The 60,536-nt window shown below is 46.3% G+C and overlaps 2 protein-coding genes across 2 annotated transcripts; both read right to left on the bottom strand.

Annotated features, from left to right (window-relative positions):
* Positions 1–2,687: 2,687 nt before the first annotated feature.
* LOC140248799 (solute carrier family 22 member 13-like) lies at positions 2,688–8,874 on the bottom strand. Its single transcript, XM_072329838.1, has 10 exons — positions 8,482–8,874; positions 7,539–7,642; positions 6,658–6,812; positions 6,046–6,214; positions 5,776–5,896; positions 5,266–5,360; positions 4,371–4,585; positions 3,282–3,390; positions 2,857–3,066; positions 2,688–2,757 (listed from the first exon to the last, which is right to left on the bottom strand). Exons 1-10 carry the CDS (start codon positions 8,851–8,853, stop codon positions 2,688–2,690), a joined length of 1,620 nt encoding a protein of 539 aa, XP_072185939.1. The 5' UTR covers positions 8,854–8,874.
* An 11,749-nt stretch (positions 8,875–20,623) lies between these two features.
* On the bottom strand, positions 20,624–48,529 carry XIRP1 (xin actin binding repeat containing 1). Its single transcript, XM_072330047.1, has 7 exons — positions 48,402–48,529; positions 47,556–47,610; positions 46,778–47,176; positions 46,153–46,234; positions 31,591–31,754; positions 30,074–30,126; positions 20,624–28,316 (listed from the first exon to the last, which is right to left on the bottom strand). The coding sequence occupies exons 1-7, from the start codon at positions 48,527–48,529 to the stop codon at positions 20,624–20,626; spliced, it is 8,574 nt and encodes a 2,857-aa protein (XP_072186148.1).
* Between the last annotated feature and the right edge of the window lie 12,007 nt (positions 48,530–60,536).

Below are 60,536 nucleotides of genomic sequence, written 5' to 3'. Positions count from 1 at the left end.
TTTCCTTTCCTTTCCTTTCCTTTCCTTTCCTTTCCTTTCCTTTCCTTTCCCTTTCCCTTTCCCTTTCCCTTCCCCTTCCCCTTCCCCTTCCCCTTCCCCTTCCCCTTCCCCTTCCCCTTCCCCTTCCCCTTCCCCTTCCCCTTCCCCTTCCCCTTCCCCTTCCCCTTCCCCTTCCCCTTCCCCTTCCCCTTCCCCTTCCCCTTCCCCTTCCCCTTCCCCTTCCCCTTCCCCTCCCCCTCCTCCTCCCCCTCCCCCTTCCCCTTTCCTCTTGCTATATCTTGCTATATTTTAAATGATGAAGCCCAGAAAGTTAGACAGTGGTGGTGCTGCAGCTTTGACCGTGTACAGCTTCAAGGCTTATTTGTTTCTGGTAATGCTGAGAAATTTTCAGATGAGATGTTACTTCTTCCTCGTCATACCTACATGTTTTTCTTGGAACGAAATATCCCATGGGTGTGTGGTTTGCTGAAGGCAACATTCTAGATAAAATCAGGGACATGCAACAGGGTCCCACCAGGAGGGACTGGCTCTGATGTTACCTCTGTGCAGCGCTGCTGGTCAGGGGATTTGATAAGTTGTGGCTGAGATGCTCTTGTTCAATGGACTTGAATATAGAGGTGATCCGTCCTTTGACTGAGAACACTCTTTCCTTTGCAAAGGCTGGTGGCTGCCTCTGTGTTAGACTGTTAGGGTAAACAAGGGGATGAAAGTGAAAGTTGAGAGAAGAGCTTGGAGTAAAGCACACGGTTATGGAGTGAATCATGGCTTCACCTTTTATGAAGTCTTCCCTGAGACAGTCTGTTTCAGTTCTCTTCATAAATAAAGCTGTCCAGGCACACTTGATGTACTTCTGTGTTCATCTCATTCGTGCTTCTCGTAAGCTGCAGATCCATTTTGTCTCCTTTTCCCCAGACAGCTGCACCTGGAAGACCACTGGATGTTTCATTTTGACTGATGGTGTTTTGCACAGCTCATCAGGAATTGGAGGTTGTCCAATGGTATTGCTGTGTTTAATGTCACTGCTAGCTGGTCTACACATTGTCCTGCACAGTAACAAATAGAGCTGATAGGACAAACTCAAGTTAGAATAGCTTCTGTAAATGCAACACACTATTGTAAAGAATGATTGGATGTTGTGTTGAGGGACATGGGTTAGTGGGAGCTATTAGTAATAGGTGAAGAGTTGGACTGGATGATCTTTAAGGTCTTTTCCAACCTTAGTGATTCTATGATTCTAAGGGAAACAGAACAACCCCACATCCAAGTGGGAGGAAGGCTCTAGGAGAGGTAGGAACAAATAGGAGCAGCAGACGCAAGGCCTTGGTGGAAGAGTTTATGAAACCATGATGGGAGGGCCAACTGTGGCAAGGTGCTGAAGGTAATGATGAACGAATGCCAGGGACACTATGAGTGGCTGAAGGGTGTGCTAAGACAGATCAATTAATGTGCAGTTTGGGGAGATCCTGTGAGCGTCCAAGCATGCTTGGCCTGGACTTGGAACACCTCATCCTTCAGAAACAAAACCTCAGTGGCCAACAAGGCCAGTGCTGTAGTTCTGTGCTGGGAGAGATAGCTTAATGGAAGGATGTGAACTCACAGAATGGCTTGGGTTGGAAGGGACCTTAAAGATCATCTCTGACTGCAACCAGGCAGAGCAAGACAGAAAGCCACCCTTCTGTTTCCTCTGTGGGACATCAGATGCCACTAAATGTTGTGGTTGAGCTGGCAGCAGCCAGACGGGTTCTTCATTAACAGCTGACCATGGCTGGGGTAAAGAGTCCACCTGTCCTCTCAGTTTAACTGCCATTCAATCCCAGCGTACAAGCACAGCTCAGGAAGCTTCCGCAGCTGCTCATCAAGAAAAATATATAAATATAGATTGTTCATCAGAAGACTCAGAAACAAAACATGTCCTAATTGAACCCACTCATTCTGCTTAAGCACTCTGTTCCTGCGCTGTTTGCGGCTGAGGGAAACCAAACACGTTTCCATCTGTGTGTTACATTACAGGCTTACAATTTCCATGTAGAAAACACTCCAGAGCCAACAGCAGTTACAAAGGCCAACTGTGAAACTGCAGGAAAAAAAAAAAACACAAAGAAATCAACACCATTTATTCTTCACGTATTGCATTACAAGTGTCTCTTATCAAACTCCAAGTATAATTCATGTTACTCCTTTAGAAATTCAAATTCAACACCATCACATAGAAAGAAAACCTAAATAGGTGTGACAGGGTTTTGGTGACGTCCTGATCAGACACTGATCAGACACGGAGGCTCGGACTGCCACCAAGGCTGACGAGCCCAGCGCTCAGTGCAGGAGGGACACAGCCCGGCGCTCGCTTGCCCAGTAATGCCGCTGTGCTGGCAATTCTTTATTGCTGTAAATCACAACAGGGATGGTTCCACGGGTACCAGTTTGCAAGGGACTGGGAAACACGTCAGGGAGGACTCGCACAGCCAGGCACAACAGGCTGGGTCTCAAGAACAGTCCCACGTGCGTCTTTTCCAAGCGCAGTGACACAGATCTCCTCTCCCTCTGACCGTGAGTGGTGAGTTTGTGGATCATCTGCAAGACCAGTTTCCAGACAGCAGTGCCTCGTTGCTCTGCTTGAAGATCAGATTCTGTTAGAGGTAGACCTCTAGTATCTGCTTGTCTGTTCATCCCTTGTTTTCTGAGCATCTTTAGACCTTGTTCTCTGAGTTCATTTCTTTCTCTTCACTGTCTGTCTTGGGCAGGGTCTGCAATTTGTTTCTAGGGACATGAAGGAGAGAAAAAGAAACCATATTGTAACCATTCCAGCTTACAATTGCTTGTCCTTTTTGCTTTAAATCTAGAGCTCCGAGCACTCACCTCTTTTCATGGTTGTCTGTCTCTGTGTCATCTGGCAGTTCAATCCTACTGGTCTCAGGCAGCAGGAAGCAGAGCAGCCCCCCCAGCACAGTGGCACCGCCATAGACGGACATGGGGATGGCGTGGTGGTACTGCTCCAGGAGGCGGATCAGTGGGGCAACGATCCCTGCCACCCGTGCAGCCATTGAGCACAGCCCCACACCACTCTGCCTGTGGGAGTGAGGGGAAAGTGGAAGATGTAGGCTGGGCTCAGCTCAGCATTACGGAAGACCAGCGCTACAGCATGAGGAGGTGTAAGGGGCAGCCATGGTGCCTTTATCATGGTGCCTCTATCCTCCCCCTTCACCACCAGCACCCAGGTTGGAATGTGCATCCCCGTGTCCTCCCATCATCATGGGAAGCCATAGGATATGGGGGAATCTCACCTGATGACGGTGGGGAAGAGCTCTGCAGAGTAGACATAGGAGGTGGAGAACGAGGCAGATGCAGCAAACTTGCCAACGACTGCCAGGACGGTGATTGCCACAGCCTGGTCTGAAGGGAAGAGAAGAGATGGCTGCTGTGACACCATGGAGAAGGATCAAGCAGGACCTTGGGTCTCTGCAGTTGGATTTTTAGAGACAGCCCTCTTTAGCAGGGCCTGTTGTGATAGGACATAGAGAAATAGTTTCAAACTAAAAGAGGGGAGATATGGATTGGTGATAAGGAAGAAGTCTTTTACAGTAAGGGCAGTCAGGCACTGACAAAGTTGCCCATAGAGGCAGTGGATTCCCTGTCCTTGGGGACATTCAAGATCAGGCTGGATGGGGCTCTGGTCGAGCAGTAGTTGTCCCTGTTCTCTGCAGAGGAGTTGGACTAGATGGCCTTTAAAGGTCCCACAAACTCAAACAATTCAATGATTGTATGATTCTAATGGACTTTCCAAGCAGATCTGCCACCCAAGGTATTGGATACCACTTCTAGCATATCCTTTTCAACAAAATACCCTCTGGTCAAAGGAAACACATATTTCTCCTCAGGCCTTGAACATTTCCTAAATAAGCTACTGCAGATCATTGGGGAATGCTCATTTGAAAACATTACATGTAATAGATCTGGTAACTAGCAATAAGACAAGAGGGAATGGCCTCAAGTTGCACCAGGGGAGGTTTGGGATGGATATTAGGAAAAATTTCTTCTTGGTAAGAGTGGTAATGCATTGGAACAGGCTGCCCTGGGAGGTGTTGAAGAAGTGTGGAGATGTGGCACTGAGGGACATGGTGTAGAGCAGTCACAGGCATGGGTTGATGGTTGGACCATGATGATCTTAGTGGTCTTTCCAACCTGTACGATTCTATGAATCTATGACTCAATAGCTTGAAAGCATGTTACCTTACTTGCATCAACAGCATAACAGCAGTGGCAAAGGAACATCGTGTAGGGAAACTGTAGTTAGAAACAGATAAGGGGGGACAGTTCTGACAGAAATTAAAAAGAGCTGGGGGTCTCCCTTGAGCTGGGAAGAGGTTGTTCACCTTCAGGGATGCCAACAATGATGAGACACATCAAGCCAGCCACCAGCAGGAGAACAGCTTGGACTTTTTTCCTCCCAAACCACCGTAGCATGTAAATGCAGCAAATACGACCTGGTAACTCCACTACCCCAAAAGCAAATTGTGTCAGATAGATGTCGAGACCAAAGCCTGTCACGTTAAGGCTCAGACCATAGTAGACTAGACCATCCACAAACCTGAAATTCAATGGAATAGAGTAGGTAATCAGATGAGCTTTCATGGATTTTACTTTTTCATTAGGTATGTAGGCTAGTTAGAAGGCATGCAACTTATTTGTTTAAATTTCCAGGAATCCCTGTTTTAATTCTGGTCAACACCTGTGACAGTTTTGTAGGATATGGTTAGATGAGATAAAGCACCACGGGCACCAATGTGCTCAGCAATATACAGGCTGTATCCAGAATTTCTATAGGGACCCAAAACTGCCCCAAACTCCAGAGATTCCCACAAAACTGGAATTACTCCAGCTCTTCCCACAACCCCCACATTGTCTAGAATTATCATCTTCTCGCCGTGCTCAAAAAAGGTGTATCTGGTCCAGCCTGCTGAGAAGGTTAGCAAATATACAGACATGATGGGAGCTCTGGGATGTCTGATCTAGTACTTCATCTATGGCAGGGTGGTTGGAACCTGATGATCATTGAAGTCTCTTCCAATTCAAGCCACTCTATGATTCTGTGGTTCCATAATGATTCACAGAGTGGTCAGAGGCATGGGCTGGTGTTTGGACACAATGACTTGAAGATCTTTCCTACCTTACTGATTCTATGATCCCATGACCCACTTGTGAGTAACCCTGAAGGCATTCTCCTTTTCACATGGAAGTTGGGAAAGAAGGAACAAGGGGGTGACTTACCAGGCACACGCCATGATTAAAGTCACCTTCAGCAGGTGCTTCTTCCGAAGAAGATCCAGAATACTTCCAGACTTGGTCCGGGCCTCACACTTCAGCTTCAACAATCAGAGAGCCAGAGTCAGAGCAGACAACCCACAGCTGGCTCTTTTTTTCCAGCAGAAGACAAAGGACAACCCCAAAGGAGGATTTGGGTTCCTCCTTTCTTTCTGCCATGGTGAACTCTGGAAGTGCTGCAGGCTGAGCCTCAGCAGAAGATGCCCCTCCTGCCTGACCTTGTCTCGTGTCAGCTCAAGCTGGAGTTTCCCACCACCCATCATCAAATGGTCCCCCACATGCATGGAAAGCTTTTTACCAAATGACCCCTCCCCCAAAATCTTCTACAAATCTCTTCTGAGCTGGCAACACCAGCACCTTCCCAGGTCTTTATTTGCTGGCTTAGTCCTGCTGCCCCAGGGCTGCAAACACAGAGGCAGGTCTCTGGGGTCTACAAGGTGTTGCCACAGCTGGTACCTGGTCGAGCAGTTCTGGAGGAATGGTGCGTTTGTTGATGGCTGCTGCCTTCTTCAGGTACTTCTTAGCTTCTTCTATTTTGCCTCTTGTCACCAGCCAGCGAGCTGACTCTGGGAGCACCCTGCCAAGGAGGTGAGAGCAGAAAACAGCACTGTGACCTGCTGAGCTTCCTCATAGGTTGTCCCTTGCCACCGGCAGTGGGCATGATGTGTGAAGCCCCTCCAGCATGTGTTATGTCTGCAGGGAACTCACTGCCCTCCTGCCACTTACCAGAAGTAGAAGAAAAGGGCAAACATAGGAGCAGACCCTGCTATTTGCAGCAACCTCCAGTTACGAATTCCATAACTCAAGCCAGCCAAGAGCAGTTGTCCAGCAGCTAAAAAGCAGTGAGAAATAAGCACTGCCGCTGGTCGATAGGAAACACCAACCCATTCTGTAGCTGGAAAGAATAATGAAGATTCAGTGTCATCGTTGTGAACGATTTCTCCTCATTCAAGCAGTGTGTCTCTCCCAGGGAAGAGCTCTTATGAAAGTCTGGAACCTGGCAGTTGGACCTCCAGGATGTTGTCAGTGACATGCTAGAAATGGCCTCATACATTGGAGACACTGCAAGTCCCTGTCAAGGGCTCACATCATCTTCTAGGTTGGCAGCACAGTTCCTATAATGAAACCCCTCTCCCCCCCATATCTTCCTCTTTCTTTAGACCTTGTTCCAGAGATTGGCCCATATAGGTCATGTTCCTGGGGGAGGAGGACCAGATCTATCACAGAGCCTTCCTTTGAGAGAGATGCCTTTAAAATGTCCAGGACTATCGCTTATGTTTCTTTTTGTATTGCATCTTTGAGGGTCCTCATCAGTCAAATCAAGGGCAGCTTACTCACCTAAAGGCAAGGTAGTAATCAGAATTCCTGACGCAGCAGTTGACATGATACATCTGAAGACCACGTATAAAGTGAAATTGGGCAAAAAGGCAAGTACCAAACCGAACAGACTCTGTCCGAGCATGGAGATCAGAAGGACTGGCCGGCGGCCGATCCTGTGGAAGAAAAGGGAAGGAACAATTGGTATCTGGAGAGACCCCATGGGTATGGGGAAGAGCCCAGAGGGACACACAGTGATCTGGGAACTATGTGAACAAAGCTCCTCGAACCAGGAAGGAGCAGACAAGAAAAGGAGCCTTTCCATTTCTGACCAGATGTGGTGCTAGCAAAGGTTCAAGTCACTTCCGAAGTACCAAGCCCTTGGAAGGCTTCCACACCATCTCTGCTGAGTACAAAGAGGATCAGACTGAAACTGAAACAGGTTTTACTGCTGGCTCAACTCTGAAATAATCTGTACACGTACTGTGCCTTTCTTTCTCCCATGATCCTGTGTGGACCTCGGCTCCCACGACCTCAGACCTTTGGCCAGTGTCAGCATAAACAGAGCAGAGCCACAAAAAGGAAGCACACGTGCTCCGGTTAGCAACTGAAGGTGCCCACGTGTAAGTCTGTGGAATCCCTGTGTGTCTGAGATGTCAACTGGGACTGGAATCATGATTTCTGAATGACCCCCCCAACTTCCATAAGGCTGTATCTCCCATTACCTCTCAGATATCTATGGACAACTGAAATGCACTTGTTCAGGTAAGGGACAGAGTTCTGTGGAGGAGGTGTCTCTTCATTCATCATTCATTAATGAATGCATGGGCATCCTGAAGTCTCAGTGAAGCTTTCTGTGGTTGCCAGGCAGTAACTCTAGGCAGGTATTTGTGTCACCTCACCTGTCACTGAGTGGTCCAACGATCATAGCTCCTACTAGAAGCCCCACCATGGAGAGAGACTGGGAGATGTCACCCAGGTCCTTCCTGTCGCACACGAGGTCAAACTGGAGGAAAGAAACACAGATGCTTTTGCTTTTGAGTGATCCAAGTTTCTCAGGATGAGGAGTGCTTCTGGTTCCAGGCAGACACGGGAAATGTGCACCCAGGCTCTCGTTGTAGCCTCTGGGAGCGGATCCCACTCCTAAAGGTATGATTCTCTATTGCATGCATGAACTGCACAGGTTGAATATAGGAGAGATCCATTGGGAACTCAGTGATGCCCAAAGCACTGGGACCTTCAGGACTCCCTTCAGCCTACACACCCCAAAGGAACCTCCTGGCTGGGATTTTATGCTTGAAGTAGGACCTTGGGACAGGAGTCTCAGCACCTTGCTTCCCTGGGGCAGGAGGGAGGGAGAAAGACAGCAGAGCAGCAGAGAGCTTGGAGGAAGGTACTTGTGAGAAGGTGTTGGAGCTGAGAGTGAGGAAGAAGGAAGAGAGAAAAGAGGAAGAATGAACAGAGGTTCAGAGAGGGAGAAGTTAGGGATGTCAGTAGGCAGAGCCATTGCTTATCTTCATGGCCCGTAGGACATCTTGCCCAAGCCCTGAAGTCTCTGGAAGCCCTAGAAAACTCAACTACAAGTAAAGCTCTGGGAAGGTAGATATCATTCAGGGGGATGGGAATGTAAGGAGAATCAAGCAGAAGGATAGCAAAAACTGTGGCAGGGAAACTGAATTGTTCCTTCATGCAACATACACTGCGACTTACCTGGATGCTGAAACGAAGATGCATGGTGAGTACTGTGGCTTTTCATTGAACCAACCTACAGCACAGGATGCTCCTATTCCATCCCATCCTATCCCATCATCCCATGTCCCCACAGCATCACAAGGAGATACAGACCTCGGTGAGCAGGGATGGCTGCTGTGCTGTGGGGTACACCCAGCCGCTGCTGCACTTCTCCGTGGCATTCAGGCCATATGCCCTGATGGAGTCGAGGTCCCAGTCCACGGGTGAGTACATGGAGCACTGATCATACTCCCCATCTGCACCCCGGGGCAGGGTGAGATTCAGCTGCTCTTCCTCAGTCAGGTTGGGACCGACAGCACGGATCCAGTCCGTGTTGCAGTAATGAGGCACGTCCACAACCATGAACACTTGGCCAACCATTTGGAAAGGAGTAATAAGTAGTGGGAGGGAGAGCAACAGCACCAGCAGTTTCTGATAGAGGCAAAACTCCCCCACAGCACTTATCAAATCCCCAAACTCAACCATGGTGACTACCTCTACGGCCAGGCTACTGTGGAGCGTATCACTTAAATAGTGCAATATTAATGTTTAAACTGTATGAGCACTAAACACCTAATCAGATGTGATAAAATGAGCACTTGAACCAACATGTTCCCCCACTAAAATGATATACCGGAGTCCTCGGGGATGCACTTTGTCACCAGCCATTTGGGTTGGGTTTATGTTTCAAGACTTTGGTAGCGGGGTGGGGCTGCAGGGTGCCCTCTGCAAGCAGAGCCGCAGGGGAAAGTGATTTTAGTTTGCTTTTAATTCACACTTCTCTAATTACAATAGGAAATAATTCATATTATTCTCCCAGCACAGAGTCTGCTTTGCCCATGATGGTGATTGGTGAGTGATCTCCCTGTCCCATCTCAAACCCTGTGCCATTTACTGAATTTTCTGCTTTTATTTATGGCTTCATGGTTAGATAGCCCATCCTGGTGCCAGGAAAGAGAAGCAGAAAAGCTTTCTTTGTACTTCTACTTTGGACCATGAAATATGGCTGGTCAACATGTTGGCTTGATGTTGACAACTGTCAGTTTTCATTGGTCCCAGGTAGAATCCCTGGTCAGTCATAACACTGTATCTAAACTACAGCATCTTGGAGATTATCTGAAAACAGATCTGACTGAGAGAGCATCTTTAAGAAAAACAGTGGACTCGTTACACAGTCATTCAGAGCACACAGAATTTGGGGATAGGAGGTGATAGCAGCCTGGCTGTGCCCGAGGTTCTGAAGTCACTTGAAAAGGAGATTGACCTGATTTCTGCTGTGTGTCTCAACTATTTCCTGGGCAGTGTCTCTGAGCGGTTTGTATCTTTATTCCTGGAAACTGGAAACCTGGATTGCCCTCAGAGTATGAAATGTGGTGTGTAATTTGGCAAAGGTCTCTTGGCTGCTCCAGAGGTTCCCTGTAGCCAAAATCTGTGACTGCTATGCTCTGGGATGACTTGGCCAAGGAGAACTTCCATTGCAGAGGCGTTTTGAACCTATCCTGCAGAGTCAGCTGAAATCTCTGAGCTTACCCTGCTGTGGGTGGCTCATGTTCTTCCTTTCCACTCATCCATCAGCATCCCCTGAGGCAAAGAGGTCAGATTTTGGCTATAAAATCTCCCTGTGAGTGGTTCAAACATGGTTGCTGTCTCATGTGCTAATGCAGACATGACTTCTTGAGGCTGTTCTTCATAATGTCACCAGATAGGCCTTGATAATGATCCGGGAAAGCTTCAGTGACCTCTTGTAAACCCTGTCACTCTAAGGTGACACTTCTCATAGAAAGAGATAATTCTTTATCATCTTTATCTCACAAGGAGATGTGGGGCTGAATAGGTCATAGAATCATATCATAGAATGGCTTGGTTTATGATGGACCTTAAAGATCACTTACTTCCAGCCCCCTGCCATGGGCTGGTAATCCCCAACCAGATCAGGCTGCCCAGGGCCCTGTCCAACCTGCCCTTGGGGCACCTCCATGGATGGAGCACCCACAGTTCTCTGGGCATCTGGAGCTGCCCCCTGAGTGAAAAATTTCCTCCTAAATCTCCCCTTTTCTTTAAAACCATTCTCCTTTGTCCTATCACTATCAGACCATGGAAAGAGTCAGCCTCCCTTCTGATTATAAGCTCCTTTTAAGTACTGGAAGGTTGCAATGAGGCCTCCCAGATCCTTCTCTAGGCTGAACAAGCCCAAATCCCTCAAACTTTGTCCCAAGGCACCTGCCCGTCCCAATTTCAGCATCTAATGAATCATGCAACTCTCAGGGACATCTCCCTTTTCCTTGGACTCATACTGATGTCTCTCCGCATAACCAACGACATCCTGCTTTGCAGCAGATGCAGTCATTAAGCAATTTTATTCCACCAACAGATATGACAGAGCCAGTGCATATTTCATCGCTGTCATGGCAGAGATATGTATATATATACATATTTATATTTATATGTATATATATATATTTTTTTTTTTTTTTTTTAAACAGACAGATGATTAACACAAGTGAAGTGATGTACTACACAGAATCATAGGATCATTAAGGTTGGAAAGACCACTAAGATCATCTAATCCAGCCATCAACAATAGACCGTGTACATGAACCTATTCATAGTCTATATGCTCTTGCTTTGGCTTTCTAAGGTTTCTGATGAAGTTGCTCATCATTGGTATAATTGCTAACTCCTGTAGCACTCATGCTATGTCCGTAAAGGGCATCTAGGGGGGTTGAGATGAAACCACATAGGGATGGCAGAGGTAGAGATGCCACAATGCCACACGAGACCTGCGTTCCCTCTCCTCCTCTGCCTTCACACTGAGTGACCTTGGCAAGGTAATTTCACTTATCTTTACTTATCATCATAAAATGAGGATAACAATGGCAACCTCCCATGTGAAGTAATTTTGCAGTCTAAAAAAGGGAGAATATCACGAGGGAGTGAGATATTGTTATCAAAGAATGTAGATAAGGCATCTATTCTGCTCTAAGCATCTAAATATAGTTGTCTCTATGTGAAATAGATGTCTAAGGTTGCACTGTAATCAGAAGAGCTCAATCAATAAACTCGGCGGAGTTCTGAGAGCTCTAAGCTTTTTGAATGCATTTGTTCATTGTGAACAGAATCCCCCTCCAAGCCACACTGACAGTATTTACTAACACAGGAGGGCTTAGACATCTGATCTGTGTTGAAGTACTGCTATTGCAAACGCATGATTCGGAGCCAAATATCCACCCTGCCCTCCTCAGCTCTGCCTTTGCCCATTATGTTTTCTTTTTGCACATGTGGCCAAGGATTCAGTTCCTTCCTGATAATGGATTTCTTTTCTCGGAAGCTTCAGGATCTTGATGAGCTCATTGCTCCCTTCTGTAGATGGCAGCCATGCAATCATCCTCAGAGGAAACCTTGCAGTAGATGGAAGTGCTGGTCCCACTGAAGAAATGACCCTCTCCTTGCAGGTTTCTCACAGTGAAGCCAGACTTTATGACGCTACGATCAGGATAGAGCTCTTAAATTTAGCTCCTTAAGCTGCTAATAAATCAGCCAATGCACAACTGAATTCACCTACTGCCAGAGGGGTGGCAGATTTCTAAGCCCTTCTTTATTTTCCCCCCAACTATATAAAGAACTCCTGTTTTAAAAGGCCATCATCGAACACATTTGGGTCTGCAGGAGAGAGATTTTCATGAGCTTCTTCAGCTTCTGAGATTTCTCTGCTCCTTTCCATTTTTGCAGGAGCATCCTGGCCAGTTCGGTCTGAAATGTCATTCAGTGGATCAAAGAGATTCTGATGAGAATTATCAGCAGCATGGCTGGTGAACAGGTACCATGCGGGAATACTGCCTTCCTGCATGGGGAGATATTTGTTTGTTGGGCCTTCAGCCCTAGGACACAATCCAAATGCACCCTCAGCAGCACTGGGTGCATGGTAATGTGGATCAAAGTGCTGTAGTGGTGCACAGCTCTGGCTCCCTTCTGTGTCTCTAGTAACCATCTCATCCTGTCCAGAAAGGAACAGGAGGCTGGAGGTGTCCCATGCTCCCAGTGGGGCATTTGTTTCTTCTAGGATTTCCTGATCTAGATTGGAGTTAAAAATCTCATCCTCTATGTTTGTGTTCTGGACATTCAAACTCAGTAAGTTCTGATCCAGCAGATGACCAACAGGTGGATTTCCATCCCCAGTGAGATTTTTTTTGCTGTAATCAACTGCACACATAAGATCTGGGGGAGGATAGAAAGGGTTTCTTCCACCTTCAAAGCCAATTGCACCTTCTGTCTGATTTTCCTGTGCCAGCAAGAGAGATGGACAACATCTTTCTTGTGGCTGCTGAACCTGCCTGCCTACAGCTGGTTGGTCATGGACACTGAGTTCAGTTCTCTGCTGTTTATCATCATCTGAACAGTTTGTACCAGGAGCTGAAAACAGAGTATCGGTCTCCTTGACCTCAGAGGTATCTGAGCAGCCTCCAGCACTGTCCCCTGTATCTTCAGAGATGACCGCTGTCTTCTCTGGCTGTGGTGGCTGGTCATTCTTGGATGCTTTTTGTTTTGCTTGGCTGGAGGAGATGAGGAGGCTCTGGGGCTTTTCCTGCTTGTCTTCATTATTAGTTTGTTCTGAGGATCCTGCAGGGTATTTTTGTTGACTCTGCTTCTCTGAGGAGCGCCCAAACAAAGTGACAAGGGCTGACTGGGGCTTGGTGGGTTTCCCTTGGGTTGTTTCTTTCTTGTGAGTGCTGCTTTTGTCTTCAGAACCAAAAAGTGCAGTGAAGGGTGTTTTCTCAAACAGGAAACCTTTACCCAGCACATCTGTCCTGGCTTGACTGCTTCTGGTCTCTTTGCCCTCATCACTGGGTCTTAATGTATCCTCAGCACTTCCCTCTGAGTGTTTCAGCTTCATTTTCTCTTTGCCCTCTGGATGGCCTTCGCATTTGTCTGAGGATACAGTTGATTTGGAAGACTCTAATTTTTCAATTGGCTGCTCAGAAATGGGAAAGATGTTTCCAAGAAGATCTTCACTCGGATCCTGTGATTTGGAGTTGTTGACTTCATCATGTGAGGGCTGAGCAGCACTGGTCCTTTTCAAAGACGTGTCTGCTGATACGGGAAAATCACTGTAGGGTGATTTTACATCACGTACCATAATATCGCTATGTGGGTTAGTTACCAGTTGGCCATATGTGGCCTGAGGTTCTGTTTCTTGTAGATGGGACATACTGTGTTCATCTGTCATCTCTGGCAAACCAAGTGTAGAAATTCTGTTCTTTTCTGGCTTGTTTTCCCGAGAAGTGTGTTCAGGACCGAGTTCCTCCAGAAACCCTGGTGGATTTACTTCTTTCGTTTTGTTTGTCTTCTCAAATTCCGCCCCTGTGCTCTCTTCCCCAGGCAAATGACTTATGCTGGATGGCTGCATGTTCTCCTCCAGAAGGACTTCTGTCTGCTTCCTAGGGAGCTCATCAGCATTTATTTTTGATGTCTCACTCACCAGCTCAGCTATCTCAGGTGATACACTCAGCCCTCCTGGCTCTGAGGAGTTGGGTGCTGCACTGGGGGTCCCCGGCACAACAGGAATGATGGGGGCTTGGTGTTTAGCTTTGGGTTCAGGGGGTTCGTTGCCCTCATCTCTGTTTTTTTGCTTCATATTCATGTTGTTTCTGGTTTCAAGACTTTCTGGCATGCATGAGGCCGATCCTCTTTTCAGCTGGAGCTTGCCCTGCTGGAACGCAGCAACTCGCTGGGACACATGGCCCCCTCGCTTACCATTGCCTACATCCCCATTCCCAGGTGCCAGTGCTTTCTCACCATCTCTCTGCTCTCCAGGCTTAGGCTGGGAGCACACTTGCTCTCTTTTCTCAGGATAGGTGATACCAGGTAGGAAGCTGCCCTCCTTCAGAGCTGCCTCTCTGGCTGTTTTTCTCTCCTGACCCATGAGCACCACCCTGTCCGCCTTGTTGCCTGCATCCTGGTGGCTTTGCCAGCTCAATGCGGGCTTCTTCCAGGAACATGTTCCCTTTCCAGCTTTTCCATCTGTTTCTGAAGGTGGCCAGCAGTTTCTGAGCTTGTTCCTTAGGAACACAGGCCTGCTGTTCAGCTCTTGCCTTTGCTCAGCCAGCTGCAGGCTGCATGGCGCATTGAAGGATGTGGGTTTCCTTCTTGCTTTGGTCTTATTTTCAGCTCCGCTATACCAGTCCAGAGGCTGTGCTCTTCTGCCTACCGTTGCTGCTGGCTGCATCTGATCATCCCCTGGTTGTTGCTCCAGCCTTTCTCTCTCCCTTCTGCTTTCGGCTCCAGCCATCTGCTTGTAGTGGACTTGGCAGTAGAACACCCCGTGGAGGGCAGCATAATTGTGCAAGCTGGAAAACACACATTGGCATAGCTGTTAGAGGTTGCGCAGGAGGGAAGGATTAACAGCAGCGATGGATAGGTTTTCAGCAGAGTTGTCTTTTGGTGGAAATCAATGGGGAAAAGAGGGGGTCTGAAGAAAGGAACCTTTCAAAAGCACTGTCTGTTTGCTGAGGATATGTTTGATTTTTCTTTCAAAATCTGAAACACGTGAAAAATTATACATTTCCTTGCAGTACCTCAGGGAGCTGTAGGCCAGGTTATGTGAGATCCCTTTATGTGCCAGGCTTCAAAACAGGACTTCATCTTTCCCTTTGTATGGACAGCATGGCCCAGAAGGGTCAGAGGCTGAGAACTAGGTTAGAAAAGCCTTATAACAAGAAGGTTAAGGGCAGGATCTCATTGCTGTGTGTGTTTGCCTTGTGGGAGGTTATAGAGAAGACAGACTTGGATTGTTCGTGGAGGTGTGGAGAACAAGAGGCAATAAGAGCAAGTTGTAAACATGGGATATCATGATTAGATATAGGAAAAGAACATTTTTGCTGCTGATCAGGTCTTGAAAGAGAGGGTCTGACTGGAAGGCTGTGGAATCTCTGACCTTGGAACCATACACACCTCTCCTGGATGAGATCCCGAGCAACATTCCTCCTTGGACCTGCAAGGGACTGGGTGGAGGCTTCCAAGTTTCGTTCCAACCTACCTGACTCCATGAACAGGTGAGGCACTCAGACTTACTCTGACAATTAAAACCCATATCAGCATTTCTAAATTTGAATTATTCCATGTTTTTCATCTCGCCCTTGTTAACACCATACAGATGCTTGGTCTACAAGGGTCTACATGCAGTCTTCAGACTCTAGGGATGGAAGAGCAAATTGCATTGGGGACATCCTCTGGTCTTCCCTGTTACCTTGAGTCTATTCTGTTTGAATGACTACTAGGCCATTCTGAGGCAAAATACTTGGACCTGTCTTACAAACAAATGGATCTGGGGTCCTACCACTCACCTCAGTTTCTTCCCACAGATTTTGCAGCAGAAGCACGAGTGGTGTAAACAGACTCTGTCTGGGAAAACACGCTCCATAGAGTAGACAGGCTGGAGGCATGAGGCACACACCTCTTTCAACATGGGCTGAAGAAGAAGGAGAAACTGAAGATAAATAACTACGAATGGTGACCACTTGGAAATACAAGCTGATTTGCAGAATCTGCTGCTTGTGTTGGATTTTCATGATGTTTTTTTGAGATTTTTGGGGACAGTTCAGGCTTCTGGCTGACCTAATTCACTAGTAGTCTTGGATAGGTCAGCATTAAAGTTTATTTGAGACAAAAATACAAGATGTCCTCGGATCACTCGTGAGAGATGCGATTAATTTAATCTGGAGTGAATGGCTCACTCAGATGAGTCACTTAAAAGACTGAGTGAGCTAAGAAACACTGTTGAGAGGCTCTGACTTAAAATTCTGGATGGGCAGCTCCTGAAATCGAGATACCATACCAAGCTGCTCACATGAATGACATAATCCAAACCTTAAAAAGATCACAGGTCTCAGCGTTAAAGCTCCAACTGCTCCATAAACCTCGTGGTTTACTCCAATATGTTGAGTTGTGCACGTATTTTCTGCCATTTCTGCGGATCAAACACCACTTTATGTAAAGAGCCCAAGGAATCTCTCTGGAAAGCACTGAAAACATCAGCTATTTTATTGATGGAGGGAGAAAGGGATTCATTCAACATGTACCCATTGTCAACTCAGAGAATGGACAAGTTTAATTTTGGCTGTTATGTCGTGTGGGCTGAAGGCCAGATTTTTGAGTGGAGGAAGCATAGAATATATTTCTGCATTAGAAATATACGGTGTGCCTTGAGGTGAGTTGACAAGGGAACTGGAACCTTTAATTTGCAGCAGACACCTGGCATTTGTACAAATAGTTTAATTACCTTTCTTTCTTTGGCTGAACATATCAGTAATGTCAAGTCCTATCTGTTTTTCTACAACAGCGCTTCAGAGAGGAAGAGTTTAATGTTCTTTGCTTTTCTTCCCTGTGTCTAGATGGATGCATCCAAACAAAAGCCCCATCTTCCCTGCAGTCTTCAGTGATCTCAATACATCTCTGTTTTTCAAAGTCCCTTGCAGAGAGGATAGCAAAGACCTGTAAGTATGTACGTATGTAATGGTTGTCTAAACTCTCAGTATACACAGTGGATGTCCAGTTAAGGGAAAGCAGGAGGTGATACATCAACCGTGAACCAGGCACATGGGATAGTCAGCTAGGCAAGATGAATTTCACCAGTGTGCCTACAGAACTGGGCTGATGCCAATGGGAGGGCAGCACTAGTGAAGCTGAAGCTGAGACATGCTTTTGTGCAAAGATAAGAGCTGGATCCTCCAAGTGGGAAATGGTAGCAGAAACCAGGTTATTGTGTTTCTCAAAGAAAACTTGAAGCTCTGCATCTTTGGCACAGATGCTGGCTAACTAGAGGAAATGAGCAGGCTGTTTGGCAAAGGATGGTGCAAGGTGATGGGCAGCTTCATGAACACAGCGTCGTTTGAGATAATGGGGCAAAATGCTAATCCTGGCCATGAGAAATCTCTATCACTAGACTGACTTTGTATTTGTTTACTTGGATGCATTGTGTGGTATGGATCGTGGTACCTCTTGGTACTCTTGCAGGCATTTTCTTTGACAGTGATGAGCTCTCAGACAAAACAAAGTTTCTTATTTTGACGGAAAATAGAGAAACTACTGATGTGATTCTGCTGTATAGGAAAAATGCTTTCCTTTAATTGTGAGCGAGGAAGGAAACAGCTGTTGAGCAAACAAACAATATCTCACTACTCTTTTTTTTTTGGGGGGGGATGAATGTATGTACTCCTGGAGTGAGTTCCAAGTGTGGGGGAATCTTTAATAGGGGACACAGGCTCTATCTTTTATAGGGGAGGCACCAGGGTGTATGTTAAGTGCTTACTCTGATGATGCATGACAAATAGATTTAGCCTTCAGTGTTATTTTTACCAGCCCCGGGAATAAGCATTGCTACTGTTTCAGGAGAGAGAGAGGTGATTAGGAGCTATCAAATGGCACTGTGGGCAAGGATATTATCTTAAGACTCCTTTGAAAACATTTATGGAGTGAGAAGGCTCCTTCAGTGCATTGCTGATTACTGCCGTGCTAAAGGTTGCAGCTGGCATTTGCCTTATCATCTGCTGTTTGCATGTTTGCTTTCTAGACACATAAAAATGTTTAAGGTAGGGAAGATCAGCCTGAAAATGCTGTATCATGAGTTGAGTTATCAGTGGATGGAGAAGATGGCGAGATCAAAGCTTTCATACCTAAGATTAAGTATCTTAACAGGGATGTGTGGCTGAAATAGACTTGGGACAGGTCATACTTGATGCAGGCACTTCAAACGTACCATGTTATATGAACACTGCTTCAGGAGAACTGGATCTGCAGCTGAATTTCTCCTATGACCACCCAAGGAGGTATAGCCATGGCGAGATCATTTGTCCCCTGTCTGCTGGTACAAGTAGTTTTCCCAGCCAACTTGCTCTTGAAAATACCTACCTAACACTGTGTGAGAATGCAGTGATTCACCAGGATAAAGAATGGTGAACAATATCATGTCTTGTATCCAACCATCCTAGAAAACTAGGACAACTCATTTGGGATTTGGCAGTTTGTATGTACTATACTTGTTTATTATTGCAAGGTCTGAAGAAGGGAGCTTGCAAACTTCAGCTTGTACTTGAATTTCAAAACCATGCATTTGTTTTCTCTCCAGCTCTTTCAGCACTATGAGGAGCCACGTATGATACTGAAATAATGCAGCACCTGTGTCCTCATGGTATCCTGGCTAATGGAAATACCATGAAAGAAATACATCCCAAATGAGCTTAGCCTCATAAATGGCTCATTGAGACATTTAGAAACCCAAAGTACAAACAATAGGATCACTATTTTTAAGCACTGGCAGTGCAGGATGTTTGGGTTTATTTGAGTTTCTGTGGAATCATTTTCTTTGCCCAAGGAACCTGTTTGCAGCTTAGTAAAACTTAGTAAAACTTAGTAAAACCTGGTACTGGCATCCTGAAACAAGCTAAGACTAGAAAAAAGCAAACATAAGAAAGCAGTGTTGGAAAAAAATTCAAGAGAACCTCTGAACTGCTGATTCTGCCATTTCAATTACTGATCCTACTAAAACAACTGGGAAGGTCTGAAGAGTTATTTGGTCTGGTTCCCTGGAACCAGATACATTCAGTTTACGATGATATGCCCTTTTACCTCAAGCTTTGGTGTATTCTTTGGTGGAATTGAAAACCATGTTCTTAGTTTTCTTTTGGCATACACTACCTCTGAGCTTCTGGGTTCCTAGAAGCATATCAAAGAGCTCTGGGTATGTGCCTACATTCAACAACAGAGAGGTATTATTCATTCATGCAACGTTTTCCATTATTTTCAGGGAGGTCGAAGGGGCCCTGAATTATTTAGCTGCAATCTGCCTACCTGGTCCACCGCACCTTGAGCAAGATATTGCATGGTGTGAGATAATATCTGCTGTTTAAAAACATAGCCATGAACTGAGCGATATGAAGTGGCACACTCTGAAACTGTTGTCAGTCATCAGTGTGAGAAAGCACTTCTTGGGGTGTACATCGTACCCAGTGTTAACTTCAATGTGCTCCTGGATGGGGTGGTGTGTATTAAATTATATTCAACTCAGTTTTCAGATGTGAATACAGACGTTGCTTGCCACAGAGCTGATAGTCCACTCACATTGTAAAGAAGACATGGATCTGTGATTTAGATTTAGTGATTTGGAATGGCCTTACTGTGCAATCAGACTGGTTCATTTCAGTGGTTAATATCAGGGGACTTCAAAAGGAAGCAAGCCCTCAACAAAAGAAAGCCAACCAGACAAAAGTATTTTTAGAGGTAACGTTTACCTTCAGAATGCAGCAATAAAAGTTAAAAAAAAAAAGAAAAAAAGAAAAAAAAAGCCACAAAAAAATCTAAAATCATGAGTTGTGAATGTACAAAACAAAGTCATAATAAAAAGAAAATTGCTTTACAAGGTTGCAAAATGAACTTAAACAGTAAACAGGTATGAAAGCATGGAAAATCTAAAATAAGGGTGTTTTTTTTTTTTTTTTGTATATATCGAATAATAAATAACAATTCTGAAGATAAAGGAAAGCAACAACCATTCTTTCTCATCTGGAGCATCTTTCTTTGAATCTTCCTTTGGAGAGACAACACTGATAATGGCTGTGGGGGTTTGATGTAACAATTTTCAATAGCATCAAGTAGTTCTAGGAAACATACTCTGCTAAATACCTCCCCCACCGATAACAGTGTCAGCTATTCGAACTTTTCAATTCATTGTCCAGGAAAAAACCCATCCAACCCACCCGTCAATGTCAGTATGTGTACTTATACATATGTGTGCATTTACGATGCCCTTCCCAGCAATTCTGTACTGAAATTAAATACCAAAGTGTTTGTTTGCCAATGGCCAGATTGATGTCTTCTTGAACTGATTCTATCTATCTTTTCTTGATAATTAGTTCAGAGAAGCCTAATGTAGCCCTTCCCATGCCCCAGATAATACTGATGGGGAAGAAGCTGCCCAAGATGCCCATGGATGGATGTTTCCCTTGTGCTTCTGGCAGTGTCAGGGCTCTGAGTTGTGGTGCAGCACCAAGTCTGTTGGGTTGTTCAGGTGAGGGCTGTTGTTCTCCTCCAGTGTCGAGGCAGACAGCATTTGCCCTGTTTATATAAGAACACCAAGACAAAGACCCTGAGAAGTCTTTAGGGTGTAGATGATTCCCTGTGTTTGATGTGGATAAACCAGGAGAACTTTTTATTGCTGACTGTCGTTTTCTTCTTTATGCAGTTCTCTCTTGCTCTTCAGGATCTCCTATTTCTTTAGCCTGGAGTTGCCAAAGGTAACAAAGACCACTCCTGTCTCCTGGAAAATGCCATTGTGGATGTTTTCACCTGGGTTCTTCAGGTACCTCGGAAACACAGGTGATGCAGATACTTCATACTGGGGATGCGAGGCCACACCACACGTGGAGGATGTTTGTGTCTCAGATTGCTTAGTGACTGTGGTAGATGAAGTGATGATTTTATTTCCAAACTGGTCCATTTCCTCATACTGCTCTGTGACAGTCCGGGTGGCTCCATAGAGCTTGGATCCATCGGGCCCTGTCTTCAGTTCCAAGATGCTTTTCTGCCTCCGTGGATTCTGTGGGCTGGGGGTGCTCAGGGAGCAATAGCCTGGAATGCCTCCTTTCACCCCACATTGGCAGCTGCCTTTGGAGGCATCTGGAGGGCACCTCTCTTTCTCATTGACCTGATTGCTGGTGTTAGTGGGGGTGTGCTGTTTTACTGAGCTCTCCCCAGCATTTGTTTGGGTGGGCTCTGGTCTCTTCTCAAAGGGAGACGCGTTACGCCCAGGTGACCCAGCTGATGGATGGTTAATGGAGTTAGAACTCTCCTGAGCAAAAGCATCCTTCTTTCCTGGAGTGTCTGGACAGTCTGGGGAAGGGATGTCTCGTGGGGAATGTGCTGTCCTGGGTGACTCTGCTGGTTTCCTGGCAGCAGACTCAATGGTGATGTAGGAAGGTGAGGAGGGAGAGCTGACACGAGGATGAACTTGATGGGGGACTTCCAGCTCTGACTTGGTAGCCTCAATCTTTTCTTCCACCTTTGCACCTTCCACAGATGCTGCTTCTACTGTCTCTACCGTGGCTCCCTCCTGCCTGGCTTTGCTTGAGACAATACTGATTTTGCGGATATTGCTGCTGCTTGTAGAGCTCTGGGTGCTCCCCAGAGATTCCTTGAACAGACCAGATAGCCCAGCGATGTCTGACTCAGACTTGAGACTAGAGACAGAATAAAGAGCTTTCTTGATAGCCTCCTCAATGTCTAAGAGGCGGGCAAGTGTCTGCTCCTTCAGATGGATAATCTCAGCGCTTGCTCTCTCCAGGTCCCCAAAAACCGTCTCTACAGAGGAGACACTATCAGTGTCATCCTTGGCCTGTGTTTCAGCCCCATCCTGTTTGGCCTGGAGGGCCTTCTGACGAACCACCCAATCAGGGACCTTCTCAAAAAGGCTCCTCAGAGATTTCACGTCCACTTTGCTTGTTTCCTCTTCAAACTCCTTCACCCTAGTCAAGATCTCTTGCAGTTCCTCCTGTCTCCTGAGATTTTCAAAGATCTCCATAGCCTCCTTGACATTGCCTTTCATTATCTCCTCTTTGTGTACCGACAGTCTCTTCCGACGTTCGTCTTCTGTTTCTCTCTTGGATTTTTCTCTCATAATAACTGCTGGCTTCTCCTGAGCAGGTGCCTCTGCCTCCACATCGGGACATTTAGGTTGCTTACTATTTCCCTGTTGTTCCTCCTTGGAAGCATTCTTCAGCTGCTGATGGAAGGACACTGTTTGACTCGTTTGTTTCCTTTCATTCACTTGCTGCATGACATTCTGACTTTCCCATGATGCATGAGCATTATACACACATTCCCTTTCCACCTTGGTTGAGGCATTTTTTGCAATGTCATCTCCTCTCTTTGGAGGAGTGACGTGGCCCACAGAGGAGGTGCTTGGCTCAGTCTGTCCTGGCATTTTAGGTGTCTGTGCTCTACCAGGACAGGCTGGATATGATATTGAAGAGAATCTCTCCTCTTGCTGACACATCTCAGAATGCCTCTGAACTACCTCATGGGAACAGCTTATCGAAGCTGCTGCTTTCCCATTCAACATTCCTTGCTTGGCTTCAAAACCAACCTCTCCATTTTTCATTGGCTTTGAAGGCTTAGCTCTGTCCAGTTCGAACTTGCCTTGTCCACCTTTGCTTGCCTTGTACCTTTCCTCTGCCAACTGAAGAGGGGTTTTGGCAGTATATTTAGGCAGCTTTCTCTCAGGGCCCTGAACTGTGATAGATTTGTTTACGGATGACTCCAAAGTGCAGCATTTTTCTTGTCTCTCTCTGTGGTCTGATTGTTCATGTACTTCCGTGCAACTAAACTGCAGCTCTCCAGGGGGAGGCTTTGGCTTGCTGAATTCCCTCAAGCCTGGAGGTTTTGGAGGCACGGGTGGAGGGATAGGTTTGGTTGACCTGTTTGTGCTGTTATTTGTAGAAGCAGCATATGCCTCGTGTAAGAGGTGCTCGGGTTTTGGGGGGGGGACAGGCTTTTTCCTCAGTGGGGCAGTAATTTCTGGTTTTGGAGGAATCTTGGGCTTCTCTGTAGAATTCTGGTCACTGGGTTTGCAGGACAGAGAAGGGGGGGAAGGAAGAGGGGTCTGGAGTGGTGAAAAACATCCTGGGGCTTCATCTTTGCTGGTTAATAATGGAAGGGCACCTTCTCTTGTTGCTTTGGTTGAGGGTGGACAATGTTCTGCTTTCATCACAGCAGCTGGGGGAGGAGGAGGAAAGTCATTATCAGCTTGTGACCCTGAAGCCACTACAGTTGTCTGGTTATTATTGGCTTGAGTCTCACTTTTCTTTTTACACACAGAATAGGACTGCCCTGCATTTCTGTATATCATAGCAGCTTTAAAATCTCCTTTGGAGACATTAACGTTAGACTTTTCCAGAGACTGAAGTGTGGCTTTTAAATTACCACGGACAACGTCCTCCTTTTCTATCAGGCGCTGTTCTGTGGTGGCACTTTGCAGTGCTCTGATAGCTGTCTGTACATCCCCTCTGATAATAACATCTCTTTCTTCTTGCACTGATTGCTCTTTGTAATCAGACTCAACGAAAGGGTTTATATAGGTTTTCACAGGTGTGGCAGTATAAAGGCCATCCTTAATGCTAACATCTCTACTAGGCACAACTTGGTTTTCCTGGCTCAATAGTTGTCCTCCCTGTACTTCCTCTGAAGCACTGACCTTTTTGTGTGATGCTATACTCTTCTGAGACACACTTGTGTGGGTCTGGGATGCCTCCTGGACTCTAGTGGTGGTGGTCTTGATGGCTGTGCTGGTGTTCTCCTGCATGGCAGATGTAGACTCTTGTTGATGTATGGTTGACTGAAGGGTCTTTGTCTCCTGCTTACTAGCTACCTGTTGTCTGCAGGCCATGTGGACCTCCTCCCTGTTCCTTTGTAGCTTGCTTTGGACGTGGTGTTGAATGTTTCTCGCTTCTGCTGTTGCTAGCCTCAGGCTCTGCATTGCAGCCTGAAGATCATTCCCAAGGGCCTTCTCTTCTGACTGCTTATGGCTGGCTTGCTCAGTCATCAAACTCCGCCGTTCCCCAACCACTTCGCTCCTCTCAGCTGTCACTTTGGCCTGGGCTATGCCTTGCATCGTAGCTTTGGGTTCCTTGAAACAAGCAGAGGTGGACTCTTCTTTCTCTGTATTCTTGCTGACATCTGCAACCCTTTGAATTGACTTTGTAGTTACTTTAAGGCCCCCTGACATGATTTCTTCCTTTTCCATCCCTGTGGGCAGGTTCTGGGGCTTCCCAAGACACTGCGCAGTGGTGCCTGTCACACCCACTGCATGCACAACCTCTCTCTGTAATGAACCCTCTTTGCCCATGCTTTCACCTGCAAATACCTTTTTTGCTCCCTCCAGTGCCCCTGGCTTTGCCTCTGCCATTACTTTCTCTGCTTGCTCTTTGTTTGCTAAGACATGTGTATTAGTTCCCTGCAAAACCCTCTGGGCACTTTCAGCTGCCCCTTGCTCTGCTTGGGCAGAGATGAGGGACTGTATCTCTGACTCCTGCTGAAGGTTCTTCAGATAGTCCAGATCTCCCTTCTCAATGCAGCTTGCAAAAAGCTGAACGTTCCCCTTCTCATTGTCCTCACGCTTAACAGTTACTGTAGCTCTCTGCTCCTGAGAAGAAGCCATCAGGTTCCCTATCGTTGACTTCACATCCCCCTTGACAACTTTTTGCTGGACAGAATGGAACAGGAGGGAGTAGAGAGTCATCTTCACTGATTCTGACTTTGTCTCTTGTATGACCATCCCCTTTTTGATGGAAGCATCTTGACTAAGGAGGCCCTGGAGAGCCTTAGCTACATTTCCACTCAAGTCCTCTTTCCCTTTAATAGCTTCACTCTGGTCCAGAAGCTGCAATGAGCTTACTTTGATCTTGCCCTCTCTGTCCTCCTCCACTAGCACACTCTGTGATTCTACGTTGGTTCTGTGCAGGAGCTGCAGCATGATCCCTTGTAAATGGCCTTTCACAATCTCTTCTTTCAGGATTTCTGGAGCACCTGGGCTACTGAGCTGGTATTTCACCATCTTCACGCTCTCCATATCATTGGCTTCAATGAGGATCCCATCGTGCTGAATAGCCTGGCAAGTACAAAGCGTCTCTAAAGTTTCCCTCATAGTTCTTTCTCTCAGTTCTGTTTCCCTGCTGCATTCAGAAGCACTGAATTTATCCAAGGGAGTGCTTTCAAAGAGCCATGTTGTGCTTTTCACATCTGCACGAGGGATTGGTTCTTGGGTTCCAGTACTGACTGTCACCTCTGGGTCCTTAAGAGTGTCCATGGGCTGAGTTTCAAACAACCAGGTGCAGCGTTTGACATCTCCTTTCTGGCTGTCCTCTCTCTGCACTGTACTGATAGACGAGCTTCTGTCTGCATCCCCATAAAGGGAGTCCACAGGCTGGTTTTCAAAAAGCCAGGTAGATGTCCTCACATCACCCCGCTGAACATCACTGACGCTGACCATCCTCACGTACTTCTTCTGGCCCACTTGTTGGGACTCAAAGAGCTGCTTGTTGGACTGAACGTCTCCCTTCTGCACATCATCTACTGTTCTGGGAACAGAATTTTTTCCTCCAGGGAACGAGTCAAGAGGCTCTGTTTCAAACCTCCACCGGGCAGCCTGGACATCTCCTTTCTTGATGTCCTCTTGGGTGACAGCCCTAATCACAAACACTTCTTCTTCCTTTTTGATCTGATCCAGGGGCTTAGTTTCAAACAACCACCGTGCACCTTTCACATCACCTTTCATGATTTCTTCTTTCTTCACTGAGGTGACCTCATGGTATCCCCCCTCTTTGTCTTGAATAGCATATAAGGGTTGGCTTTCAAAGAGCATTGTGCAGGACTTGACGTTTGCTTTGCTCATGGTATCTTTCTGGATCTTATGGAGCTCCGTCTCATCTACTTCGTCATGGATTTGGTCAAGGGAGTAGGTCTCAAATATGAACCTTTTGCCTCCAACATCTCCCCCCTTGATATCCTTCTCTGGAGGGATTTCCTGGATGCCTTCAGAGCTGTCCTTCAGGGTGTCCATGGGGTAATTCTCAAACAGCCAAGTGAATTTGTGCACTGATCCAGCTTCGATCGTCCCATCATCCTTGATGACCACTGTTGGTTTTGTTGTTGTATCTAAGGGCTTAGCCTCGAAGAATTCCTTCACTCTGGACACTTCTCCAGACTGTATCTCCACACGGCTAGAGTACCGCAGGGTTTTCTTTTGGTCAGCTTCACTGACAACACTGCTGCCCAAAGGTTCAGTCTCAAATAAGTGCCGGACAGTTTTGACATCAACTCCCTGTAATTCATCCTGACTGTACGCTTTACTGACTTTCAAATACTGTTCCTCTTGACCTTTCAGGGAGTCTAGGGGTTGAGTCTCAAACATCCATGTGTACGATTTCACATCAGCTTGCGGCACACTGACATCCTCTTCTTGCTTCTTTTCAGCCTTCTCATACAGGGTGTGCATGGGCTGGGTCTCAAAAAGCCACCTACAGGTTTTCACATCCCCCCGCTGGGAGATTTCCCGCTTCACTGAGGGACACTCCTCACCTTGCGTGGCTTGGTGATGAATGACATCTATGGGTTGAGTTTCAAAGAGCCACTTGGCTGTTCTGACATCACCAGCCACCACCTCCTGTTTTGTGATCCCCCGTATTATATCCACTTTCTTGGTGCTTTCATCAAACTGGTCCAGTGGCCTGGTTTCAAACATCCATTTGTACTTCTTCACGTCACCACTAATGATTTGTTCTCTGCTTACAGATGTGACTTCGTGAAAATTGCCAAAGCTGTCCTTGATGGCATAGAGGGGTGTAGTTTCAAATAGGATTTGGTTAGCTTTGACATTGCCAGGTGGAATCTTCTCCTCTTCCTTGGTGACAGGCTCAGCATCAACCTCCTTGATGCTATCTAAGGGAAGAGTTTCAAATAGGGTCTTGAAAGATTTCACATCCCCTTTAACCACCTCTTCTGTGCTGGCAGCTGAAATTTCTTCCTCGAAAGCCTTGGAGATACTGCCAAGGGGACAGGTCTCAAACACATGTTTTCTTTGTTTCACATCTCCCTTCTCCTCTGCTGAAAGTTCTACTTTTTTCAAACGACCCACCTCAAAATTGTCTTTCAGGGTTTCCATCGGCTGCGTTTCGAATAGCCAGAGTGTAGATTTCACATCACCTCCAATGACTTGTTCTTTGGCTGCAACACTCTCTGAAGCTTCTCCTTTCAAAGAATCAAGGGCCTGGGTCTCAAAGAGTAATCTCTGTTTACTGACATCTGCCCCTGTAACAAAATCTGTTGAAGCTTTGAAATCCTGCTCTTCAACAGTAATTTCCCTGATGGCATCCAGAGGCTGAGTTTCAAATATCCACCTTGCTCCGCTGACATCTGGCCTTCCTATTTCTTCCAAGGAGATCCCACGGATTATTTGTACTTTGGAAGTGTCCTTGTTGATGGTATCCAGTGGCTGAGTCTCAAACAGCCAGCGAGCTGTTCTGACTGCATTGCTCTGAATCTCTTCTCGGCAAACAGACTTGATTTCATGGATGTTTCCAGTTTTGTCCCTGATTGCACAGAGAGGCTCCGTTTGGAAGAGCCTGATAGTCTTCTTGACATCACCTTTTAGCTCCTGGATTTCTGACTTGAGCTGCAGGATGCTCTTCTCCTCCACTGAGCAGCAGCGTCCTATAGCATCCAAGGACTGGGCTTCAAAGAGTTCTTTGGCACCTTTCACGTCACCTCCCTGGACCGGCTCCTTGAGAACTGCCTCTTGCACTTCAGTTTCATCTGAATACAGTTTGTTTAATGAGTCCAAAGGCTGAGTTTCAAAGAGCCACCGGGCAGTATGCACATCCCCTCTGGCAAGGTCTGTCTCTGATACCTTTGCTGCTGTTGACTGATAGTCCCCATTGACTGTCTGGTTTTCAAACCTCAGAGAAGTACTTTTCACATCCCCACCAGGAATTATCTCATCTTCCATCATCTTCTTTGTGGCCTGATGGTCCCCAATAGAGTCAAGTGCCCAGTTCTCAAAGATCCAGCGCATGGACTGAACCTCTCCAGGAAGAACTTTATCCAGGTTCACAGATCCCTGTGCATTGGGATCTTCAGTATTAAGCATTTCTGCCAGGTCTTCAGTCACAGCTTCTTCCAAGTTCTTCCTGAGCTCAGGGTGCATGTGTCTGTAGAGCCTCTTCAGCTCATTTACTTGTCTCTGCTGGTAGAACTTGGAGAAGGCTTGCTTAGGAGGAGGCACAGGGAGTGGGTTGGGATCCTGGCTCCCCGGAGCGATGACTTGGACTGAGCCAGGGATGGGAGGGGGAGGTAAGTCATCTTCCATTTTCTTGATGGCAACTTTAGATGATTTCTGAGGTTCTGCCATCCTTAGGGGAACAGTTTCGAAGGTCAGAGTCAACTCTTAACCCCCAGCCCTGTTGGCTGTTAGTAGTGTGAATGCTAAAAAGACAGCCCAACAAGGGAACTCCATGCACTTACTGAGCTCCGTACCTTTAGTTCAGTAGCACACAGCACTCCAAAACATCATATCACTGCACACACTCCAGACTTAGAGTTAGCTCTGGTTTCACAGCAACGTGCTCTAAAGCAAGGCCTCTTATCCAGGCATGTGTGGTAGTTAGTCTACAGTCTCAGGTGTCAATCCAGCTACAGTGCAACAGAGAGGCCTGATTTGGACTGTCAGCAGGAGAGAATGACCACAAGAATGACACAAAGAAGGCTTATCATCAAGTAGCAAGATAAGAGTTAATTTCTGCCTCCTAATTCCAAGTGTGGGGCAGTGAGGGAACTTGCTAAGAGTATGCAAACAAAGGTTATGCTCCAGGAGAAAGTCAATGAGGTATTTATGAGGAGATCTTGAGAGTAAAAATGGCGAGAGGGAACCAAATAAAAGTGTGAAAGTGAGATGGTGAGAACATCCCATTGTTGGGTAGGCAGCCAGCATGATGGATTTTTGGTACTGCTGTGGGCTGCCCATGGCACAGGACTGGGGACTTTGGAAAGCATGTTTGATTCCCCATTGGACTCACACACGTACCCCACATCATCACTATACACTATAGGTGTATAGTTCCACAATTAGAGATTTAAATAAAACTTTTTATTTTTAATTTAAGACTGGTACAGGAGTGAGGCTAACTTGTGTGCCCTTAAACCCACCCACATTTAGGCTGTGCTGTTAAAAGGAGCAATTCACTTGCTACAGAGCCAGAAGCCAGCATATCACTGCTACATCACATCACAGTGCGATGGCTTTCAACTCACATTCTTACGAGCCTTCCTTCTGGGGGTAATTCTTTGTGAATTCTGGCCCCTGTGCCTATGAACTATCCCAGTTTACATTCAGACTCACTCAAACTGAATTCAGGTGGATTTCTCAGCAAAATAAGTACAGCATAAAACAGAAGGTGCAATCTTGACAGGCTGGACAGTGGTTGTTCTGACTGCCTTTGAGCCTCACTATCAGCCTTTTTCTCCTTATCTTGGGAATTCTGAGCACAGAACAGCTGAACAGGATACCTGTGGGCTGCACTGGATTGGCTTTTTTCCAAAGGGAAGGTATTTGAAGCCTATAATCATTATCTAAAAAGAACCGTAATCCTGGTGGCTTTTCTTTCAGCAAACAGATCTGCTGACCCTTGGCATGCCTTTGGAGTTATGCCTGTAGAGTTATGCCTGGAATATTATTAGTTGTTGCTCAAAGCGATGGCGCGCAATGTTATTTTGCTCTGTTAACACACAGATTGTTCTTGCTAAAAATAAGTGCCGAACATTAGTTAAGAAAAACAACAACAGAAACAAACAAAACCAAACCCAAAACCAAACAAACCCAAACCAAACCAGAATACCAAAACCAGCATATTTGGCAGCAAGGGTAAAACGCAAATTATTTGTACAAGCCAACACACTTCGAATCATTGAATGCACTTTTGAAAATAAGGTGCTTTTTTGTTTTGTTTTTTTAATCTATAAGCTTCTAAACACGGGGTGGGGCTGGGCAGCTGGTAGCTATATTCAGTGTGGAAGCACTCCTGGCTGCCTGGCGTGGGTATGTCAATCACACCCCACCACTATGCGCAAATATTTGGTTAGATAAGGGTGCTTATCTCTAACATTTCTTACCTTGCTGGTCTTCTGGCTGTTGAGAGATTGAGTGGAGCGATCCTTCACAGTTCTCTGGAAAAGACATGGGGAGGAATGATATCAAACTGCATAGGCAGACACATACGACAGCTGTATATATATGTGTGTGTGTGTGTGTGTGTGTGTGTCTGCTACAGAGAACTGGAAACCAATAGCTTTTTGGATTGCTTTCTTATGGTTCATTGGCAGCTGTTAGCTGGGCAAAATCAATCCTACCCCAGGTTGAACAGACATTGTTCCAAAAGTCTCAGTCAACAAAAGGAACCCAAATGCATTTGTTCAGAGTCAGGAGGAAAAAACGAAGCAAGCTCCGATTTCTCCAAAGCTTGACTTGTCTTACAGTTTTGTTGGTATGCCAATATCTTTAAGACAAAACAAATTCCCATTGTAATGGCATTGCGAATCAAAATTCATTGAAAATTTGTTTTGGAATTATTACTGGAGGGTTGGACTAGAAGACCTCCATAAGTCCTTCCCCATCCCTATGGATTCTTTGGTTGTGTGTCATTCTGTGATGATTTTTGTCAGACTTTTCTTTCTCTTTCCCAACCCGAACACTTCACAGCAATGCAGATTTCTTAGGAAATTTTAATTAGTACAGATTGTGGTGAAGAAATATTTCTTATCAAGCTGTATGGCCCATCATATCTTGCTGCTGGACAGGACGCGAGGTTCTTGTGCAAACCTGGTCCATGTGATTGCAAGTGATGGAACAGCCTTTAAAGAAGTCAACTTCATTGCAGTTTTAAGTCCCCACTGATGGTCCATACTTAATTATTTTCAGGTGAGAGTGCTTCAGTCTGGGCTCTTCCAATTCAGAGCCCTTATACTTGTTCAAGAGACTACATTTCCAGTCAAAGACCATGAAGATGTCTGGGAGTGGAAGGGAGCATGAATGAACTTGCAGAAGTCCAGGAGAGAAAATGCATCTCCCATCACTCCTGGATGACCAACAGAGCCAGGCAAGAGAGAAAAATATAGCTTAGTGCCTCATAACATGTAGAACATGAATTATCCTATGAACCAATGGTCATCTGGGTCTGGATGATTAAATCACTGCATCCCCTGCTGATGTTTCCTTTTTCCACTACGTGGGGTGAAACTGGGAGCCACTCATGTATGTTAGAATGGGTATAGCAGAGAGATGTACATGTTGCTGCATGCTGAATATTTCCTGAATGGATATAATTGTGCTTATACATGCAGATCTAAGATACCTTATTTATGGATACACTGTATGCGGGAGCTACTGGATATAATGTGTATGTATATGCAGCATGAATATCATTTGCATATCAGCAACACAATCAATATCGGCATGATAACGTGATATTTTTATATATTAATATGATATTTAGATGACATATTCTATGTTATGGTCATTCTTGGAAAAGAAATGCTGTGCTTCTCCAGCATTGTGAACCCGGGTATGTTCTCCCTCACCCTCCCACAGCCTCTGGAAGGGATGGGACACTGTTTGGATGCCATGGTTCTTACCGGTGATGTGGTGCTGCCTTGAGAAGCAGCAGCAGCGGCAGCTGCCTGGGAGAGATAACGAGCTGACAGCTCCTTCACAGACAGGGAAGAGGACCTCCCTCGTCCTTGTTGAAGTAGGTGCCTAGTGCTGTCTGATATGTCTAAAAATGACCGTGTCCTCTCATCTGAAACAGAGACAGGTAGGCATAGTGAGCTATGTGAAACAGTGGTGATGGCATGGTGTGAACAGGACACTTCTAAGTGGGCTCTGCTTTCTGCATGCTCCTTCTTCCTGGAGTCCCCAGCAAGGGGATTGTCCCTCCCGCCAAATTTAACATCGTACTGTTCTTGGTTTAGGGAGAAAATGTGGACAACTGTGCTCCTCTCATGGCTGAAATGGATGGTGAGACTTGAGAGCAACCCACCCGGCACAGACCTGGTGCCACTATCCTACTGCGGGGCTGCCTTCCCTGGCACAGATCCGGTATCCATCCCTGCATCCCCAGCCAAGGCCATCACCAAGACAGAAGTGATGCGAAGGACGTGAAGAAACCACAGATGTTAAACTTGAATCAACTTCTACTTTTTTGTTCTCCAAGACCACTTCACTCTCCCATCAGTGTGCCTCGCAGGCAGCTTGACCCATTCATCTTCACCTCTTCCCCTTTCAGGAAATCAAGAGATGATAAGACTACAAGACTTGCCCATGGCCAGAGCATGGAACAAGTTCTAATTTTAGAGTGGTGATGATCTGAGTTAGCCCCCATAGAGCCCCACTAGAGCCCAGCATAACATTCCTGACATATCCAGGATACCCAGCATTCCTCCTACTTTTGTTCAGATGCCTCCCATGGAGATGATTTCAGCTGGGGATGTCTCTATCTGATTCATGAAGGAACTGACTATTTTGGGAAGAGGGGATCTATCAGGCAGACAACCTGAGAGGTATGCAGGGGGAACACTTGCTGCTGTGCTCACACACAGTTGGATGATACACAGCCCGTGCCCACCCACTGCACTCCCTCCCATGGCCTTCATCCCCTAAACAGTGGGGGCTTCCCCCCTGTACAAATATGCTGCACCTCAGTCCTCTGGGTTAGTTGGGGCTGTCGTTTCTCTGTTACCACTGCAAAAACACGAGAAGTTTCTCCCTTTATTTGCAGGCTTGCATTTATGCATTTGGATTTAGTGTGGTATTTGCAATGCTTTCTGTTTGAACAATGGGCTCTCTCTCCACAAATCCAGCTTTTGCACCACCAGGGAAAGGCTGATGTACTTGTTAATATGTGCACATTGAAAACACTGCAGCAATTCTGGCATTCTTTGCCCTCAAATCTCAGTCCCCAAATCATGAGGTTTTGTAAATAACCAACTTAATGACTCCTTTCTTTGTTTTCCAGGTTTTGAGTTCGGATTTTCCAGCTTTTCTTTAAGATACTGAAAAGGACATTTGCTTTGCTTTCATTTTGCTGTGACAACACGTAACATCGAGCACTAACAGGATCCTGGGAGATGGTGCTTCTAAAGAGACGCTAAGTCCTATGGGAAAGACATATCAGTCCTTAGCACTGAACAGACACTGAGATAAGAGCAGAAGGACTCCACTGAGATGCTCAGACTCCTGCAGGTGTCTCTTCTGTCCTTGGTTCCAGCTGCTCCTGCAGATGCCAAGGCATTTTGATGCAAAGCTGAGGCTGGATCCACGTGGAAGCAGCTGGAAGCAGTGCAGATGTAGGTGCTCACCTCTGCCAAAAGGGCACAGTGGCAGGAGGAGAGGAAACAGAAGAGATTTCCTTAACATATTTTTTATCTTTCTAATAAGTCACAGTGCCAATATGGGACTCCTTTCCCTGATTTCTGCTGTCGGTGGGTCAGACTCTGAATCAAAATGAATGATATATATAGCCAGTGGAGACAGTGGCACAGCTGGTCCCAGTCTGATGCATCTTCAGATGGGCAGTGAGGCTGCAAAATGAATTAGTCTCTGATTATGTCAGTTGTTCTCCACTCTGGTCAAGAATTTAACTGGGTCTCTGACTTTTCAGGATGTTCAACGCTCTGGAAATGGGGATGAGAGGGTCAAGACATCATTGTGGCACCCACTTGTAGAGGAGCTGGGGCTTATACCTCTAACACGTGCCCTTCTTATCTGCTTTAGAAGACTTCCCACTCCACTAGAAGATTTGAAGGACATATTTCCCTTGGTGAAAAGCAAAAATGAAGCAATAGTGAGCAAAGGTACTGGGGATTTAATGGTCTTTCCTCAACACGGCCATGCCCTGTGAGAACAGCACTGAAATGTGTACTGGATTATCATAGAATCATAGAATTGTTTGAGTTGAAAGGAACCTTTGAGCTCCAACTCCCTTGCAATGAACAGGGATGCCTACAGCAAGATCAGGGCGCTCAGAGCCCCATCCTACCTGACCTCAAGTTCCTCCAGGGATGGGGCAATTAGCTGCCATGAATAAATAGGTCTTTGAAAAACCATGTCAGCAATCTCTGTTTTCTCCTACAGTTCTGAATTTCCTACTGAAAATGCAAAAGGATCCAATCCACTGAGAAACCAGAAGTTTTCTTTCTTGCAAGGTGATGAGGTTTGGTGAAGCTTCTCAGTAAGAGCAATGGAGGGAGCTGTGAGAGTCAGCCTTCCTAGCTTCAAAGTAGAAAGAAAACAAGCACAGTTTTGCAGCCTTTCTGATTGGGAAAATGAGCAAAGCCATGGTCACAGTGAAAAAGCTCCTCAAGGCTCCCTGTAGGAGTTAGGAGCTCTTCATGGCAAGGCAGGGACTTAACCACTCTAGTGCTGAGAACTTAGCAAAAGCTTCTCCATATCCTTGACCTGGGCTGGTAATGTTTAGTGGTCTTCTGCAAGCTGGTCTATGAGAGTTATGGTGACCTGATGTTATTTGTGTTGGCCCACGGTGGGGGGATGGTGCACAAAGCGCAGCAATGTGCCTTCCAGCCATGAGCAGGTAATGGAGCTGGATGCGGATCTCTGACCACACAATGGAAAACTGCCTCAGAGCTGCTTCTTCCTTCATCCTTTGGCTCAGATGGATGAAAAGCCACAGGACTTCTGTTTTAATGATGGATGTAATTAGCTGCGCTCCTCCAGGAGGCTCTGCCCAGTGGAACGGGCTGCTGCCACCCTCCAAATTGCTAATTATAGATAGCAGAGGAAGAACAACACTTAATCCCACTAACAAGAGAGCCAGGCTGTCATCTTAAGAGCTTCCCAGCAAAGGATGCTAAAGGATGTTGTGAAAACAGGGTAAGGGTGCTGTTGTCTGAATTGTTGTGTGGGAGACTGAGGGCATGGAGACCCATATGAGACCTGTGTTGGGCTCCACGTTTCTGTTCTGTAGGACAAAACGGCTCTGCTGGCACATTAAGCATCCCCACTAGTTCATCAGCTGTTCCCAAGGGTGAGCAGGGAAGGATGGAGGTAGTTTCTGGGGAGAAAAAGGGCTCCTTGCAGCTAAATGTGTGGAGGAAGAGTCTGACCCTCCTGACAGCAGGCTGGTATTCAGGGATATTCAGCCCCAAGCTGCAGGGTCCAGAGATATTCAGCCCTGCAATGGGGAAAAGCCATTCCTCATCCCCACTTTTTCTCCCTGACCTTCCTAGACACAAGAGGAAGAAAGGGAAAGAAAAACAGAATGGGGGAAAAGACTCACAAATTAATCTAAATATTCATTCACTTCCTCTTTGGCTATTGCCCATAAATCACCAACCTCTCTGTCTCCTGCAGAAGATAACTGTTAAATCTGACAGCCAACTCCCAGCTAGCAGAAAACAACCCCCTAACAAAGTGCTACATCCCTCCTTCCCCTGAGAAAACTCCATCCCTCTGTTAACACAGCAGCTCTGCTCACTCTGCCTTCCATTTAAACTGCTTTATCCTATAGAAAAAAAAATCATGCTACCCACCTGTTGGTGTCTGCCACGGCCACGGCTGGTACTTTCTCTAGCCTGGCTCCCACCTCCAACCCCAGTGAGCTACTGAGTGCCTGAGTCACCTATTAAAAAAGGAAGCTGCAAGCTCAGCACTGATCCCCTGGGCTGCCTGGCCAACCACATGTCATCGGCTTTGCTCCCAAAATCAGCCGTCCTGAGCAAACACAGCTGCTAAGCAAAGCCCTTTGTGTAGGCGGGTGCACCTCATGCAGGCCCACTCCTGACATCCCATGGGGTTGTGTAATGGGACCTGAGCTCAGCTCGGCTTGCATGGAGCTTGCAGGAGCTGAGGGCAGAGGGAAAGGCTGATGGTGCAGGTTGTGACACAGTCCTGGCCCTTCATTTACTTGCCTATCCTCACCGATCCTCTACCAACTAGCTTTGTGTTAGTTATGCCCCACTGAGTTGGCATGCTCTATACCAAGGGACGTGATACGGGCTCCATGTCCCTGTCATGCCTCTACCTGGTCACCATGTGACGCAGTGCAGCCCATGGTACAGGACCCAAAATCCAACTCCAGTTTAGCGGCAGCAAAGGGAGCCACGTCCCAGAGCTTCTGAGCGCTGTGAAAGCAGGGCAGGAAAACAGTGGTTCATTTTACTGTAGCATGAGAATAGAGATGAACCAACATGGAAATGCTCCTGGGTTTGTGACACTCTGAGCTGACTGCTGCTGCAAATTTGGGGCCATTTTAGCTCTTCCTTGTTCCTTGGGACGGACTATCTGCTGGTAATGACGTTTGCTGCTGGAGGTCCCCCCAGCTGGATGGTCATTACCAACAGGTCCCCTATGCACTGGATGTGAGCCCCATTCCCACCTGCTTGTCCCTGGCACACATGCTGGTGAGACCTCAGCAGATCCTTGCCTCCTCCTGGAGCTGGAAGCCCATTCCTGCAGGAGAGAACCTCATTCCTAAGCACCTTTACCCCTGCATGGGGGAACTGCAAGTGCCAAATCACACCCATCCCACTCTTTTCCCATCTTTGCCTCATGGAGAATCTATCCTGCAACAAAAGAACCTCTTAAATCCCAGTGAAGTAATTTGCACAGCTGGGTGAGCACCCATAAAAGCTGTCTGAGAAACCAGTGCTGCTGCTTAATCCAGGAGCCCAGCAGCCCATTGGTGGTGCTCAGTCAGCATAGATGGGTTTATATCTCTGCTCCCAGCCTGTGAATTGGTGGCCTGGTTCTGGGGATGCTGAGCTGGAGGAGATGCGCACTGAGGGGAGCAGAGTAACCTCCCTGCCCCAACATGAGGCTGCCAATGGGTGAGTAGCCTCAGGTGCTGCGGGGATGTTGGGAAGCTGAAGGTTTAGGGAGGGAAGAGCACTTATTGCTGTTTCTCATTGGCTTCATGACTTGCTATGAGGCTTTAGTAGGTGCCAAAATGCTGTGTGTGGCTTCTTCCAAAAGGAAGGTGAAAAATCATGGGATAGAGCTGCAATGGGCAGCGTTCATGGGATTTTAGGCAGCCTCCAGCAAAAGCAAGGACCAGCGATGCTCTGAAGCATCCTGTTTATGCTCATGGGTGCTCCCCAGCTCCTGGATCACGCTTTGCTCTGTTTGCAAACCACAGTGTTTTCTCTCATTTTCAGTTCTACAAAGGACAGCGAGGATTTCAAATTCAAGCCTTTTTTGTTTCATTCTGAATTGGTTCATTACATGAAAGAGCAGTAATTGTAAACATGTTTGCTTGTTTTCTTTTTGTTAAAGAAGTCATCTGATTTTTGGTTGTTTTTGTCCAGGTCACCTGTTTATATTATAACTGCATATGCTAGCATTTGGCCTTTAGAAGTGAAAATTTCCCTTGCTCACCAGAGGTAAGAACATCATTGATAACTAACAAAAAATGTGTGAATTTGTAACACATCTTTTTCCTGATTCCAAACTTTCACGAGTTGACTTTTTCCTTTAAAATAAGCATAGAGTACAACAGATTTGGAGGTGGGGGGCATCACCGCTATAGATAATATAATGACTAATGCATACAGAATCATGGAATGGCCTGGGTTGAAAAGGACCACAATGCTCACCTACTTTCAACCCCCTGCTATGTGCAGGGTCACCAACCACCAGACCAGGCTGCCCAGAGCCACATCCAGCCTGGCCTTGAATGCCTGCAGGGATGGGGCATCCACAGCCTCCTTGGTCAACCTGTTCCAGTGCATCACCACTCTCTGTGTGAAAAACTCCTAAGATCCAACCTAAACGTCTCCTGTCTCAGTTTAAAACCATTCCCCCTTGTCCTATCACTATCCACCCTTGCAGACAGCTGTTCACCCTCCTGTTTATACGCTTCCTTCAAGTATAGGAAGGCCTCAATGAGGTCTCCCCAGGGCCTTATCTTCTCTAAGCTTAACAAGCCCATCACAAACTATAACCCATTCTCTCTTTTAACAAGAGCAAACAGAACTAAGGAACAGGTTTGCTGAAGATAAAATAAGATTTAAAAGAGTATTTTGTACACTAGGAATAATTTACTAAGTTAAACCAGACCGTGCATGTGGTACATGCGTATAAATCTGTGATTACAAGAGGGAGGTGGGAAGGGGTGAAGAAAAAAACAACTCCTGTCTTTCAGCACCAAAGGTCCCTGATTTTAGACACTTCTACAGATGCCTGTGGCTCCTCAATGTCAGCTGGACTTCCCTTTGCAAGAGGCACTTCACAGCCCTCAGGTAATCTAAACAGCTCCCAGAAAAAATTAGCTTCAGGCGAAGCTGAGTGTCTGCCCAAGGCGGCTCAGGGCTATTTCTGGTCCTTGTAAAAAATCCAGGAATGTACAGGATGCTATTCCTGGCACTGAGAGACTCCAAGAAGCTTCACCCAGAGACAGCTGCGGGTTGTATTGCTGCCTGGGGACACGGCCTTGCCCAGTGGGCCAGCTGCTGGGAGCTCGTTGTTCCTTGCCTTAAACCTCAGCCGGCTCAGCTCCCCCACTCTTTTGGGGTGTTTGGTCAGGTACTGGCACAGGCTGCCCAGGGAGGCTGTAGAGTCACCATCACTGGAGGTGTTCAAGAAAAGAGTAGGTGTGAGATTGAGTGATATGGTCTAGAGTGGTCACAGGCATGGGGTGATGGTCGGATGAGATGATCTTAGTGGTCTTTTCCAGCCTTAATGATTCTATGGGTTGATGGTTGGACTCAGTGTTTTTAGTGGTCTTTCCCAACCGTAATGATTCTAAGATGCCACGGGTTGATGGTTGGACAATCTTAGAGATCTTTTTCAACCTTAATGGTTCTAAGATTGTATGAAATGGTGATAACCACCACCAGTTGCTATGAAGGAAGAGCTGCTTCTGTTCCCCTCTTAGTGTTCACCCATCCTGTCTGCACCAGGACTATTTCCAGCCCTAACCCCTCTGCCATGCCTTACATCCCATGGAGAAGCAACTTCTCCCCTGCAGACTTCCATGCAAGATGACAATGTATGATAGTAACTTCCTCCCCCCAAAGCATCCCCTATGGAAGGCGACACAGAGCTACCCACCAAAATAACCCATGCCTGGGGAGAGGGCTTCCTGGCATGCTGCAAATTCCAGCCCTTTTAAGGGAAGCCCTTTCCAGCCACTACAAAGCGATACCTTGGGAATGTCTGCCACAAGCATCACTGCCCACATGTCCCTTCTGGGATCGGGGCTGTGGCATGCATCTGTAAGTGTTTTTTTGGCCATGCCATGGAGTTGATGTGGGGGCATTGCAGGGATGCTGTGCAGCATGAGCCTGCCTCTGCGTTCTATTCTTGTCATGGAGTTTCCAAGCTGCTGTCAGCTCTTCATCACTGACAGCCAAGAAATCTGAATACAGTTTTGGAAGAAAATATCACGGCAAAAAACAAAAGAAATAATATATATATATAAAATCTCCACCAGTATTATTCAAACTGAATACCCCAACCCTCTACTTGATAATGAGTTTCCCCAGCATTTCCATTTGTTTCTGAATGAGGCAGGCTGCCAGTGAGAGTAGGGGCAGGAGAGAATTGCTTGGCTCCAAAAGAGTAAACGATCAGGTTGTACAGCACTGAGTACAAAGCTTCCTGCTGCTGTGTTTGGATCCAGACCTGGGGTTTTTCTGGTGGTAAAGAAGGATTTCCATTCTTCCAAGCAGTAGAGTTGGGGCATCCTTGCCTGATGTGCCCCAGAAAAGAGGCTTCTGTATCCTGCAAAATACTGCATCTATCCAAAGGCTGAACACAGCCTTCATGGGAAATTTCTACTAATTTCCACCCATGCTGGATCCCTTTATTGCCATGAGTGGGATTCTTTGCCTGGACAAGAATACGGGTTCTCATATTTTGCCTCTCCCTATCAAGTGATATCTGTATCCAAGACACAACCCTACCTCTCTTACCCCATCCTTTTTTTCCTTTCTAGTCAAGTCCTGAAGCTACTTTGAATATTTTCAAACAAAGACTTGAGTGAAAGCTGAAGAGTTGTAAGGAAGTGGAGGAAGCTGAGGAATTTCTGTTCTGGCAGCAATCAGCAGAATGTGTATCCCAGAAGGAAATACTAACCATAGCCAAAAGCACGTGTAGAACAGCACTGCATATAACTCAGGCTGTGGGGGTCAGGCCATTCACACAGTGACTGAGCACTGAAACATGGATATGGAGTCTTTTCTTTTTGGCCACCACACAGACATTCAATAGCTGAATAGCTCAAGCAAATGAATTATCAGGTATGAGAGTCAGGGGTAGGCACACAAGTTCTGTCTTACCAAGCGGTGCAGGAGTTACTTTCCATGCCTGAGAGCAAATAGGCATGATATGGCCATATTATTAATGCTCTTAATCCATCAGACCCCCTCCTGAAGCCCTCTGTTTGGCCCAGGGTCACAAATACATTCCTCAATGCTCCCCGGAGCTGGGAGCAGAAGAGAGAGGGAGAGACATTTCCTCCTGAACAAATCCTTCTCTGCCTTCTCTTCCCCAGGGGTCTAAGCTGAAGTGAAGCTCATTTTCCTCCAAGGTCCATAACTGATGTCTACTGTATTGCAACTAGATTCTGACCTGGAATAGGTTCCAGCCTCTAGAATGCCTAACAGGTTCATCAGAATCCTGTATGTATCCTCTCTTGTGCTGATGGAGTCCCAGTAACTCGCAGCATTTTGGGGGCAGGCTGTAGACACTGAGTGTGGAGAGTAGCAAGTAGATGCATGAGTTTAAGCCTCAAAACTAGGAACTTCCACGTTTAGGGAAAAGTGCATACAACACTCAAACATGCCGAAGCACCCAAGACAGCAATGCAGAACTGAACAGAAGTGGTGCAGACGGTGGGATTTACTAAGCTCGGTGCCAACAAAATCTCCTATCTGCCACCATCCTTCCCCCAGCACAAGGTCATGAGCATCATCTTTTGCCCTACATCTTCAACATCAACACCAGCTTCATATCCACGCAACACCACACCCTTCTGAAACCTACCCCAAAATTACTTACAGGAAGGTCTCGGTCGTCCCAATAGCTGTGTCAAGCTGTAGACAGTCCCAGTGGAAAACCTCTATGAAACTCACTGCCAGGCAGCCCTTACAGAATCCCAGAGGAGCCCCGCTCCAGTCCCCACACCTCGGTCCTTTTCACTGCCTCCCAATGGCCTCTGGCAGCTGATTTTATCATTGAGCACTGGGCTATGTTGAGAGGATGAACCACTTGGTCTATTTTTAGGGAAGGTGAAGCTGCTCTTCCACCCGGCTGAGTCAATCATAAGTCGGGGAGGTGGGGAAGTCTGAGGGCTTGGCTTATTTTCAGAACTTGTTCATTCAAAATACCCCTGGTGTAATCCAGTATGGGAACAGGGATGCCTCCAAAATGCAGTGCCACGGGGAAGAGCCATTTCCCTGATTCACTGCCATGTCTTCAGGCTGTGATCTGTACTGCCTGACCCCCTTTGCTTTGGGCCACCGCCAGAGTTTTAAGGGAACAGGTATTACCTTTTCTAGTTCCTCATTTCTTCCTTAGCTCAAGTATTCTAGAACTGAGAAAGAAAATGAAATACGGTAGGAAAAGGGAAGTGAGAAGAAAGGATACGTACATACAAAGAAGAATGACATGCTCCTTTCTCCCACATCCTTCCTTGGTGAGCAGTGCAGCACTACTGGGAGCTGCTCTGGACAGTGTTTGGGGGACAAAATGAGGGCTATGAAGTTGGCAAAGAGTCGAGAGGGTCAGATGTGTGAGAAGTGCCTGAGGTCCCATGGGTTGTTCGGCCCAGGGCAGTGGTCCCAGGCCACACACATGCCCCAAACACACAATGCCAGACCACAAGGGACTACTCTGATGGGGCAGAGTTGCACAGACATGAAACTGTGCCGAGCCAGGCACTGTAGGGGCAAAAATCACAACAGCTTTAACTGCCTGCATTGAAGCAGGCTTAGCTTTCCCGAGTTCCAACATGAACAGAGGGTGGGGATATTTCTCTAAGCTCTTTCTGCCTCTGTGTAGTGTGCTTGTACTGCATGTAGCACAGTGATGCTCCCGGTCTTTAGCCACATGAACATCACATGAAGGGTAGATATTGCATTGAGTGACATGGTTTAACGGTATGGTGGTGATGGGTAGATGATTGGACTAGATGATCTTAGTGGTCATTCCAACCCCAATGATTCTGTGACTCTATGATCTCAGCAGTGTTGTGCTGAGTCAGTGGAGCACAATCTTGGTCTCCAATGGGCTCCATGCTTTGCTCCAATGTGTCAAGCAGATCTCCAGTACCAATTTTCCAATCTGAGAGTCTGTTTTTTCTCCCTCTCAACAACTTACAGGAGGTTTACAGGAGTGTTTGGAGGGGCTTTTGCCCCTTTGCTGCTAATCTGTGCCTACAGGTACAAGGACAGTAATGCTATCTGTCAGCCAGGCCACAGGTAGATATGAGAAGATTTTCCCAGCAACATCACATCACATTATATCACACCAGAACACACCACATCCAGCTCCATATGACCAATTGCTTTCACAGTAGCTCCTGTATGGACCCTGCTCCTCCCTGCCATAATCCAAACCCTAAACTTCCAGCAAGGCTGGGAATTACCAGTCCTCTGCTGTCTCTGTTAAGCCTTGTGTCTAAGAACATCAGCCTTCTCTAAAATAGCATCCATTTTCTTTGCAGCTTCCTTTAATAAATGAGGATCAGAGAAAAGAACTCAATTAGTATGAAATTTGACTATTTGCGGGGGGGGGGGGGGGGGGGGCAAAAAATGACACCCACCCTTGTTACTGCTGCACCCTGAGTAGGGAACAATATAGCAGGTGAGGAAGGCAATGCAGAGCAGCTGAAGAAGTGCAGACCAAAGTGACTGATCCAGAAAATAGGGGATGTTGTCAGGAAGGTAACAGACAGGTCCTTGATCACCAGCCAGGCTGTGAGCCTGGAGACAGACAGGGCTGCCACGCACAGCCAGTAGCATAAAGCGTGTGGCAAAGGTGTCAGCAAATACAGCAGCAGGCAGGGGACAGAGTGCATGGAAGAGCAAGGCTTATTTATTCTGTGTGGGTGGAGGGAAGTAAAGGCAGGAGGTGAAGGGCAGAGCAGATCAGTGTAGCCAGCAGTGTACTCACCTGCATGTATCTCATGCTCAGTGTGAACCTGGCAGGAGTGCACCATGCATGTATGTACAGCATGTATTTGCCTGTCTCTTCATCTAGCTGCCACATACAATGTGTATGTTGGTGGCCTGTGAGCATGCAGAGCCATCTGCTCGTGCTTCTGATATCTGTCTGCCCACCCTGAGGTGGTAGACCCAGTGCTGTATGTGTCTCCCCATTATTGCCTTTATGGGGTGCACACACATGAGCCAGGGAAGAATCCCTATCTGGAAAAAGTAGGAAAAGTCCTGGGAAAAAAAACATTAAATAAAATCTATGGGGCACTGAGCCTTTCTGAGGGCATGGGAACACACAGGGCTCAGCAGCAGGGGATGCAGGGCTCTGGAGCAGAGGGCAGCTCTGAGCTCTAACTGGGGCTGACTCCTCTGGGAGCTGAGATAAGAGGACAGCAGTAGCAGCACAGCAGGGGAAAGGCTGAGCAGATTAGATCAGGTGAGAGGTCTCTGTTATGTAAGAGTGGGCTGGGTTAGCAGGGAAGCCAGCTATAGAGAATTCCTTTATCTGTTTTGATTGCTACTGGAGCTGGAGCTGGGGCAGAGCTGTGCCAGGTGTGAGAGGTGATGGCTCACACTTGAACACGAGTTTTCTTTCTGGCTTAACTGGAAAGGCACAAAGTGATCGAAGCTGGACAGCTTGTCAACTTGCAGGAGCACCGATGTTCAATCCCCTCTTGTCACACTCATGTAAAGCAGCTGGTGAAAGGGGACTGAGCTTTTAGGGATTACTGGGCTACGTGGCAAATGCCAAAGCTGCCCTGAACTCAGAGTCATCTGCAATGCAAACAGAACCTGTTATCTTAAATCAGCATTTCTCTCCCCCATACTTTCGGGTCCCACAAACCCACGCTCTGTCTGGCATCCTTCAGACAGGAGGTGTTGGCTGCAGAACCCCAGTTCGTGGAGACAATGAAGATGACAGCCCGCAGAGGACGCGGTGTCTGGCAGGCTCTGCGCAGCACCGTCTTTGCAGAGACATTTGGGAACGAAGGGGAGCAGTCGTGTCGCTAGATGGCACCGCATTGCCTTGCAGGAGACTACGTGGGTGCTGCCGAGGGTCAGGCAAACCTCCGCCCCTGCAAGCAAGCATTGCAGCCCAGCATACTCTGCTGATCACAGCTCAATTTAATCTCATTACTGCTAACTACAGCCTTTTGGACCCCTTTAATCGGCGTCTTGGTGATATCCTCAGTGGCAGCTTCCTCCGGATCATCTGATAGCATTAGTGTGGCTGGGGATGAAGCCCAGATGGCTTAGCTGCCTGGGAATGGGCTTTCCTAAGAGAAGTAGGCAGCTTTGCTCTTTGAGCAATACTCAGGACTCCCATAGAGTCTCAGAGGTGACTAAGCTGCATTTGTGAAGAAGTACAGCAATTGTGCTTTGAATCCATGTGTAATTACTCATCTTGGAACTGTTGCAGGTGTGAGAGTTTGCTGATAAGCCAAATGCCAGGCAGCAAAGCTGTCCTGAACACCACCAAGCTGCTGTTCACCATCCCACAATGGCCTAAACCCCCAAAATGTGCTCTTTGCTTAACCTTATAAACTTTACGTGGCTTCGAGTCCTTGGACACAACTGCCTTCCTCATCCCAGGTCACTGCATCAGCCAGGTGCCCACTCCTCAGTCAGAAGAAAATAGCTGTGAAGCTGTCCATGGGTGATGGTGAGGAAATTCCCTGCTGGGATATGTGGAACACTGATGTTTCCCACTGTGGTAGTGGCCAGGTCTTGGATAAGTCTTATCCCAGGAGAGATATGGGACAGCTGGTTCCCAAACGTAGCTAAGAAGCATTATAGCTATCTATGAGCCAAAGCCACGTCTCTGAACAAATCCAATGCCTACAACAGAGGTAGCTCTCATATTCCCAGCTCCTTTACTGGCTGCAAATGCCTCTCCAGAAGAATCCTACTCCAACACCTTCCAAAGAAGCAGTGGCCAAGAGGACATGAAGTCTTTGCTATTGTGGGGCTGTGAGTCAGAGGCTGGAGAGTGGTGTCAGTCTCTAAGATAAACCATGAATCATCGTGAACCAACCAGAACAAGAGATGTTCCTCATGCAGCTAATTCTGTGATTGTATTTATCAGGATAGCGTGGTGACTTCACATGTTTTGATATTAAAAAAAATATCCTGGGAACATTGTGGAAAGTTCAGCTCCTTCGTTTGTCTGTGCGCTCATCTCAGAGACTTGTTTTCCCATGCAGCTGGGTAATTAAATACAGTGTCTGATATCCAGGCAGTGCTTGATTTACTTTTCCTCTTGTGTGAAAGAAGAAGTGCAAGGGAAAGAGAATGAACCCTAAGCAGATGGGAAATGGGGGTCCCTGGATTCCTGATTCAGGTCTGAAGCAGGCAGGATGGTCCCCTGGTCTCAAATCCAACTACTATGGAATTGAAAGATGTATTTCTCTGTACCAAACCTACAAAACCTTCCTGGCAAAATTTAACCTTTTTCTTCACTGATGCTTCTTGCCTTGAAATAGCCCTGACCTGTCATAGTCCTGATGATACCCCAGCATTAGGGATCACTTATATAGTCTGTCTCTGGTCAAAGATGACACCATTGCTGCCAGGACCTAGGCTCCTTACTCGGGTATAAAGGGACCTCTCTCATTTCCTCGAGGCTGAGGTGCAGGCAGATATTACTCATTCCAAACTAAACACAGATGTAATTCTGCCCCAGTGTTTAATCCCAGCTATTTTAAAATGCTTGGAGTCAGGATGGCTCTGTGGACTCATCTCTGGCCCAAGTTCCAGCTAGCTGGGATCTGCCAGCTCTGTGCAATAGGATCATTCAGGGCTGGAAGGGGTATAACTGCTTTTGTGAGGCCAACTGCCCTCTGCACCACGCTGTCTGTCCTTGTCTGTACCCCTGCATTCCCAGTTCTGGCAGCATCTACTGGTATCTGCCCCAGGATTGGGTGGGAAATACAACTAAGCGCAAGGACCAAGTTGTTCCCTTCCCAGTTACAGCTGGGAGTAGAGTCGTGATGATGCCTGGTAACCAAAATAAATCCAACTCACCACTTCTGCCCATGGTTGAGTCATTGGCTGTTTCTGTCACTGAGGAGATGATTGTCTGTCTGTCATGGGAGATCCTTCGTTCCTATGTAGGAGCAACAGTGAGTAAAGAGGTAAGTTTCCATCAGCAGAGGAGAGGAACTGTTCATAGCCTAAGTACGGGGAAAGTGACTGTGCCAGAGGCTTTTCAAAGGTAAAGTGGGCCTGACACTGCATCCATGTGTGTGGCTGGAGTTTCTTCTTGTACGCCCTAGACAGGCTTGTCCTTACTCTATTGCCTCCAAGCACAAGTACAGAATTAGTCTTCCATATGATAACGACTTCTTGAGACTCTTTTGTTCACTTCATGTAGCTTTGTCTCCTATGTAAGCTGTCAGTTTCTAGTGACTCCCCTCCTAGGAATGAATCATTGAAAGAAATAGTTTGTTGAACATATGACCATTGCCCCTGATAACATTAAATCACCCTCCCTCTTAAGGGAGATGTGTTTGGGAGTCTCTTGCTGGTTCTACCTGCTGTCAGTGGATGATGAACTACCACCATGAAGCTCAACTACTCAAAATGATGGCTCTTGTCACCCAAAGAAAATACATTTCAGAGGAGCTTTCAAAGAAGAGCACCTACTAACCTTTGTGTCAGAGTCCTTCCATGTGATGATGGTAGGACTCCGTTTCCTCTGTATGCTCTGAAGGGAGGAAGAGAAAGAGGGTTCCTTATGGAGTTTGGTGTTCCTGCTGAGGGGTTGGATTGTTGTCATGATTCTGGTGTCAGCCTCTCTATTCCTCAAAATGCTGAGGAGAGATGATGTCTTGAGTGGAGCAAGAGGTAAGGTCTTACTGAGTGGATTGGCTTTAGAGGTGTCCAAGTTGGTCAGGCATCCACTGAGATTCCTTGTTGTGGCACTGGTTTTATGGATATCCTCCATGGACTTGCTCCAGGACACATCACTGGAATGGATTTGAGATAAGGTATGCTTCTTTCCCATTGGATTGATGTCACTCTGTGCAAGATATCTTCTCTCCATGAGCTAAAACAAACATCAAAGCAGGTTCATAACTTACTTCAATAGTAAATCAACTGAATTTGTAACTTTCTACTAACTGAATTGTAATTTCCAGAGCATTCTCCTAATGTGCCCGTGGTAATTCCAGAAAGATTTACAGTAGGAAACATATGACCACTGGTTGTCTTCCCTTTCGGATCATTGTCTTATCTCCATCTCCCTCTCTATAAGAAAACTGTCCTAGAAATACAATTTATTAGATTCTGCCTCTTTTTATTTTGCAATATATTTCCTCCTTTCCCCCCATTTTTTATGAGATTCAAGCCAGCTTTCTGTGGTCAGTGAGAATCAACTTTTCTCAGGACATGCTCTGTTCTACTTTATCTGAGCCTGAGTCTCTCACCTTGGGATATTCTTGCTTGGATGTGCTGCTTTCATGGTCCAGAATGATCTGGTACCTGCAGGGTAGACAAAAGATGATGATAAAGAAGAAACTACCTTCCTTCTCTTCCTCATTGTAGAGAGTACAATTCTAGTTTCTCCAGAGATTCTGACAGATAGATCTATCTTTGGGATATTTGGAACTAAACTGCCTCAAGGGAGAGTTCAAGAGATGGTTTTGACAACAGCTCTGTCACTCGTATGTTGAGGGATATGCACTGTGGGTACTGTTGCTAATCTTATTTATCTCATTCTTGGCAGAGCTGGGATCTGACCTCATTTATGGGTTGTAACCAAAAGAAATTAGCACTCAAAGGGCTTGTGTTGAAATGCGACTCTCCCTGGAGCATTTTGGTTAGAAGCAGTTAAGAGAAACCAGGAGGGGATGAGAGACCCATACCCTTCTTTCCTCCTCAACAGCTCTTCTCTCCATCTCCTGCTGTTTTCCCTTGTGGCACCTCAGAGATTATACAGATTAAAAGCTTTAATTATCCACCTGGTAATATTCCCACTGCCGGGGTCAAGGGCAAATTCCTAAATATTTTTGTATTTGGGCAACTTTGTGGATGTGGGTTTTAATGCAGGACTTGGTTTCCAAAATAAAATCATGCATCAGTGATATATAATAGCTAAGAGCACTTGTGGCAGGAGAGTACTTGCCTTTAGCCTGGGATGTGAGGCTCTGGGATGCTGTACTTGAGAAAGTCCTTATCTGAGTGAGGTTTATTTGTTAGGGAGGTGGAAGATGGAGAACCCACCCTGAAAATCCACATGACTGGTCATCTGCAATAGTAGATCAGCCACCCACCTGGCAACCAGTTCAGAGACGGACACAGACTTCCTCAGAGGAACTGCTCTGTGCTCCGAGCTGCTCCTTGGAGAATTGCATAGAAGAGGGAAGGACTGAGCTGATCGCAGCTTCTCAGCTTTTTCCATGTTGTCTGTCTGCTGGCAATGGAACAAGAGTGTAAAGGTTATGGTGCTGGATGTGAAGACCTGTGGTAAACAAGCCAACACTCAGCGCATCCGTCTGCACTCAAAGGGTCAGTGCATCAATAACTCGCCATGAAAAAAATCTGTCTTCACTGAAACATCTGCAGACCTCATCACATGATAATAAAATAGGGTTATAGAAGATAAATTTTAAGTCGAATTACTTCTAATGCAGGGAATGGGTCTTTTCCACCACTGCCTACCAATTTTCTTATTCTCTTTGATCACCCCGTCCATATCTCTGACAGAGAAGGGGAAAGAACCAGAAAAAGATTTGCTTTAACTCGTTTAAAAAAATAATTTGATGGAAATTATGCGTGTGCATCATAAATGGATATAGTTTTTTTAAATGTTCCCAGAGTCGCATAGATGTGAACCAGCTCTGAATTCAGGCAGTAACCGGAGAATTAAGAACCTCTTGCCCTCTTCTGTCAAAAAAAAAAGTTCTTATTTTCCAGGCTTCAGAAATGCACAGCAGAGATCTCAGGCGCTGGATTTGCAATGGCTGATCCGACACTTGGAAGTACGCTGGGTCATCTGGGTCTCATTTTCCAAATTTAGACAGAGCCCTGCGGGGCCAACTAGTTATATGTAATTGCTCTTTAATTACTGACACAGACATCCAAACTATGGGATTATGAGATACTCGTACTTAGGTTTTGAAAACATTTGCTTTAAAAGCTACGTTGCTTGTATAATGTGTTTCATAAATGATTTCTATTGCACTGGACCTAAATTCTGGATGTGCCTCGAGCTTTTGTCCACTCGTCTCCACATCTCATAAAATCATTAGAGATGGAAAGGACCTCTGAGATCAACTCCTCCAACCTTTAACCCATCCCAACCATCGCAAATTAGCCACGTCCATAAGACCAAGTCATTTCACATAATGTTAGAAAATAGATGGTTTTATTAGATCAAAGACCACCTTTTCCCACAGTCTGGGAATCATTCCTATTCTTGCAGTTCTGGTTAATGTTAAACAATCCCAGTGAAGAGCCCCTGAGAGAGTCACATTGTAGCAGAATAAGCCCATTAGTAGGGAAGTGCTCCCCATTCTCTCCTTTATAATGCTCTTTTCCTTAATATAGTAGACGCAGTAGATGGAAATACTCTTCTCAGCCCACCCTGTACAGTTCCCACAATCAGCCCAGCATCCCCCAATCACTAAGGGCTTACAGGATATTTGCTGATATTAATTCATTCCATCTACTCTTATCTGTGAGAGTTTATGTGTAAAATCACTTACATGCTAGAGTGCTTTCCTCCAGCCGAGATCTGCCATTTGATAGTCTCCTTGGGGCTCTTCAGCACCACGCTTCTGACTCCATCCTCTCCCCCTCCTTTACAAGGCAGGAGGCAAAGTCCCTTGGCAAAGCTGCAATTAAATATTAAAAGATGATGTGCAATTGGGGCCAGTGTGAATTGGAGAGCTAGCACTTAAGAGCAGAGGAGATGAAGCCTTCTCCCTGCTCCACTTAACATATTGCCAATTATTAAGGTCTCATCCATCCCTATAAAAACACCAAGTTCAGAGTCCAGCTTGGGCACAAAAAACCATCTAGATCCAAAACCAGGTTCTAATTTGGGGGTAAATCTGCTGGAATCCTTGTCAAAGGTGGAGCAGAAATGAACTTGGGGATTTCTAAATGATTCTGGCATTTATCCTCCATACCAGTGAGGCTTCTCTTGTGGTTCCCCAGTGCTGGTGACTTTGCTGGGGAGGTTTTGTCTGAGCCATAAAAGTGGGCAATCCTCCATGTTGTTAAAAGCTCTTGGATGTACATTTCTCCTCCTGGAAAAAAAAAATGAGGTGGCCAGGCCTTCAGAGAGGATGGGTTTAGATAAAACTACTTGAAATACTTCAGTATCAGGGCAAGAAACTGGGATAATTTGAGGGGATCCAACAGGGGTAACATATAATTCTGATTGAAGTCAGTATTTAGCAAGTTTAACACCTCTAAAAAATCATCATAACCACAGACAGAACTGCTCTGGCACCTCACAATGGATGGATTTTTATATGAAGTTGGAATTATATGGGGATTTGTTCTATGCATGTTGGCAGGTTGTCCAAGCAACAGAGCCAGTGCGTGAATAAGAACAGACAATAGTGTGTGGGTTTATAATGAACAAGAAGGGCTGCATTTGCCATCAAAACTGGAAAATGATTTACCCAAAAGTGTCTGAGCTCAGCGAGAAACCTTTGATACTAGGAGTGAGTTAGGGCAACACAGAGCTCTGGATATACGCACTGACCACCTGTCGTTACCTTATGAAGTAATAGCTTGCAATTCTCCATGAGTTCCAATTCAAATCTAACCCAAACAACCAGAAATCTCTTACTGAGATTTATTCCAGCACTTAAAAAAAAAACCTGAGGAACACAAATGATTTTAATTCTCTCTCCTGTGGGTACAGCGAGTCTGATTTCTTATGTTCTCAGGTATGCTCATTGCACTAGTGCTTAAGGACCAGCCTAGATCATGGCCCTGGCTCTATACATGCTCAGATTTGGTTCTTGGAGCACTGTGCAGGATGCCTTGCACCATTTCAGGTTGGATATTAGTGGGAAAGAAACCCTCTGTGAAAGAGTGGTGATGTAGTGGCACAGGCTGCCCAGGGAGGTGGTGGAGTCACTGTCCATGAAGGTGCTAAAGAGCCGTGGAGATGTGACACTGAGCAACGTGGGCATGGTGAAGTGGGTTGAGGTTGGGCTGTGTGACCTTAGAGGTCTTTTCCAACCTTAACGATGCTGCAAATGTGTGATTCTTTGATGGGAAAATGTCAGCGACTTCAGTAGCTGCTGGGCTACCATGAGACAAATCTGATGGAGAAGGGAAGGGTTTTGGCTGAACGGGCAAAGCAGGGCTCTGAAGCTGTGAAACTTCCTTTTTAGTGATTGAATTTAGAATAGAAGGATTGGGCTGACAGCGTGAAACAATGAACATTGCTGTCCATCCAATAGTGAGTAATAGAGGCTGTTAAAAGATGCGTGAGTTATTTCAGAGACTACTCAGTTCCTCTCTCCATAAAAAGGCTGCATGAAGCAATTCTCTGTGTAGCTCCCGGGCACACTCGCTAGATAAAGTGTATTTTGAAATTGTTTTTGCCAGGATCACAGTGCTGAAGGCTGGTTCTTCTGCTACCATCTCTGCTGGAGGCTTTGCTCTGCTCACAGTGATTTTAGTCTTCAGTGTTAGCTCCGCACTGGGTTTGCTTTGTTGGCAATTATCTGTGGGAAGGCAGGAATTAATTGTTCATGCTGGGGAGCTTTTGTGAGCTGGGACAAGGCGGATGCCATACCTTACAGAAAGCCCTTGCATGAGAAGAACAACTCTGCAAGGTGACAGCTCTACTCCTTAGAATCATAGAATCACAGAGTCATCAAGGTTGTAAAAGACCACCAAGATCATCAAGTCCAGCCCCAAGTCATCCCCACCATGATTAACTTAGCCCATGTCCCTCAGTGCCACATCTCCACTGTCCTGGAACCCCTCCAGGGATAGTGACCCTATCACCTCCCTGGGCAGCCTGTGTCAGTGCATTACTACTGTTTCTGAGAAGAATTTTCCCCTAATATCCAAATTAAACCTTCCCTGACACAACTTGAGACCACCACCTCTCATCCCATTGCTGTTACCTGGGAGAAGAGACCAGCCCTCACTTGTAAAGACCAACCCCCACTTGTAAAGAGCACTAAGGTCTCCCCATAGACACTGACCCCTTGTTGTCCTGTAGCTTTACTCTGAGCACTATGACGCTCTATCAGGTAAAGCAGAAAGTTATTTCCTGGCCACCACACTAAAACAAACAAACAAACTAAAGCACCCAAGGTTTTCTTTTGGATTTTATTTGCTATTTGGCTGGATGGGGCTGACAGTGTGGACTGGTGCCGCTGAGCTCTACAGTATGGGCATGGACATGGGCAGGCAGCAGACAGGCAGCCATGGGAAGCAAGCACAGGGGGCATGGACAGAGGATGCAGGAGATGGCAGGGAACTTTGAACGGGGACCTATTAATGGTTAACGCAGACAATTATTTCTAGCTGTGTCAAGTGAATTGACCTAAGCCCACACAAGATTTGTGCTGAACACACAGGGTCTGTGTTTTATGTAACTACCTCTATTCATTTCTTTTTTTTCCCTCCTTTTCTTTTTGCGGTTGTATAGTGCTGTTGTGATAGCTGTGTTCCCGCTATAAACGTGTGTGCTCTCCTTTCTTTGCCTCAATGTGCCCAGCCATTTCCAGCTGGCTTTGCTGTATGCACATTTGTGCCCTGTTTGTCACATGCCCGGGTGTGGGGATGGTGCAGGGTGTGATTGAGCATAAGAAGGAATAAATCAGTGTGGGTTCTGAATAACAATCTGCTATTAGTTATAAACAGACTGATGCAGAAAAAAATGCTGGTTGCAATGTGGCTTTTCTGGACTTGATCCCCTGTCAGAGAATTCTTAACTGGCTATAAGCAGTGGAGGAAAGAGCCAAATTTTGTGTTCTTCCCATTTCTGGGGGGCATGGAGAGCTGTTTGCAGCAGGGTTGCAAGTGTGGCTGCACAGTGTGTGTTTAATCCCATTTCTCAAGGCACCGTGCTGGTGCTGGCAGAGCTGATTCCTTCCCTTTGGTCTGCTGGGCAAGGCTATGCACTAGCAGTTTACTGAGGATGGGTGCACTGGAGGAGAGAAAAAGCCCTTGCAAAGTCTCCTGCATTGCTCTCTCTCCATTCTCCATCTGTTTCTTATGGAGAGTATCTGGATCCTAGCAGTCATTTCCATAATTATTGGTTTCATGTTAAGTAGCCAAGAAATTATCTATCAAACGCACATGTGGAACTAATGGGGCTTATTTGAAAAGACCTGTCTTTGCATTTACAGCTGGCACAGTGTTTGGTCCATTCTAATGAGCTTCCATGGCACTGACACGTGCTGGGGTGGGAGCTCTCATGTGTGCTCACCCCAGGCTCCTCTCATGTCCCAGATGAAACAAATACAAGTGGCTGGGTGAGGCTCAGTGCTGCGCGCTCCCTTCGAATGCCCCCTCCTATATACGACCAGGTTGCTTTCCCTGTTTATTCAATGTAGGAATCGGGCTGGAAAGACCGAGAGATCGTTTACTCTAAGGAGAGCTCAGTGAATGGCTGGATTTTGTTGGGGTTTGAAATATCAGGGAAGGAAACTTATTAATTTCCATTTCAAAAGATAGAATGTCCTCTGGATTCCTTAAGGAAAGAAAAAAGTCCCTAAGTTGAAGTTCTTCACATTCCATGGTCTCAGGTTCAACTGGACATTGGGTTGCAGAGAGGTGGAACGGGTAAAGCTGTAGGGTTCAGGGTGTAGGAACATTTGAGGGCAAACTGACCTCTTCCTTGGCCTCAGACCTTGCCATTAAGTCATCAGTATCTTGGATGTTAGTGAAGATGTGGCCCTCTGTGACATCAGTGTCACTGCAGGTAAGCTCATCCACCTCTGCACGGTGTGTGAAGTACCCCCTGAGCCGTTAGAAAATGAAACACGGGGGTCAACATACTCAAAAGAGAGAAGATCTCCAATGGCCTTCGTTTTAAGGTTTTAGGGTCTGATTTTGAGCACCAGCGTAGCCTGTAAGGCCTGATGAGATTTATGAGTGGAAAACATCCTGAACATCCATTGTTAAGTTCATGGCGATGATCAACACCTTGTAGATGCCAGACAGAGGAATGAGGACTCAGGTCCCATAGTATTTTGAAGAAGCCTCATCCCTGGAGGTGCTTAAGGTGCCCTGGGCAGTCTGATCTGATTGGTGATTCAAAGCTTGCACCTCTATGGGCTCATTGCAATGCCCTCAGTGTTTCGTGGTGCATCTATCTCAAAGCACTGGGTGTGTTCACTCCCTTCTTTAGGATGTGACTCATTCCCCAAAATGGTGCTTTGCTCCATCTCCTAAATGGACTCAGTGCCCACACTGAATCTGCCTCTCCTGTCCATGTTGTGTAGACCCGTTCTAGGGATGAGGATGTGGGCTCATCCTGTTCACTGTTATTTTTCCATTTCCATCTTTTGTCTTTTCAATCTTTTGTGTACAAACCACCTTATTATCACCATATGGAACTGCAGCATCCCTTTGTGCTAGCCATGCGCTTCATTCATGGGTTCTTCCCTACCAAACAGAATGATTACCTGAGACTGTTTGGAGGGGGAAGTTTTTCCACCCTCCCCAGCGTAACAAGAAACCACAGATTGCTCAGTATTTAGTTCCTCATTGAAAACTATCTTTTCTTTTCCCCTCTGGGAAGCTCTGAAAATTAAAACCAGCAAAAGTACATTTCTTGGGAGGAGGAAATATTTCTTGGCTGCCTCTAAGATGCCGTGGGGCTCTCTGAGTGTGTGTGACAGCAAACTGCAGTCAGCGTAGCCTGTGCTGTTGTGCTCTTGTGGGCATACATCAGAGCTGGGTGCAGCCATCAGATGGGACAAATGCTTCTGCTTTCCACCTTTTCTTTTGTGAATGGAGAATATGCACTGCTGTGATGTATGCTGAAGGAAAAGGAAAGGCAACAGCAGTCCATCAGCATCTCTGCCCTCCCCTCCCTGGTAAATAAACCGTTGCATACAGTCTATAGCTTGTTTATGGGTCCCCATGCTGAATTCCCTCCTGGAACATGGACAGAAATCATACAGAGTGTTGGAATGGGGAACTGGGAATGCATCAGAATTGCACTGGTCTTGCTTGCATCCAGATTCACTCTCGCTATCCCCAAATTCACATGTTTTACCAAGCTTGGTTAGACTTTCAAGGTCAGACACAGGAATGAGCTGTAGGTTAGAAGGTGCAGATATTAGCTGTTCTGCAGTGGGCTGCAGTGGTTTATTGGCTGTTGGTAGGTTGGCTGGAGATCCATTTTGTTACACACCATTGCCACAAATCTTCACTGAGGACATGTATCCCTCAGCCCTATGGTATTTACTCTGAAGATCTTTGCATTGCCAGCTTGCAAATAAACAGATCTGACTTTGTATCTGTACGATCCTCTGCAAAGATGCAAATAAGGAGGAAATATTTGCATAACGATGTGGGGATCTGAGTGAGATTTATTCAGGGTTATTATTGTTGTTATTACTAACCAGAGATTGCTACAGTGAGGCTTTGAAAGGGAGGAGAGACAGTGTCTGGAAAATACGAGATCTCTTCTAGCAAAGTCTATTTGTTCACCTCATCACACCAATACCTGGAGAGCTTTTATACACCTCGTAGGAAAATCTCCTCCTGGCAGAGCTTGTTTTGGCTGAAAGGAAAGGGGACTTGGTACAAAACAGGCTGCCCAGGGAGGTGGTGGAGTCCCTGGAGGTGTTCCAGGCCCATGGAGATGTAGCACTGAGGGACGTGGTTGGTGGGCATGGTGGGGGTGGGTTGATAGCTGGACTTGATGATATAGATATAGATATAGATATATAGATATATAGATATAGATATGGATATATAGATATATAGATATAGATATAGATATGGATATATAGATATAGATATAGATATAGATATAGATATAGATATAGATATAGATATAGATATAGATATAGATATAGATATAGATATAGATATAGATATAGATATAGATATAGATATAGATCTTTTCCAACCTTAATGATTCTATGATTCTAAATGAAGAGAAGACCCCTCTGTGTCTGTGAATAAAGCAGTTTGAAAGGCATGTCCTCGCACCAATGCATTTTACCCCCCTGCAAATAACAAGCAGAACTCTTTCAATACCATAAAAATCCAGCGAGTGCTATGTCCCTTGACCCATTAGCCTATTCTCCTAAGCACATCCAAATAAGGGAAAAATAACCTTTTTCTCCTGTAAAGAGACTCATAGAATCCTGAAGTGGCTGAGGGTGGTGGAACCACTGGGTCCATCTGTCTGACCCAGAAAGGCCAACCAGAGCAGGGTCCCACATCCAGATGTCTTTCAGAGATCCCCAAGGAGGAGACCCTACAGCCTCTCTGCGTTGCTCAAAATGCACAACCAGATCTCCATCCATGACAAACAGTGTATTAAAGGATTCAGACTCTGCCTGCAGCATCCCACAGCACCGCGTTGCTGCGGATCCCTCTGCATTCCCAGGCAGCTGTCGAAAGCGCGGAGCCCTGGGGACATCTCTGGGGACATCCCTGCTGTCTGTCTACAGCAGCGTGGGGATGTCTGGAAGCATGTCAGCAGGCGGGATGCATTCTGTGCCCTCCGGAGCTTCACGTGTGTCTGACAAGGCAATTCCCATTGGGAACCACAAGCATGAGCTGATGATGGAGAGGAGGCAGCGAGCACAGCTCACATGCGGTGCTTTTGGGGTTCAGTGCTGCTTTTTGCTCAGTTTCCTTCAGCCAGGATTGCTGTGGGAATAAACCCTCAGCTGCAGGGGCATGGAGCCCTGTTGTGTTCCCCCCCCCCCTTTGTTTGTGACCTCTCTGTGTGATTCTGAGCTTAGTTTCTTTGTTTACAGCCCCGATCTCTGTCTTGTCTTCATATCTAAATTCATCAAGCCGTTTGCATGCAATTTCCATAATACATGTTATTCCTCTCTCTGCATTGTTGGAGCCCCTTTATCCTGAGGGATGGAGCACTCACTACTCCTGTGACTTCGCTCTGCTGTGAAATGGCCACAGGCACCTCCTAACACTCCCAGACTTTGTCTGCCCAACAAAGGCAGTCCATTGAGGATGGCAGGTTTGAGAGGCTGGTGACTTAACTATTTCCAAATAGTTTTACTTATCTTTTTTTCCTTTCCATATATTAGATATAACTTATTAGCTATGGAGGTTGGTGGCCCTGCATACAGCAGGGGGGTTGGAGTTTGATGATCCTTAAGCCAGTTCCTCAACTGCATCGCATTGTGGAAAGGATACGGCGTACAAAAATAAGCTTGCTGTGCTCATCTCCCAACACATTGACCTTGAGTAATGGGCTTCTCCCATCTCCCACCCTTTCATAGAACCATCGAACCTACTTTGAGTAGGAAGGGACCCTTATAGGCCACCTAGCCCAACTCCCCTGCACTGAAGCGGGATAAGCGCCATTCCGGTAGTGATGGCATTAGCGACTTGTAGAAAAAGGGTCAGAAAAAGTGTGCACCACCAATTTCTAGCGAACAAAGACACCCGGTCTCCTCCGACGACACTAGAGGGCGCGTCCACCTTATTTTTGGGAGCTCTCCTCTGCAGGCGTTTCTCTTCCCCCAGCAGCTGAAGAAGGTTGGGTGAAGATCTAGAGTAAAAAGAACTTGCCTCCAATTACTGAATCCAGGGGAAATACTTTTAAAAGAAGGAGATGGGAGCCCGAAATTGGAGGTGGACAGGTTTGGTACTCCCTGCTCCAGTGGGCGTCATGCAGGAGCCTTGATACCCCCTCACCTGTGCTGGTTCACTCTTAGGATCTTGGTTCATTCTCTTCTTTCTGCCTCCTGTGAGGCTGTTTTCAGACAGGCTGTCCCCAGAGGAGCAGAGGTAAGGGACACCTGTACAACATAATTGCCTCTGATTGTAGGTATGAGAGCTAGTACTGTAGCCACACCTAATTATTTGTTCCTTTACTCAATTAGCCACTGCCCAGCCTTCCTTATGCATCCTGCTCCCATCACCTGTGTTTCAACATAAGGGAAGATTATGTGTTTGGAGGCCAGGGATGCTGTTGCTACAGAGCTCACAAAAAGGAGCAAAACATTAGTTAAAAGAGCAGGACTGACCCAAAGAAGAGCACAGAACACTCTGCCAGCAACATCTCTTTGTACAGCCTTCAGGAGAGAGTCACAGAATCATCAAGGTTGAAAAAGACCTGTAAGATCATCTAGTCCAGCTGTAATCAAGACAGACTGGGGCACTGTCCATCATGACAGTAGGGCTTTGGGTTTTCCTGGGGCTGCACAGTCTGTAGGATGTAGAGAGTGACTGGTTGTTTTTCTTTTTATGAGTGTTGGATGACGTTTGATGCATTACTGCCTCTTATTATTAAAAGAGACTCTTGAACTGAGATGCTTTAAGATATCTGTCTTGGAGAAACTGCTATACGGGGAGAAAGGTCTTGCCTGAAAATCAGATCGTTTTCTGCTGTGCAGAGCTGTGCTCTGGAACAGAATGCTCCCTGAACAAGTTGAAATGCTGCAGTTTAAAGGAGTGACCAGATCCATTGGAGGAAGAAGGCAAGAACTCCCTGGGCAGCCATATTGGGCACCCATGAAGTGTTGGTCTTTAAAACTCCCAAAAGGCATTTAGTTCTCTATGATCAGAAAAATGTGGCAACACCCACATCTTCATATAAGCAGAATATTTTGCCCTCATGCTCTCTGTTGGAAGAATGATGCCAATGCTTACATCCCCTTTTCCCCAAAGAACTTGTCTGAACTGTTTCTCCTAAACCTCCACCATTTACAACCTTGACTCTCATACCAGGCATCAAGATGCCAGAGAATTTCACAAAGGAACCTACACCCATTTACCTCAGTAAGCAAGATCTTTCAGGTCCTTTTAGTGTTCTTTGGGGTCCTTTGGGGGTCTACATGCCCTACTTTAGATACTTGTCAAGGTCTTGGCCCTGCAATTTTTCCCGCTGTTGTTTTCACATATTCAAGTTGCCATTTCCTACTGTGCTCCAAGCTTGCACGGGAAAACATCCTGAATCAGATCCCATAAACCCATGGGTAGTGTTGGTTAATGCAATCCATTTTGCAATGTTTCTACCCATATCTGTTTATCCCCCATGCCTGCCTTTCACAGCAGGGTGGAGGCATTTACTCCACAGCTCTTGGCACTCCCAACCTCTGCATTCACAGGGACATGCTGGCCAGGCTCAGCTGAGCATGGATGTAAGAATGTATTGCAGATATTCTCCACTTTTTCTTGACCATATAAGGGAACATTGGCCTTCCTAATGCTGGGGAATGGGGGTAGAATGAATAACTTGAAGGATTAAGAATGAAATTTGGAGCCTTTTCCTTCCCTGCTTGCAGGCTCATGGGCTGGAATGGATTGTTACCATTTGAAGGCTGGTGAAATGTGTTGGCTTCTGGTTGCACAGTTCCCCAAGTTGATTCCAGCAGTTTGTTGGCAAGTCCTAATGGGTCTGGGGATCCAGGCTCAAAGGAGTCCTCCAGACTAGGGCTAGAGAACAGTGAGACAATACGCATGCAAAGGCTGCTGTCTCTTGCTGCATCCATGCTTCATGGCTAAATAGGGCACTTCAGTCTTCAGGGCTTAAGTCCATCTGGCTCTTCACAGTCACTTAAGCAGTGTTTTCAAACAGCAGCTGCCAGGGCACCCTCATCTGCTGGCTTTGTGTGCCAAGATAGAGAAGACCATCCTGTGTCTGCAAAGGATGCGAGTTCAGTCTCTATTAACTGTTCTCAGCTGCTGCTTTTAGCTAGGGAAGCCTCATGCATATGAGTAAAATGTGGGTAAGGAAGTCCTGCAGTCCCATCTCTGCTCTGGGAACTTGTGCAAGAAGGAATAAGTCATCTGTTCAATGGGGAGAAGATGGGAGATATTTTAACAGCATCTTGGTAGTGCGTTAGCTGCGGACAAGTCCTGTTCTTGCACTGATGAAGAGGGAAGCACAGATTTTAGGCACTGTGTTGGGTTGACTCTTTGAAATGGCCTCCAAGGTGCCCCAGGGGAAGCGGAGATTATAGGCACTGAGTTGGGATGATCCTTTGGCTAAAAAAGATCTTGCAGGTAGCCCATGGATAGAAAGAAGCTGAATTATGTGTGCTCCTGGTGCAAGGCTCTGAGCAAGGTTAAGGATCAGCCCAAGGCACCTAAGTGCTTAGATATACCTTCAGGTCTGGCTACATGGCCATATCCATGCTGGCTGGTACTGGCAATCTCGCAGTGTTTTGGTTGAAGCTGGACCACCCTCCTCTGGTTGTATTTACTCTCCAGCCCTCTCTCCTTTGTCCTGTCAGCTTTTCCCTCCTGGGAGTTGAACC

This window comes from Excalfactoria chinensis, chromosome 2 (assembly GCF_039878825.1).
Source record: "Excalfactoria chinensis isolate bCotChi1 chromosome 2, bCotChi1.hap2, whole genome shotgun sequence".
In the NCBI taxonomy this organism is placed as follows: Eukaryota; Metazoa; Chordata; class Aves; order Galliformes; family Phasianidae; genus Excalfactoria; species Excalfactoria chinensis.
Note: the sequence above shows the minus strand (reverse complement) of the source record. Positions and strands in the feature narration are given on the sequence as shown.

Bases quoted from the DNA above. Each gene is read 5' to 3' on its own strand.
- LOC140248799 (XM_072329838.1), bottom strand. From the start codon at position 8,853: ATGGTTGAGTTTGGGGATTTGATAAGTGCTGTGGGGGAGTTTTGCCTC. The intron at 5,361-5,775 runs GTACCAGCTGTG...TGATTGTTGAAG, and splicing joins CTCCAGAACTGCTCGACCAG to CTGAAGTGTGAGGCCCGGAC. The intron at 3,067-3,281 runs GTGAGATTCCCC...TCACTCCCACAG, and splicing joins CTCTTCCCCACCGTCATCAG to GCAGAGTGGTGTGGGGCTGT.
- XIRP1 (XM_072330047.1), bottom strand. From the start codon at position 48,529: ATGGAAAAAGCTGAGAAGCTGCGATCAGCTCAGTCCTTCCCTCTTCTA. The intron at 47,177-47,555 runs GTGAGAGACTCA...TGTTTGTTTTAG, and splicing joins CCAAGCAAGAATATCCCAAG to CTCATGGAGAGAAGATATCT. The intron at 28,317-30,073 runs GGTAAGAAATGT...TGTTCCCCTAAG, and splicing joins AACAGCCAGAAGACCAGCAA to GATGGCAGAACCTCAGAAAT.